Source organism: Cetorhinus maximus, unplaced genomic scaffold (genome assembly GCF_964194155.1).
Source record: "Cetorhinus maximus unplaced genomic scaffold, sCetMax3.hap1.1 HAP1_SCAFFOLD_649, whole genome shotgun sequence".
In the NCBI taxonomy this organism is placed as follows: domain Eukaryota; kingdom Metazoa; phylum Chordata; class Chondrichthyes; order Lamniformes; family Cetorhinidae; genus Cetorhinus; species Cetorhinus maximus.
The window spans coordinates 1-72,089 of NW_027596591.1; the positions used below are offsets into that span (position 1 = coordinate 1).

General features: G+C 53.5%; 1 protein-coding gene and 1 non-coding gene across 2 annotated transcripts; both read left to right on the forward strand.

Moving 5' to 3' along the window:
- The first annotated feature begins 7,098 nt into the window (after positions 1 to 7,098).
- LOC144674386 (small nucleolar RNA SNORA23) lies at positions 7,099 to 7,269 on the forward strand. The gene has a single exon (XR_013574528.1). It is a non-coding gene; the product is annotated as a small nucleolar RNA SNORA23 (small nucleolar RNA).
- A 935-nt stretch (positions 7,270 to 8,204) lies between these two features.
- LOC144674384 (small ribosomal subunit protein uS4) lies at positions 8,205 to 11,179 on the forward strand. Its single transcript, XM_078535783.1, has 4 exons — positions 8,205 to 8,315; positions 9,332 to 9,454; positions 9,838 to 10,024; positions 10,946 to 11,179. Exons 1-4 carry the CDS (start codon positions 8,219 to 8,221, stop codon positions 11,121 to 11,123), a joined length of 585 nt encoding a protein of 194 aa, XP_078391909.1. The 5' UTR covers positions 8,205 to 8,218; the 3' UTR covers positions 11,124 to 11,179.
- The last annotated feature ends 60,910 nt before the right edge of the window (positions 11,180 to 72,089 follow it).

The window sequence follows — 72,089 nt, forward strand, 5'->3', positions numbered from 1 at the left end:
GTATATAATGGAGGGGCTCGGGGGGGGTTATATATATAGTATATAATGGAGGGGCTCTGGGGGGGTTATATATAGTATATAATGGAGGGGCTCTGGGGGGTTTATATATATAGTATATAATGGAGGGGCTCGGGGGGGGTTATATATATAGTATATAATGGAGGGGCTCGGGGGGGGGTTATATATATAGTATATAATGGAGGGGCTCGGGGGGTTTATATATATAGTATATAATGGAGGGGCTCGGGGGGGGTTATATATATAGTATATAATGGAGGGGCTCGGGGGGGGGTTTATATATATAGTATATAATGGAGGGGCTCGGGGGGGTTTATATATATAGTATATAATGGAGGGGCTCGGGGGGTTATATATATAGTATATAATGGAGGGGCTCGGGGGGGTTATATATATAGTATATAATGGAGGGGCTCGGGGGGGGAGTTTATATATATAGTATATAATGGAGGGGCTCGGGGGGGGTTATATATATAGTATATAATGGAGGGGCTCGGGGGGGGGTTATATATATAGTATATAATGGAGGGGCTCGGGGGGGTTATATATATAGTATATAATGGAGGGGCTCGGGGGGGGTTATATATATAGTATATAATGGAGGGGCTCGGGGGGTTATATATATAGTATATAATGGAGGGGCTCGGCGGGGGGGTTATATATATAGTATATAATGGAGGGGCTCGGGGGGTTTATATATATAGTATATAATGGAGGGGCTCGGGGGGGGTTATATATATAGTATATAATGGAGGGGCTCGGGGGGGGGTTATATATATAGTATATAATGGAGGGGCTCGGGGGGGGGTTATATATATAGTATATAATGGAGGGGCTCGGGGGGGGGTTTATATATATAGTATATAATGGAGGGGCTCGGGGGGTTTATATATATAGTATATAATGGAGGGGCTCGGGGGGGGTTATATATATAGTATATAATGGAGGGGCTCGGGGGGGGGTTATATATATAGTATATAATGGAGGGGCTCGGGGGGGTTATATATATAGTATATAATGGAGGGGCTCGGCGGGGGGTTATATATATAGTATATAATGGGGGGGCTCGGGGGGGGGGTTATATATATAGTATATAATGGAGGGGCTCGGGGGGGGTTATATATATAGTATATAATGGAGGGGCACGGGGGGTTTATATATACAGTATATAATGGAGGGGCACGGGGGGTTTATATATACAGTATATAATGGAGGGGCTCGGGGGGGTTATATATATAGTATATAATGGAGGGGCTCGGGGGGGTTATATATATAGTATATAATGGAGGGTCTCGGGGGGTTATATATATAGTATATAATGGAGGGGCTCGGGGGGGGGTTATATATATAGTATATAATGGAGGGGCTCGGGGGGTTTATATATAGTATATAATGCAGGGGCTCGGGGGGGGTTATATATATAGTATATAATGGAGGGGCTCGGGGGGTTTATATATATAGTATATAATGGAGGGGCTCGGGGGGGTTTATATATATAGTATATAATGGAGGGGCTCGGGGGGTTTATATATACAGTATATAATGGAGGGGCTCGGGGGGTTTATATATATAGTATATAATGGAGGGGCTCGGGGGGTTTATATATATAGTATATAATGGAGGGGCTCGGGGGGGTTATATATATAGTATATAATGGAGGGGCTCGGGGGGGGGTTATATATATAGTATATAATGGAGGGGCTCGGGGGGGGGTTTATATATATAGTATATAATGGAGGGGCTCAGGGGGGTTTATATATATAGTATATAATGGAGGGGCTCGGGGGGGGTTTATATATATAGTATATAATGGAGGGGCTCGGGGGGGTTATATATATAGTATATAATGGAGGGGCTCGGGGGGGGGTTTATATATATAGTATATAATGGAGGGGCTCGGGGGGGTTTATATATATAGTATATAATGGAGGGGCTCGGGGGGGTTTATATATATAGTATATAATGGAGGGGCTCAGGGGGGGTTTATATATAATAGTATATAATGGAGGGGCTCGGGGGTTTATATATATAGTATATAATGGAGGGGCTCGGGGGGGGTTATATATATAGTATATAATGGAGGGGCTCAGGGGTTTATATATATTATAATGGAGGGGCTCGGGGGGGTTATATATATAGTATATAATGGAGGGGTCGGTGGGGGGTGTTTGATATATATCGTGTTGCAGTGAATCGACTCATTTTTACCTCTCCGGTCTTCGCCTCCGACACATTGCGTTTGCCTCATCGCCTTATTTGCGTCTTTCCTGTCTCTACACGTCCCTCGTCCGGTAACCAGAAGCCCCTTTGGTCCTCTGGTTCCTCCTTTTGGGAAGGAAATATGTCATCGTCACCACCCCCCACCCCCCCCGCCCCCCGCCAACTTTTCTCAAGGGGCAGCTAGAGACAGGCAACAAATGCTGTCTTTTTGCCAACGCTGCCACCATGTTAGACTGGGTGGAAGCTCACAGCAGGTTTTTTTATCTCATCGCAGAGGCATCGGGACCTCTACTTTCCAAATCCGGGGACTCCCACTGAGGACGAGTTGGAATTCCTCCTCAAAGAGGAATTCTCTTCCCCAGAGGGCCGTGGAGGCTGGCTCATCGAATACGTTCAAGGCCGATTTGAGCTGGTTTTTGATCGACAAGTGGGGTTGGGGGGTGGTTATTCAGGGATGGTCCTGGCGTTCACCGTGGGTCAGGCTGGGCACCTTTTTTTCTTGGGGAGACTCGGGATGGCATTGCGCTCGAGCTGCAAGGCAAAATATCGCCGACTCCCGCTCCTGTTTCTTGCGACCTTAGGAATGGGGGCCATCGTTCTGGACCGGAAGCGTTGGCACGCCCTGTCCAGTTTGCATTTCAGGGCAGCACTGGCCCCGCACCCCAACCCAACCCAACCCAACCCAACACAGCCCAACCCAATGGAACCCAAACCAACCCAATGGCACCCAATGGGCCAAGAAGTGGTCAAGCAACGGGCCAGAAACTGCCCATGTTCGAGCATCGTGGCCAGCATTCCCCTACGCCAATGACCACTTGAGGAAAATCAATGCGGGAGGGGGGGGACAGGGGGGGTTGGAGAAAGAAACATGAGATTTTAATTCAAGACTAAGGGGGGGGCTTAAAAGCTGCTTGACCCGGAAGTGGTTCACTTGAGTCAAGTTGACACCCTCCCCCTTCTATTTGACCGTCGGATGCTAAGGTGGGGTCAATGTTTTACAGATATTTCAAGCCCTCCTTGTGCTCAATGGGGCCAGACATCGAGCTGGGGTGTGAAAAGTGGGGAGGGAAGCCCCTGGGAGGGAGAAATGGGATCATTTGGTAGGTGAACCGGAAGTGGTTCCCCCACCCCTCGCGGGAGCGACCGTTAAAACCGTTGGCCTGGGGCGGGAAAACTGCAAACCCCTCCCCCGCCGGGGAGTTCATGAGGGCGACGTTAAAAATAACAGGAGGGCCGACATTTGAGTGAAGGAAGCAAAGAGACGTCGGCGGCCGGGGCCAAGAGGAAAAAATAAAATCTATAATTTAGAAGGGGTAAGCGGGGGGGGGGGGGGGGGGAAGGGTGTCGACGTCATGAACGGAAGTGACGTCAAGGGTCGAGACCCCGCCCACCCCCGCGGGCCGGTACTTCCCCTCATCAAATCGATCCAATATCGGTGATTAAAAATTTACAGCCCGCTGCTTTGTTCGACGTGCGGGAGGAAACCGAAATTAAGCGGCGAGGAAATGGAAAAGGGGGGGGTAAAAGGGTGTCGGTGACGTCACGGGCGGAAGTGACGCCTACGGGCGGTCAGGGGGCGGGAAATCCTGAAATTAAAATAATTCCCTAAAACTCCCTCGTCCAATTTGAGAAGGTGCCGGGATCTCCCCCCCCCCACCTGTTCATCATCAGGTTGTTAGAAAAGATAAATAAAATCGTTTGAGCGCGGGGGGGGGGCGGGAAGGGAGAGAGCGCGCGAGCTGGCGGTGACGTCACCGCCGGAAGTGACGAAGGGCCGTCGGACGACCGTCCAGGTGGGATGAGTGAAATAAAACAGAGATTTAATTAATCTATCCATTGGGAACTGAGGAGCGGATATTGTCCCTCCTCCCCTCCCCCGGCCGAGCTTCGGGCGGGGGGTTTGGAAAAGACCGAACGGCTGTCAGAAAACTAGCCGGGGAAAGCGGCGGGAAGGTGGAGGGGGCGGGGCGAAGATGTCAGCGGCAGATTGGACGCACGGGGAGGATTTCGGAGGAAGGGGGCGGGGCGATGATGTCGGCGGTGGGCGGGGCGATGGGGGCGGGTGTGACGCTCGGGGCGGTGGGCGGTGCTCGGAGGGAGCGGGCGTGGCGATGGTGTCAGCGGCGGATGATGACGCCTGGTTGGTGGGCGGTGCTCGGAGGGAGCGGGCGTGGCGATGGTGTCAGCGGCGGATGTGACGCACGGGGCGGTGGGCGGGGCTCGGAGGGAGTGGGCGGGACCGGGGGTCGGGTATATAAGGAGCAGGCGGCGGAAGCTCGCTCTCTTTGGGAGGCGGACGGCAGAGGTGAGGGAATCTGGGGAGCGGATTATGGCCATGGGGGGGAGGCAGGGGGACCATGTGCTGGGTCCCCCTCTCCCTGTGCACCCGGTGTTGGGGCCTTTGCACAGGGAGCAGGGAGGGGGTAAAGGGGCCGGTGCTGCACCGGTAGCGGGGGGAGGGTGGAGGCACTTTACACCCTCCCGGACTGAATATTGACTAGACCAGGGACTCTCTCCTCCGCACTCACCCCTAACCCCGACCCTTAACCCCGACCCTAACCCTCAACCCCGACCCTAACCCTCAACCCCGACCCTAACCCTCAACCCTAACCCTTAACCCCGACCCCTAACCCCGACCCCGGACCCTAACCCTTAACCCCGACCCCGGACCCTAACCCTTAACCCTCAACCCTAACCCTCAACCCGGACCCTAACCCTCAACCCGGACCCTAACCCTGAACCCCGACCCTTAACCCCGGACCCTAACCCTCAACCCCGACCCTAACCCTCAACCCGGACCCTAACCCTCAACCCCGACCCCTAATCCCAATCCTAACCCTTAACCCCGACCCTAACCCTCAACCTTAACCCTAATCCCAATCCTAACCCTTAACCCCTAATCCTAACCCTAACCCTCTATCCAGCTCTACCTGTCCCCTCTCCGCCACCCCACCCACCCCTTAACCCTGTTCCCTCTCCGCCGACACTGTCAGGACCTGCTGGGCTTTTCCAGCTGGTTCTGTTTCTGTTTTGGGTTCAGTTCAGCCCGATCCCCGTTTTGTAAACACCAGCGCCCGCCCGGGTGTATGTTACCCGCTGCTGGGGACGCCTGGGGCACTGGCGGGGAGGGGGGTGGTGGTGGGGTAGGTGATACCTGGGCCACTGGCCGGGGGGAGAGTAGGTGATGCCTGGGGGGGGGGGGGGGGTTGATGGGGAAGGTAGGGGACGCTGGCGGGGAGGGTAGGTGACGCCTGGGGCACTGGCTGGGAGGGTAGGTGATGCCTGGGGCACTGGCGGGGAGGGTAGGTGACGCCTGGGGCACTGGCGGGGAGGGTCGGTGACGCCTGGGGCACTGGCTGGGAGGGTAGGTGACGCCTGGGGCACTGGCTGGGAGGGTAGGTGATGCCTGGGGCACTGGCGGGGAGGGTAGGTGACGCCTGGGGCACTGGCGGGGAGGGTCGGTGACGCCTGGGGCACTGGCTGGGAGGGTAGGTGACGCCTGGGGCACTGGCGGGGAGGGTAGGTGACGCCTGGGGCACTGGCTGGGAGGGTAGGTGACGCCTGGGGCACTGGCGGGGAGGGTAGGTGACGCCTGGGGCACTGGCGGGGAGGGTCGGTGACGCCTGGGGCACTGGCTGGGAGGGTAGGTGACGCCTGGGGCACTGGCGGGGAGGGTCGGTGACGCCTGGGGCACTGGCGGGGAGGGTCGGTGACGCCTGGGGCACTGGCTGGGAGGGTAGGTGACGCCTGGGGCACTGGCGGGGAGGGTCGGTGACGCCTGGGGCACTGGCTGGGAGGGTAGGTGACTCCTGGGGCACTGGCGGGGAGGGTCGGTGACGCCTGGGGCACTGGCTGGGAGGGTAGGTGACGCCTGGGGCACTGGCGGGGAGGTTAGGTGACGCCTGGGGCACTGGCGGGGAGGGGGGGTGGTGGGGTAGGTGATACCTGGGGCACTGGCGGGGAGGGTCGGTGACGCCTGGGGCACTGGCGGGGAGGGTCGGTGACGCCTGGGGCACTGGCGGGGAGGTTAGGTGACGCCTGGGGCACTGGCGGGGAGGGGGGGTGGTGGGGTAGGTGATACCTGGGCCACTGGCGGGGGGGAGAGTAGGTGATGCCTGGGGCGGCGGGGGGGGGTTGATGGGGAAGGTAGGGGACGCTGGCGGGGAGGGTCGGTGACGCCGGGGGCACTGGCGGGGAGGGTAGGTGACGCCTGGGGCACTGGCGGGGGGGAGGGTAGGTGATGCCTTGGGGGGTTGATGGGGAGGGTAGGTGATGCCTGGGGCACTGCTGCTGCTGGTGACGCCTGGGGGAACTGGTGGTGGGGGAGGGGGTAGGCGTCACACGGTTGCTGCCTCCTGTTTCTCAACCCCCAAGGTGGGTGGGATACCGATGGAGGCCCCTCTCGCCGGGGCACGGTACCTTCTTTAGGACTTCTCTTCCCCACCCAGCCCCACACACACATGGGAGGTTCCAACGGGACCTGAGAGCAGTGGCTATCGTCCAGGCAGAGCTGAACTTGTTGTTGGGATCTTGCTGTGTACGGTGAAGGGAATTCGGTGGTGGTGGGGAGCGCAAGGCCGGTGGTTGGGGGGGTTTAGACTGGATCGGTCCTCGCCGCCTCTGTCCTTTGTGTGGCGATGCCTGTTACCGGACTTGTTTCTGGGATCTTTCTGCACATGGCGCGACTGCTCAGCGGGTTCCGGGGTTGTGTCGGTGGAAACCGAGGCGGGGAGGTGTTCGGGGCCTTGGCACCATCAGCCTGCGTCCTTCAGGGTGCACACGAGACCGATCTCCTAGGGAGGGCGGCGGTGGTGGTGTGTGGTGCTTTTGGGATCTTGCTGTGCGCGGCCCGGGGCGACGTGCGCACGGTTTTGCTGTCCGTCCGTGTCCAGCGCCGATGGCGGGCGGCGTTCTGCTCCCGGGATCGGCGCTCGCACAGATTCGCCCGCTCTCGAGCCGCAGATCAAACCATCGAGACCATAGTACCGGTCAGTGTGTCCCACTGAACGGCCTCCGAGCTCTCGGACAAGGGGTTTCAGCTCCATAATCCAGGCCGACACTCCCCCCAGTGCCAGTACTGAGGGAGTGCTGCACTGTCAGAGGGTCAGTACTGAGGGAGTGCTGCACTGTCGGAGGGTCAGTACTGAGGGAGCGCAGCACTGTCAGAGGGTCAGTACTGAGGGAGTGCTGCACTGTCGGAGGATCAGTACTGAGGGAGTGCTGCACTGTCGGAGGGTCAGTACTGAGGGAGTGCCGCACTGTCGGAGGGTCAGTACTGAGGGAGTGCTGCACTGTCGGAGGGTCAGTGCTGAGGGAGTGCTGCACTGTCAGAGGGTCAGTACTGAGGGAGTGCCGCACTGTCAGAGGGTCAGTACTGAGGGAGTGCTGCACTGTCGGAGGGTCAGTACTGAGGGAGCGCAGCACTGTCAGAGGGTCAGTACTGAGGGAGCGCCGCACTGTCGGAGGATCAGTACTGAGGGAGTGCAGCACTGTCAGAGGGTCAGTACTGAGGGAGCGCCGCACTGTCGGAGGGTCAGTACTGAGGGAGCGCAGCACTGTCAGAGGGTCAGTACTGAGGGAGTGCCGCACTGTCGGAGGATCAGTACTGAGGGAGTGCAGCACTGTCAGAGGGTCAGTACTGAGGGAGCGCCGCACTGTCGGAGGGTCAGTACTGAGGGAGCGCAGCACTGTCAGAGGGTCAGTACTGAGGGAGTGCCGCACTGTCGGAGGATCAGTACTGAGGGAGTGCAGCACTGTCAGAGGGTCAGTACTGAGGGAGCGCCGCACTGTCGGAGGGTCAGTACTGAGGGAGCGCAGCACTGTCAGAGGGTCAGTACTGAGGGAGTGCCGCACTGTCGGAGGGTCAGTACTGAGGGAGTGCTGCACTGTCGGAGGGAGGTGTGTATTCTCGAGGGTTTGCAGGCAGTGAGGGGTTGTGTCTGACCTGCTGTTTCCTCTCCCCCGCAGTCTCTGAGCAATCATGCCAGTCGCCAGATCCTGGGTGTGCAGTAAGACTTATGTCGCTCCGCGTCGCCCCTTCGAGAAATCGCGTCTGGACCAGGAGCTCAAGCTGATCGGTGAGTCGGTCAGAGCCTCGGGGGGCAATTGCCTCTTGTGATCGTGCATGGGAGGGGGAGGGGGGTGTGTGTGTCCAGTGCCAAACCCCTGGGCAAACTGATCATCCTCATTTGGTATTTTAACGCTGGTCACTCTCTCTGTCTGTCTCTCGCACTCCGGACTCTCTCTGGCCCCTGTCTGTGTCTCACTCTGTCTCTGGCCCCTGTCTGTGTCTCACTCTGTGTCTCTCTCTGGCCCCTGTCTGTGTCTCTCTGTCTTTGGCCCCTGTCTGTGTCTCTCTGTCTTTGGCCCCTGTCTGTGTCTCTCTGTCTCTGGCCCCTGTCTGTGTGTCTCTCTCTGTCTCTGGCCCCTGTCTGTGTGTCTCTCTCTGTCTCTGGCCCCTGTCTGTGTGTCTCTCTCTGTCTCTGGCCCCTGTCTGTGTGTCTCTCTCTGTCTCTGGCCCCTGTCTGTGTGTCTCTCTCTGTCTCTGGCCCCTGTCTGTGTGTCTCTCTCTGTCTCTGGCCCCTGTCTGTGTGTCTCTCTCTGTCTCTGGCCCCTGTCTGTGTGTCTCTCTCTGTCTCTGGCCCCTGTCTGTGTGTCTCTCTGTCTCTGGCCCCTGTCTGTGTGTCTCTCTGTCTCTGGCCCCTGTCTGTGTGTCTCTCTGTCTCTGGCCCCTGTCTGTGTGTCTCTGTCTCTGGCCCCTGTCTGTGTGTCTCTCTGTCTCTGGCCCCTGTCTGTGTGTCTCTCTGTCTGTGTGTCTCTCTGTCTCTGGCCCCTGTCTGTGTGTCTCTCTGTCTCTGGCCCCTGTCTGTGTGTCTCTCTGTCTCTGGCCCCTGTCTGTGTGTCTCTCTGTCTGTGTCTCTCTCTGTGTGTCTCTCTGTCTCTGGCCCCTGTCTGTGTCTCACTCTGGACTCTCTCTGTCTCTGGCCCCTGTCTGTGTCACTCTCTGTCTCTGGCCCCTGTCTGTGTCTCACTCTGTGTGCCCCTCTCTGTCTCTGGCTCCTGTCTGTGTCTTACTCTGCCTCTCTCTGTCCAGGTGAGTACGGGCTCCGGAACAAACGTGAGGTGTGGAGAGTCAAGTTCACCCTGGCCAAGATTCGCAAGGCAGCTCGGGAGCTGCTCACCCTGGACGAGAAGGACCCCAAGCGCCTGTTTGAAGGTGAGAGCCTCATGGACCCCGAGGTGGGGTGTGGGAGGGAGGGAGGGAGTTTCACCGATCGGAAGGTTAGCAGCAAGTGTGCTGGCGTAAGGGGCTTCCTGTGCTGAGATTTGGAGGGGGGAGGGCGGGGGTCTTCAGAGTGATATATCTCCGGTCAGTGAATCGGGTGAGCCTCTGAGCGAGGTTCTGCTGTTGGAGCTGCAGCTCCTCTCCATCAAGCCGATGATGAGTTGTTATCCCTGTCAGACACTCTGTGTTGAAGGTTTGTAAAAGGCTGAGACTTGATGATGCAGGATGGGCGTGTGTGTGTGGGTCTGAGCCTCCCCCTTTCCTGTGTGTTAATGGCTGTTCCCGGCACTCTCCTCCCTCTCCCCTCGCTGCAGGGAACGCTCTCCTCCGCCGCCTGGTCCGAATCGGGGTGCTGGACGAGACCAAGATGAAGCTGGATTACATCCTGGGCCTGAAGATCGAGGACTTCCTGGAGCGCCGCTTGCAAACCCAGGTCTTCAAGCTGGGCCTGGCCAAGTCGATTCATCACGCCCGCGTGCTGATCCGACAGAGGCACATCCGGTAAGGGGCTGTTTCCCCCCATCTCGCAGCTCCCTCCCCAGGGACACCGTCCCCTATCAAACACTCCCAGGACAGATACAGCACGGGGTTAGATACAGAGTAAAGCTCCCTCTACACCGTCCCCATCAAACACTCCCAGGACAGGTACAGCACGGGGTTAGATACAGAATAAAGCTCCCTCTACACCGTCCCCATCAAACACTCCCAGGACAGGTACAGCACGGGGTTAGATACAGAGTAAAGCTCCCTCTACACTGTCCCCATCAAACACTCCCAGGACAGGTACAGCACGGGGTTAGATACAGAGTAAAGCTCCCTCTACACTGTCCCCATCAAACACTCCCAGGACAGGTACAGCACGGGGTTAGATACAGAGTAAAGCTCCCTCTACACTGTCCCCATCAAACACTCCCAGGACAGGTACAGCACGGGGTTAGATACAGAGTAAAGCTCCCTCTGCACTGTCCCCATCAATCACTCCCAGGACAGGTACAGCACGAGGTTTAGATACAGAGCGAACCTGTTAAACACGAGCACCTTTTTGTCTGTTTTTGTGCAGAACATAAGCCCTGGGGGGGACGCTGTCAGTTGAATGAGCTGACAGGGCTTTTGTTCAGTAAGGTCAATGCAGTTAGTGTCTGTATACCTTACCTCGGAGCGAGCGGGAGAGTGAGAGAGAGGCGCGGGCGGGAATTCTTCACTCCAAAGAGTCCTGAGCGCCATCGACTGCGGAGAGAGGTAATGGCGGAGTTTCTGGGGGTGGGAGGTGGGGGAGAGTCTGCCCGCTTGTCTGTGGGGGTATCGGGTGGTGCGCGGACTCACGGGGATTTCTGTCGGCCCCTGACCCTAAAGGGATTTGCCCTCCGAGGCTCACCTCTCTCTCTCTCTCTCTCTCTCTCCCCGTCTCCGTCGCCAATCCAGGGTCCGCAAGCAGGTGGTGAACATCCCCTCGTACATCGTGCGCCTGGACTCGCAGAAGCACATCGACTTCTCGCTGAGGTCTCCCTACGGAGGGGGTAGGCCCGGCCGGGTCAAGCGGAAGAACGCCAAGAAGGCGCAGGGGGGTGCTGGAGCTGCTGATGATGAAGAGGAGGATTGAGCTGTCGATTTTCACATGGAGAGTGGAACCCAATAAAGAATTGTTGTTATCCTGTCTCCGCGTGTACCGTCTCCTCTCTTTACCCCCACAGCCCGGTATCGGCACAATCCCGGTCTCCGTATCCCCCTCGGTTAGACCACACTGGGAGCACCGTGCACAGTTCCGGTCTCCGTATCCCCCTCGGTTAGACCACACTCGGAGCACCGTGCACAGTTCCGGTCTCCGTATCCCCCTCGGTTAGACCACACTCGGAGCACCGTGCACAGTTCCGGTCTCCGTATCCCCCTCGGTTAGACCACACTGGGAGCACCGTGCACAGTTCCGGTCTCCGTATCCCTCGGTTAGACCACACTGGGAGCACCGTGCACAGTTCCGGTCTCCGTATCCCCCTCGGTTAGACCACACTGGGAGCACTGTGCACAGTTCCGGTCTCCGTATCCCCCTCGGTTAGATCACACTCGGAGCACCGTGCACAGTTCCGGTCTCCGTATCCCCCTCGGTTAGACCACACTCGGAGCACCGTGCACAGTTCCTGTCTCCGTATCCCCCTCGGTTAGACCACACTCGGAGCACCAAGCACAGTTCCGGTCTCCGTATCCCCCCTCGGTTAGACCACACTCGGAGCACCAAGCACAGTTCCGGTCTCCGTATCCCCCCTCGGTTAGACCACACTCGGAGCACCAAGCACAGTTCCGGTCTCCGTATTATAAAAATGAAATGGAGACACTGGAGAAGGTGCGGTAAATATTCACACTCAGCGCAGGGCCGGCAGGTTATATCTGAACCGGTTGGGACTCTCCTCTTCAGAATAGAGCAGGCTAAGGGGTGAACTAAAAACTCAGCAGGTCTGACTGCATCTTTGTGGAGAGAAGGACAGAGTTAACGTTTCGAGTCCGTATGACTCTGAAGAGAAATAGAAATGTGAAATTTATACTGTTTAAGGGGGATGGCGTGTGGAGAAGGTGAAGCTGGATAGAAGATCAGCGACAGGTAGGGGCAAAGGAGAGCAGGACCAAGACGTCCTGAACAGAGTGGGTATTAATGGTGGTGTCTAAAGGAGGTGCTGATGGTGGTAATAAGCTGAGGGGGTGAACAGTGATCTGATCCAGATCTTGATGAAGATTACAAAAAGGGGTTGCACTCGGGTGGAAGGAGAGAGCTGTGGGACCAGAATGAGGGGCACATCGACCGTGTGAGGGAGACGCGGGTAAATATTGGGAGGCGGACGATGGAACTCAGGAGAGACTTCGTCCCCCCTCCCCCAGTGAGTTGGGGGGAGTCGGCGATGGGAGAGTGTGGCCCAGGGGAAGGTGGTTGTGATGGATCGAGGAGCCCATGGGGAGGTTGCACAGTGGATCACACTGCTGGGCTCAGGAGGCTGGGGCTGAGTCCCGAGTTCCACAGCAAATCACCGTCTGCCCCTGGGGACATCTCCCTCCCTGTTCCTGTTGTAACCAGAGTTCAGACCCAGATCACCGGGGACACTTACCCAGCCCTCGCCCTCGATAGCCTGTCCATCTCACCTCAGGGGAGCTGACTTCTCCCTGCTCGCAAAGGTACTCAGGTTCACCCCCCTCTCTCTCTGACCCAGGGATCAGGAGCAGGAACCCTGGCTGATTTCCCCCCTCTCTAACCCAGGGATCACTGGACAGTGATCAGGAGCAGGAACCCTGGCTGATTTCCCCCCTCTCTCTAACCCAGGGATCACTGGATAGTGATCAGGAGCAGGAAGCCTGGCTGATTTCCCCTCTCTCTCTAACCCAGGGATCACTGGACAGTGATCTGACCAGACCTGCACTGTGCCAGGCAGGAAGATCTCTGACAGCCTGGCGCTGCTCAGGGATACGATTGCCTATGTACAGGACAGGGGTGTGGATACCTGCCTCATCAGCCTGGATCAGGAGAAGGCCTTTGACAGAATATCGCAACCTACATGGTGGATGTGCTCTCCAAAATGGGGTTTGGGGAGGGAATTCGCAATTGGATCCAACTGCTCTACACTAACATCAGTAGCGCAGTCTCAATCAATGGGTGGGAATCAGAAAGCTTTCCGATTAAATCTGGAGTCAGGCAGGGCTGCCCTCTCTCCCCTGTCCTGTCCGTGTGTTGCATAGAACCCTTTGCCGAGTCCATCAGGAAGGATCCGGGCATAAGAGGAGTGACGATCCCAGGCAGTGGAGGCTCTCAGGTCAAAGCCTCTCTGTACATGGATGATGTCGCCGTCTTCTGCTGGAATCCGCTGTCGGTGCGCAGACCGATCCACATCTGCGACCAGTTCCAACTGGCCTCGGGAGCCAAGGTAAATCGTGGGAAGAGCGAGGCCATGTTCTTTGGGAACTGGGCTGACCGATTCTTTGTCCCCTTCACCGTCAGGGCTGTAGGTGCTGGGGATATGGTTCGGAGGGACCGGGGTGTGCGTTAGAAACTGGAAGGAGCGAGTGTCTATGGTGAAGAGGAAACTGGGCATGTGGGAGCGACGCTCCCTCTCCATTGCGGGTAAGAACCTGGTCATCAGGTGTGAGGCACTCTCGCTGTTGCTGTACGTGGCGCAGGTCTGGCCCATTCCACACTCCTGCGTGGTGGCGATCACCCCCCGAGCCATCTTCCGCTTTATCTGGAGGTCGGAAAATGGATCGTGTCCGCAGGGACGCGATGTACAAGCCTCTACATAAAGGGGGGAAAAAACATGCCCAGCATCGCCCTCATACTGATGGCCACCTTTGTGTGCGGCTGCGTCAAGCGGTGCGTAGACCCTCGGTACGCAAACACCAAGTGTCACTACGTGCTGAGGTTCTACCTGTCCCCGGTGTTGCGAAGGACGGGTCTGGATATCACCAGAACTTCCCAACAAGCACCAAGATGTAGCTTGTCTGGTGGTGAGAAAGGCCCTCTCCCTGTCAGATCCATCCTACACCCCAGGAGTCTCACCCCCTCGGCACGTTACCCTCGAGGTGACTGTGGTGGGGAAGAGACCGTTATTCACCTTCCTTGTGGATTGTGCCTTTGCGAAGAAGGTCTGGAGTGAGATGCAGTGGTTTCTGTCGAGGTTCATCCCGAGCAGTTCTGTAACACAGGACTCTGTGCTCTACGGGCTGTTCCCAGGGACACCAACACCGAGACAAATATCAACTGAGGCTGGAGGATCAGCAACTCGGTGAAAGACGCTCTCTGGTCTGCCCGGAACTTGTTGGTCTCCCAGCGCAAAGAGTTGTCCCCGACCGAGTGTTGCAGACTTGGCACATTCCAAGGTCCAGGACTAGGTGCTGAGGGACGCACTAAAGCTTGGGGCAGCCGCCGCAAAGGCCCAATGGGGAAGGGTCGCTGTCTAAGACCTTTCTGCCCACAGTGCACCGAGGGGCTGGGAATTGTATAGACCCCTCGGGCTGTCCAGCTCACAATGAATATCTGCAAATGATTGTAATATTCATTGTTTGTATTGATGCACCTGGTGATACATGTTGTAAAAGTTGAACCTGGTTGTACCTTTGTGATGGTGGTCTTGAAATGGTTTGGAACGTTCTTGACTGGGTTCACTCTCTCCCCCCGATTCACAATTCCAAAAATAGACTTCAACTTCCTTCTTCAACAATGCGGCTTCCTCTACATCGGAGAGACCAATCGCAGACTGGGTGACCCGCTTTGCAGAACACCTTCGGTCTGTCCGCAAGCATAACCCAGACCTCCCTGTCCCATGACCCAGACCTCCCTGTCCCATGACCCAGACCTCCCTGTCCCATGACCCAGACCTCCCTGTCGCTTGCCATTTCGACACCCCACCCTGCTCTCACGCCCATATGTCCGACCTTGGCCTGCTGCATTGTTCCAGTGAAGCCCAACGCAAACTGGAGGAACAGCACCTCATCTTCCGACTGGGCAGTTTACAGCCTTCCGGACATAACCATGGAGTTCGACAACTTTAGACCAGGAACTCTCTCCTCCATCCCCACTCACTTTCCATTTCTTCCCCCTCCTTTTTGTTTGTTCCAAATATTTATTTAGAATTTTCCTTTCCCACCTATTTCCATTATTTTTAAATGAATTTCCACCCATCGTTTATCTATACCTTTTAGTATTCCCCCACCCCCACTAGGTCTATCTATACCTAACCCCCACCCCCACTAGGTCTATCTGTACCTAACCCTAGCCCCACCCCCACTAGGGCTATCTGTACCTAACCCTAACCCCCACTAGGTCTGTCTGTACCTAACCCTAACCCCCACCCCCACTAGGTCTATCTGTACCTAACCCTAACCCCCACCCCCACTAGGTCTATCTGTACCTAACCCTAGCCCCACCCCCACTAGGGCTATCTGTACCTAACCCTAACCCCCACTAGGGTTATCTGTACCTAACCTTAACCCCACCCCCACTAGGACAATCTGTCCATAACCCTAACCCCACGAGGTCTATCTGTACCTAACCCCAACCCCCAACCCACTAGGACTATCTGTACCTAACCATAACCCTAACCCTACCCCCACTAGGTCTATCTGTACCTAACCATAACCCTAACCCCAATAGGTCTATCTGTAGATAAACCTAACGCTAACCCCACCCCCACTAGGGCTATCTGTACCTAACCCTAACCCCACCCTCACTAGGTCTATCTGTACCTAACGCTAACCCCACCCCCACTAGGTCTATCTGTACCTAACCCTAACCCCACTAGGTCTATCTGTACCTAACCCTAACACCACCCCCACTCCCACTAGGTCTATCTGTACCTAACGCTAACCCCCACTAGGTGTATCTGTACCTAACCCTAACCCCACTCCCACTAGGTCTATCTGTACCTGTCCCTAACCCCCACCCCCACTAGGTCTATCTGTACCTGTCCCTAACCCTAACTCCACCCCTACTAGGTCTATCTGTACCTAACCCCACCCCCACTAGGGCTATCTGTACCTAACCCTAACCCCACCCCCACTAGGGCTATCTGTACCTAACCCGAACCCCACCCCCACTAGGGCTATCTGCACCTAACCCTAACCCCACCCCCACTAGGACACTCTGTCCATAACCCTAACCCCACGAGTTCTATCTGTACCTAACCCTAACCCCACTAGGTCTATCTGTACCTAACCCTAACCCCACCCCCACTCCCACTAGGTCTATCTGTACCTAACCCTAACCCCACCCCCACTAGGTCTATCTGTACCTGTCCCTAACCCCCACCCCCACTAGGTCTATCTGTACCTGTCCCTAACCCTAACTCCACCCCTACTAGGTCTATCTGTACCTAACCCTAACCCACCCCCACTAGGGCTATCTGTACCTAACACTAACCCTAACCCCCACCCCCACTAGGGCTATCTGTACCTAACCCTAACCCCACCCCCACTAGGTCTATCTGTACCTAACCCTAACCCCCACTAGGGCTATCTGTACCTAACCCTAACCCCACCCCCACTAGGACACTCTGTCCATAACCCTAACCCCACGAGGTCTATCTGTACCTAACCCTAACCCAACTAGGTCTATCTGTACCTAACCCTAACCCCACTAGGTCTATCTGTACCTAACCATAACCCTAACCCCACTAGGTCTATCTGTACATAACCCTAACGCTAACCCCACCCCCACTAGGGCTATCTGTACCTAACCCTAACCCCACCCTCACTAGGTCTATCTGTACCTAACGCTAACCCCACCCCCACTAGGTCTATCTGTATCTAACCCTAACCCTAACCCCACTAGGTCTATCTGTACCTAACCCTAACCCCGACCCACACTAGGTTTATCTGTAACTGTCCCTAACCCCACTAGGTCTATCTGTACCTAACCCTAACCCCACCCCCACTAGGTCTATCTGTACCTAACCCCACCCCCACCCCCACTAGGTCTATCTGTACCTGACCCTAACCCCCACCCCTACTAGGGCTATCTGTACCTAACCCTAACCCCACCCCCACTAGGGCTATCTGTACCTAACCCTAACCCCCACTAGGGCTATCTGTACCTAACCCTAACCCTACCCCCACTAGGTCTATCTGTACTTAACCCTAACCCTAACCCCACCCCCACTAGGGCTATCTGTACCTAACCCTAACCTCACCCCCACTAGGTCTATCTGTACCTAACACTAACCCCCACCCCCACTAGGACTATCTGTACCTAACCCTAACCCCATCCCACTAGGTCTATCTGTACCTAACCCTAACCCCCACCCCCACTAGGGCTATCTGTACCTAACCCGAACCCCCACCCCCACTAGGACTATCTGTACCTAACCCTAACCCCACCCCCACTACGACTATCTGTCCCTAACCCTAACCCCACCCCCACTAGGTCTATCTGTACCTAACCCTAACCCACCCCCACTAGGTCTATCTGTACCTAACCCTAACCCCACCCCTACTAGGACTATCTGTACCTAACCATAACCCTAACCCCACTAGGTCTATCTGTACATAACCCTAACGCTAAACCCACCCCCACTAGGGCTATCTGTACATAACCCTAACCCCACCCTCACTAGGTCTATCTGTACCTAACGCTAACCCCACCCCCACTAGGTCTATCTGTACCTAACCCTAACCCCACCCCTACTAGGGCTATCTGTACCTAACCCTAGCCCCACCCCCACTAGGGCTATCTGTACCTAACCCTAACCCCCACTAGGTCTATCTGTACCTAACCCTAACCCCACCCCCACTAGGGCTATCTGTACCTAACCCTAACCCCACCCCCACTAGGTCTATCTGTACCTAACACTAACCCCACCCCCACTAGGTCTATCTGTACCTAACCCTAACCCTAACCCCCACCCCCACTAGGGCTATCTGTACCTAACCCTAACCCCACCCCCACTAGGACTATCTGTACCTAACCATAACCCTAACCCCACTAGGGCTATCTGTACATAACACTAACGCTAACCCCACACCTACTAGGGCGATCTGTACCTAACCCTAACCCCACCCTCACTACGTCTATCTGTACCTAACGCTAACCCCACCCCCACTAGGTCTATCTGTACCTAACCCTAACCCCACCCCTACTAGGGCTATCTGTACCTAACCCTAACCCCACCCCCACTAGGTCTATCTGTACCTAACCCTAACCCTAACCCCCACTAGGGCTATCTGTACCTAACCCTAACCCTACCCCCACTAGGTCTATCTGTACCTAACCCTAACCCCACCCCCACTAGGGCTATCTGTACCTAACCCCACCCCCACTAGGTCTATCTGTACCTAACACTAACCCCACCCCCACTAGGTCTACCTGTACCTAACCCTAACCCTAACCCCCACCCCCACTAGGACTATCTGTACCTAACCCTAACCCCACCCCCACTAGGTCTATCTGTACCTAACACTAACCCCACCCCCACTAGGTCTATCTGTACCTAACTCAAAACCCACCCCCACTAGGTCTATCTGTACCTAACCCTAACCCTAACCCCCACTAGGGCAATCTGTACCTAACCCTAACCCCACCCCCACTAGGACAATCTGTCCATAACCCTAACCCCACGAGGTCTATCTGTACCTAACCCTAACCCCACTAGGTCTATCTGTACCTAACCCTAACCCCCACCCCCACTAGGACTATCTGTACCTAACCATAACCCTAACCCCACTAGGTCTATCTGTACATAACCCTAACGCTAACCCCACCCCCAATAGGGCTATCTGTACCTAACCCTAACCCCACCCTCACTAGGTCTATCTGTACCTAACGCTAACCCCACCCCCACTAGGTCTATCTGTACCTAACCCTAACCCCACTAGGTCAATCTGTATCTAACCCTAACCCCACTAGGTCTATCTGTACCTAACCCTAACCCCGACCCACACTCGGTTTATCTGTACCTGTCCCTAACCCTAACCCCACTAGGTCTATCTGTACCTAACCCTAACCCCACCCCCACTAGGTCTATCTGTACCTAACCCTAACCCCACCCCCACTAGGTCTATCTGTACCTGTCCCTAACCCCCACCCCCACTAGGTCTATCTGTACCTAGCCCTAACCCCACCCCTACTAGGGCTATCTGTACCTAACCCTAACCCCACCCCCACTAGGGCTATCTGTACCTAACCCTAACCCCCACTAGGGCTATCTGTACCTAACCCTAACCCTACCCCCACTAGGTATATCTGTACTTAACCCTAACCCTAACCCCACCCCCACTAGGGCTATCTGTACCTAACCCTAACCTCACCCCCACTAGGTCTATCTGTACCTAACACTAACCCCCACCCCCACTAGGACTATCTGTACCTAACCCTAACACCATCCCACTAGGTCTATCTGTACCAAACCCTAACCCCCACCCCCACTAGGGCTATCTGTACCTAACCCGAACCCCCACCCCCACTAGGACTATATGTACCTAACCCTAACCCCACCCCCACTAGGGCTATCTATACCTAACCCTAACCCCCACGCCCACTAGGTCTATCTGTACCTAACACTAACCCCACCCCCACTAGGACTATCTGTCCCTAACCCTAACCCCACCCCCACTAGGGCTATCTGTACCTAACCCTAACCCCACCCCCACTAGGGCTATCTGTACCTAACACTAACCCTAACCCCACCCCCACTAGGGCTATCTGTACCTAACCCGAACCCCACCCCCACTAGGGCTATCTGTACCTAACCCTAACCCCACCCCCACTAGGACACTCTGTCCATAACCCTAACCCCACGAGTTCTATCTGTACCTAACCCTAACCCCACTAGATCTATCTGTACCTAATCCTAACCCCACCCCCACTCCCACTAGGTCTATCTGTACCTAACCCTAACCCCACCCCCACTAGGTCTATCTGTACCTGTCCCTAACCCCCACCCCCACTAGGGCTATCTGTACCTAACCCTAACCCCACGCCCACTAGGTCTATCTGTACCGAACCCTAACACCCAACCCCACTAGGTCTATCTGTACCTAACCCTAACCCTAACCCCCACTAGGGCTATCTGTACCTAACCCTAACCCCACCCCCACTAGGACAATCTGTCCATAACCCTAACCCCACGAGGTCTATCTGTACCTAACCCTAACCCCACTAGGTCTATCTGTACCTAACCATAACCCTAACCCCACTAGGTCTATCTGTACATAACCCTAACGCTGACCCCACCCCCACTAGGGCTATCTGTACCTAACCCTAACCCCACCCTCACTAGGTCTATCTGTACCTAACGCTAACCCCACCCCCACTAGGTGTATCTGTATCTAACCCTAACCCCACTAGGTCTATCTGTACCTAACCCTAACCCCCACCCCCACTAGGTCTATCTGTACCTAGCCCTAACCCCACCCCTACTAGGGCTATCTGTACCTAACCCTAACCCCACCCCCACTAGGGCTATCTGTGCCTAACCCTAACCCCCACTAGGGCTATCTGTACCTAACCCTAACCCTACCCCCACTAGGTCTATCTGTACTTAACCCTAACCCTAACCCCACCCCCACTAGGGCTATCTGTACCTAACCCTAACCTCACCCCCACTAGGTCTATCTGTACCTAACACTAACCCCCACCCCCACTAGGACTATCTGTACCTAACCCTAACCCCATCCCACTAGGTCTATCTGTACCTAACCCTAACCCCCACCCCCACTAGGGCTATCTGTACCTAACCCTAACCCCCACCCCCACTAGGACTATCTGTACCTAACCCTAACCCCACCCCCTCTACGACTATCTGTCCCTAACCCTAACCCCAGCCCCACCAGGTCTATCTGTGCCTAACCCTAACCCACCCCCACTAGGTCTATCTGTTCCTAACCCTAACCCCACCCCTACTAGGACTATCTGTACCTAACCATGACCCTAACCCCACTAGGTCTATCTGTACATAACCCTAACGCTAAACCCACCCCCACTAGGGCTATCTGTACATAACCCTAACCCCACCCTCACTAGGTCTATCTGTACCTAACGCTAACCCCAACCCCACTAGGTCTATCTGTACCTAACCCTAACCCCACCCCTACTAGGGCTATCTGTACCTAACCCTAGCCCCACCCCCACTAGGGCTATCTGTACCTAACCCTAACCCTAACCCCCACTAGGTCTATCTGTACCTAACCCTAACCCCACCCCCACTAGGGCTATCTGTACCTAACCCTAACCCCACCCCCACTAGGTCTATCTGTACCTAACACTAACCCCACCCCCACTAGGTCTATCTGTACCTAACCCTAACCCCCACCCCCACTAGGACTATCTGTACCTAACCCTAACCCCACCCCAACTAGGTCTATCTGTACCTAACCCTAACCCACCCCCACTAGGGCTATCTGTACCTAACCCTAACCCCACCCCCACTAGGTCTATCTGTACCTAACCCTAACCCTAACCCCCACTAGGGCTATCTATACCTAACCCTAACCCTACCACCACTAGGTCTATCTGTACCTAACCCTAACCCTAACCCCACCCCCAATAGGGCTATCTGTACCTAACCCTAACCCCACCCTCACTAGGTCTATCTGTACCTAATGCTAACCCCACCCCCACTAGGTCTATCTGTACCTAACCCTAACCCCACTAGGTCTATCTGTATCTAACCCTAACCCTAACCCCACTAGGTCTATCTGTACCTAACCCCGACCCACACTAGGTTTATCTGTACCTGTCCCTAACCCTAACCCCACTAGGTCTATCTGTACCTAACCCTAACCCCACCCCCACTAGGTCTATCTGTACCTAACCCTAACCCCACCCCCACCCCCACTAGGTCTATCTGTACCTGTCCCTAACCCCCACCCCCACTAGGTCTATCTGTACCTAGCCCTAACCCCACCCCTACTAGGGCTATCTGTACCTAACCCTAACCCCACCCCCACTAGGGCTATCTGTACCTAACCCTAACCCCCACTAGGGCTATCTGTACCTAACCCTAACCCTACCCCCACTAGGTATATCTGTACTTAACCCTAACCCTAACCCCACCCCCACTAGGGCCATCTGTACCTAACCCTAACCTCACCCCCACTAGGTCTATCTGTACCTAACACTAACCCCCAACTCCACTAGGACTATCTGTACCTAATCCTAACACCATCCCACTAGGTCTATCTGTACCTAACCCTATCCCCCACCCCCACTAGGGCTATCTGTACCTAACCCTAACCCCCACCACCACTAGGACTACATGTACCTAACCCTAACCCCACCCCCACTAGGGCTATCTATACCTAACCCTAACCCCCACCCCCACTAGGTCTATCTGTACCTAACACTAACCCCACCCCCACTAGGACTATCTGTCCCTAACCCTAACTCCACCCCCACTAGGTCTATCTGTACCTAACCCTAACCCACCCCCACTAGGGCTATCTGTACCTAACCCTAACCCCCAATAGGTCTATCTGTACCTAACCCTAACCCCACCCCCACTAGGACTATCTGTACCTAATCATAGCCCTAACCCCACTAGGTCTATCTGTACATAACCCTAACGCTAAACCCACCCCCACTAGGGCTATCTGTACATAACCCTAACCCTAACCCCACCCCCACTAGGGCTATCTGTACCTAACCCTAACCCCACCCCCACTAGGGCTATCTGTACCTAACCCTAACCCTAACCCCACCCCCACTAGGGCTATCTGTACCTAACCCTAACCCCACCCCCACTAGGGCTATCTGTACCTAACACTAACCCCACCCCCACTAGGTCTACCGGGACCTAACCCTAACCTCCACCCCCACTAGGACTATCTGTACCTAACCCTAACCCCACACCCACTAGGTCTATCTGTACCTAACACTAACCCCACCCCCACTAGGTCTATCTGTACCTAACTCTAAACCCACCCCCACTAGGTCTATCTGTACCTAACCCTAACCCTAACCCCCACTAGGGCTATCTGTACCAAACCCTAACCCCACCCCCACTAGGACAATCTGTCCATAACCCTAACCCCACTAGGTCTATCTGTACATAACCCTAACGCTATCCCCACCCCCACTAGGGCTATCTGTACCTAACCCTAACCCCACCCCCACTAGGTCTATCTGTACCTAACGCTAAGCCCACCCCCACTAGGTCTATCTGTACCTAACCCTAACCCTAACCCCACTTGGTCTATCTGTACCTAACCCTAACCCCACCCCCACTAGGTCTATCGGGACCTAACCCTAACCCCACCCCCACTAGGACTATCTGTACCTAACCCTAACCCCACCCTTACTAGGGCTATCTGTACCTAACCCTAGCACCACCCCCACTAGGGCTATCTGTACCTAACCCTAATCCCCACTAGGTCTATCTGTACCTAACCCTAACCCCACCCCCACTAGGTCTATCGGGACCTAACCCTAACCCCACCCCCACTAGGACTATCTGTACCTAACCCTAAACCCACCCCCACTAGGTCTATCTGTACCTAACACTAACCCCACCCCCACTAGGGCTATCTGTACCTAACCCTAAACGCACCCCCACTAGGTCTATGTGTCCCTAACCCTAACCCCCACTAGGGCTATCTGTACCTAACCCTAACCCCACCCCCACTAGGACAATCTGTCCATAACCCTAACCCCACGAGGTCTATCTGTACCTAACCCTAACCCCACTAGGTCTATCTGTACCTAACCCTAACCCCCACCCCCACTACGCCTATCTGTACCTAACCCTAACCCCACCCCCACTAGGACAATCTGTCCATAACCCTAACCCCACTAGGTCTATCTGTACATAACACTAACGCTATCCCCACCCCCAATAGGGCTATCTGTACCTAACCCTAACCCCACCCCCACTAGGTCTATCTGTACCTAACCCTAACCCCACCCCCACCCCCACTAGGTCTATCTGTACCTAACCCTAACCCCACCCCCACTAGGACTATCTGTACCTAACCCTAACCCCACCCCCACTAGGACTATCTGTACCTCACACTAACCCCACCCCCACTAGGGCTATCTGTACCTAACCCTAACCCCACCCCCACTAGGACTATCTGTACCTCACCGTAACCCCACCCCCACTAGGACTATCTGTACCTAACCCTAACCCCACCCCCACTAGGGCTATCTGTACCTAACCCTAACCCCACCCCCACTAGGACTATCTGTACCTAACCCTAACCCTAACACCCAACCGCACTAGGGCTATCTGTTCCTAACCCTAGCCCCACCCCCACTAGGACTATCTGTACCTAACCCTAACCCCACACCCACTAGGTCTATCTGTACCTTACACTAACCCCACCCCCACTAGGTCTATCTGTACCTAACCCTAAACCCACCCCCCATTAGGTCTATCTGTACCTAACCCTAACCCCCACTAGGGCTATCTGTACCTAACCCTAACCCTACCCCCACTAGGTATATCTGTACCTAACCCTAACCCCACCCCCACTAGGGCTATCTGTACCTAACCCTAACCTCACCCCCACTAGGTCTATCTGTACCTAACACTAACCCCCACCCCCACTAGGACTATCTGTACCTAACCCTAACCCCACCCCCACTAGGGCTATCTGTACCTAACCCTAACCCCACCCCCACTAGGACTATCTGTACCTAACCCTAACCCTAACACCCAACCGCACTAGGGCTATCTGTACCTAACCCTAGCCCCACCCCCACTAGGACTATCTGTACCTAACCCTAACCCCACACCCACTAGGTCTATCTGTACCTTACACTAACCCCACCCCCACTAGGTCTATCTGTACCTAACCCTAAACCCACCCCCCATTAGGTCTATCTGTACCTAACCCTAACCCCCACTAGGGCTATCTGTACCTAACCCTACCCCCACTAGGTATATCTGTACCTAACCCTAACCCCACCCCCACTAGGGCTATCTGTACCTAACCCTAACCTCACCCCCACTAGGTCTATCTGTACCTAACACTAACCCCCACCCCCACTAGGACTATCTGTACCTAATCCTAACCCCACCCTCACTAGGTCTATCTGTACCAAACCCTAACCCCACCCCCACCCCCACTAGGTTTATCTGTACCTGTCCCTAACCCTAACTTCACTAGGTCTATCTGTACCTAACCCTAACCCCACCCCCACTAGGTCTATCTGTACCTGTCCCTAACCCCCACCCCCACTAGGTCTATCTGTACCTAGCCCTAACCCCACCCCTACTAGGGCTATCTGTACCTAAACCTAACCCCACCCCCACTAGGGCTATCTATACCTAACCCTAACCCCCACTAGGGCTATCTGTACCTAACCCTAACCCCACCCCCACTAGGTCTATCTGTACCTAACCCTAACCCCACCCCCACCCCCACTAGGTCTATCTGTACCTAACCCTAACCCCACCCCCACTAGGACTATCTGTACCTAACCCTAACCCCACCCCCACTAGGACTATCTGTACCTAACACTAACCCCACCCCCACTAGGGCTATCTGTACCTAACCCTAACCCCACCCCCACTAGGACTCTCTGTACCTCACCGTAACCCCACCCCCACTAGGACTATCTGTACCTAACCCCACCCCCACTAGGGCTATCTGTACCTAACCCTAACCCCACCCCCACTAGGACTATCTGTACCTAACCCTAACCCTAACACCCAACCGCACTAGGGCTATCTGTACCTAACCCTAGCCCCACCCCCACTAGGACTATCTGTACCTAACCCTAACCCCACACCCACTAGGTCTATCTGTACCTTACACTAACCCCACCCCCACTAGGTCTATCTGTACCTAACCCTAAACCCACCCCCCATTAGGTCTATCTGTACCTAACCCTAACCCCCACTAGGGCTATCTGTACCTAACCCTAACCCTACCCCCACTAGGTATATCTGTACCTAACCCTAACCCCACCCCCACTAGGGCTATCTGTACCTAACCCTAACCTCACCCCCACTAGGTCTATCTGTACCTAACACTAACCCCCACCCCCACTAGGACTATCTGTACCTAATCCTAACCCCATCCCACTAGGTCTATCTGTACCTAACCCTAACCCCCACCCCCACTACGGCTATCTGTACCTAACCCTAACCCCCACCCCCACTAGGACTATATGTACCTAACCCTAACCCCACCCCCACTAGGGCTATCTATACCTAACCCTAACCCCCACCCCCACTAGGTCTATCTGTACCTAACACTTACCCCACCCCCACTAGGACTATCTGTCCCTAACCCTAACTCCAAGCCCACTAGGTCTATCTGTACCTAACCCTAACCCACCCCCACTAGGGTTATCTGTACCTAACCCTAACCCCCACTAGGTCTATCTGTACCTAACCCTAACCCCACCCCCACTAGGACTATCTGTACCTAACCATAGCCCTAACCCCACTAGGTCTATCTTTACATAACCCTAACGCTAATCCCACCCCCACTAGGGCTATCTGTACATAACCCTAACCCCACCCACACGAGGTCTATCTGTACCTAACGCTAACCCCACCCCACCCCCACTAGGTCTATCTGTACCTAACCCTAAACCCACCCCAACTAGGGCTATCTGTACCTAACCCTAGCCCCACCCCCACTAGGGCTATCTGTACCTAACCCTAACCCCCACTAGGTCTATCTGTACCTAACCCTAACCCTAACCCCACCCCCACTAGGGCTATCTGTACCTAACCCTAACCCCACCCCCACTAGGGCTATCTGTACCTAACACTAACCCCACCCCCACTAGGTCTATCGGGACCTAACCCTAACCCCCACCCCCACTTGGACTATCTGTACCTAACCCTAACCCCACACCCACTAGGTCTATCTGTACCTAACACTAACCACACCCCCACTAGGTCTATCTGTTCCTAACTCTAAACCCACCCCCACTAGGTCTATCTGTACCTAACCCTAACCCCCACTAGGGCTATCTGTACCTAACCCTAACCCCACCCCCACTAGGACAATCTGTCCATAACCCTAACCCCACTAGGTCTATCTGTACATAACCCTAACGCTATCCCCACCCCCACTAGGGCTATCTGTACCTAACCCCACCCTCACTGGGTCTATCTGTACCTAACGCTAAGCCCAACCCCACTAGGTCTATCTGTACCTAACCCTAACCCTAACCCCACTTGGTCTATCTGTACCTAACCCTAACCCCACCCCCACTAGGTCTATCGGGACCTAACACTAACCCCACCCCCACTAGGACTATCTGTACCTAACCCTAACCCCACCCCTACTAGGGCTATCTGTACCTAACCCTAGCACCACCCCCACTAGGGCTATCTGTACCTAACCCTAATCCCCACTAGGTCTATCTGTACCTAACACTAACCCTAACCCCACCCCCACTAGGGCTATCTGTACCTAACCCTAACCCCACCCCCACTAGGTCTATCTGTACCTAACACTAACCCCACCCCCACTAGGTCTATCGGGACCTATCCCTAACCCCCACCCCCACTAGCACTATCTGTACCTAACCCTAACCCCACACCCACTAGGTCTATCTGTACCTAACACTAACCCCACCCCCACTAGGTCTATCTGTACCTAACTCTAAACCCACCCCCACTAGGTCTATCTGTACCTAACCCTAACCCTAACCCCCACTAGGGCTATCTGTACCTAACCCTAACCCCACCCCCACTAGGTCTATCGGGACCTAACCCTAACCCCACCCCCACTAGGACTATCTGTACCTAACCCTAACCCCACCCTTACTAGGGCTATCTGTACCTAACCCTAGCACCACCCCCACTAGGGCTATCTGTACCTAACCCTAATCCCCACTAGGTCTATCTGTACCTAACCCTAACCCCACCCCCACTAGGTCTATCGGGACCTAACCCTAACCCCACCCCCACTAGGACTATCTGTACCTAACCCTAAACCCACCCCCACTAGGTCTATCTGTACCTAACACTAACCCCACCCCCACTAGGGCTATCTGTACCTAACCCTAAACGCACCCCCACTAGGTCTATGTGTCCCTAACCCTAACCCCCACTAGGGCTATCTGTACCTGACCCTAACCCCACCCCCACTAGGACAATCTGTCCATAACCCTAACCCCACGAGGTCTATCTGTACCTAACCCTAACCCCACTAGGTCTATCTGTACCTAACCCTAACCCCCACCCCCACTACGCCTATCTGTACCTAACCCTAACCCCACCCCCACTAGGACAATCTGTCCATAACCCTAACCCCACTAGGTCTATCTGTACATAACACTAACGCTATCCCCACCCCCAATAGGGCTATCTGTACCTAACCCTAACCCCACCCTCACTAGGTCTATCTGTACCAAACCCTAACCCCACCCCCACCCCCACTAGGTTTATCTGTACCTGTCCCTAACCCTAACTTCACTAGGTCTATCTGTACCTAACCCTAACCCCACCCCCACTAGGTCTATTTGTACCTGTCCCTAACCCCCACCCCCACTAGGTCTATCTTTACCTAGCCCTAACCCCTCCCCTACTAGGGCTATCTGTACCTAAACCTAACCCCACCCCCACTAGGACTATCTATACCTAACCCTAACCCCCACTAGGGCTATCTGTACCTAACCCTAACCCCACCCCCACTAGGTCTATCTGTACCTAACCCTAACCCCACCCCCACCCCCACTAGGTCTATCTGTACCTAACCCTAACCCCACCCCCACTAGGACTATCTGTACCTAACCCTAACCCCACCCCCACTAGGACTATCTGTACCTAACACTAACCCCACCCCCACTAGGGCTATCTGTACCTAACCCTAACCCCACCCCCACTAGGACTATCTGTACCTCACCGTAACCCCACCCCCACTAGGACTATCTGTACCTAACCCTAACCCCACCCCCACTAGGGCTATCTGTACCTAACCCTAACCCCACCCCCACTAGGACTATCTGTACCTAACCCTAACCCTAACACCCAACCGCACTAGGGCTATCTGTACCTAACCCTAGCCCCACCCCCACTAGGACTATCTGTACCTAACCCTAACCCCACACCCACTAGGTCTATCTGTACCTTACACTAACCCCACCCCCACTAGGTCTATCTGTACCTAACCCTAAACCCACCCCCCATTAGGTCTATCTGTACCTAACCCTAACCCCCACTAGGGCTATCTGTACCTAACCCTAACCCTACCCCCACTAGGTATATCTGTACCTAACCCTAACCCCACCCCCACTAGGGCTATCTGTACCTAACCCTAACCTCACCCCCACTAGGTCTATCTGTACCTAACACTAACCCCCACCCCCACTAGGACTATCTGTACCTAATCCTAACCCCACCCTCACTAGGTCTATCTGTACCAAACCCTAACCCCACCCCCACCCCCACTAGGTTTATCTGTACCTGTCCCTAACCCTAACTTCACTAGGTCTATCTGTACCTAACCCTAACCCCACCCCCACTAGGTCTATCTGTACCTGTCCCTAACCCCCACCCCCACTAGGTCTATCTGTACCTAGCCCTAACCCCACCCCTACTAGGGCTATCTGTACCTAAACCTAACCCCACCCCCACTAGGGCTATCTATACCTAACCCTAACCCCCACTAGGGCTATCTGTACCTAACCCTAACCCCACCCCCACTAGGTCTATCTGTACCTAACCCTAACCCCACCCCCACCCCCACTAGGTCTATCTGTACCTAACCCTAACCCCACCCCCACTAGGACTATCTGTACCTAACCCTAACCCCACCCCCACTAGGACTATCTGTACCTAACACTAACCCCACCCCCACTAGGGCTATCTGTACCTAACCCTAACCCCACCCCCACTAGGACTCTCTGTACCTCACCGTAACCCCACCCCCACTAGGACTATCTGTACCTAACCCCACCCCCACTAGGGCTATCTGTACCTAACCCTAACCCCACCCCCACTAGGACTATCTGTACCTAACCCTAACCCTAACACCCAACCGCACTAGGGCTATCTGTACCTAACCCTAGCCCCACCCCCACTAGGACTATCTGTACCTAACCCTAACCCCACACCCACTAGGTCTATCTGTACCTTACACTAACCCCACCCCCACTAGGTCTATCTGTACCTAACCCTAAACCCACCCCCCATTAGGTCTATCTGTACCTAACCCTAACCCCCACTAGGGCTATCTGTACCTAACCCTAACCCTACCCCCACTAGGTATATCTGTACCTAACCCTAACCCCACCCCCACTAGGGCTATCTGTACCTAACCCTAACCTCACCCCCACTAGGTCTATCTGTACCTAACACTAACCCCCACCCCCACTAGGACTATCTGTACCTAATCCTAACCCCATCCCACTAGGTCTATCTGTACCTAACCCTAACCCCCACCCCCACTACGGCTATCTGTACCTAACCCTAACCCCCACCCCCACTAGGACTATATGTACCTAACCCTAACCCCACCCCCACTAGGGCTATCTATACCTAACCCTAACCCCCACCCCCACTAGGTCTATCTGTACCTAACACTTACCCCACCCCCACTAGGACTATCTGTCCCTAACCCTAACTCCAAGCCCACTAGGTCTATCTGTACCTAACCCTAACCCACCCCCACTAGGGTTATCTGTACCTAACCCTAACCCCCACTAGGTCTATCTGTACCTAACCCTAACCCCACCCCCACTAGGACTATCTGTACCTAACCATAGCCCTAACCCCACTAGGTCTATCTGTACATAACCCTAACGCTAATCCCACCCCCACTAGGGCTATCTGTACATAACCCTAACCCCACCCACACGAGGTCTATCTGTACCTAACGCTAACCCCACCCCACCCCCACTAGGTCTATCTGTACCTAACCCTAAACCCACCCCAACTAGGGCTATCTGTACCTAACCCTAGCCCCACCCCCACTAGGGCTATCTGTACCTAACCCTAACCCCCACTAGGTCTATCTGTACCTAACCCTAACCCTAACCCCACCCCCACTAGGGCTATCTGTACCTAACCCTAACCCCACCCCCACTAGGGCTATCTGTACCTAACACTAACCCCACCCCCACTAGGTCTATCGGGACCTAACCCTAACCCCCACCCCCATTTGGACTATCTGTACCTAACCCTAACCCCACACCCACTAGGTCTATCTGTACCTAACACTAACCACACCCCCACTAGGTCTATCTGTTCCTAACTCTAAACCCACCCCCACTAGGTCTATCTGTACCTAACCCTAACCCCCACTAGGGCTATCTGTACCTAAACCTAACCCCACCCCCACTAGGACAATCTGTCCATAACCCTAACCCCACTAGGTCTATCTGTACATAACCCTAACGCTATCCCCACCCCCACTAGGGCTATCTGTACCTAACCCCACCCTCACTGGGTCTATCTGTACCTAACGCTAAGCCCAACCCCACTAGGTCTATCTGTACCTAACCCTAACCCTAACCCCACTTGGTCTATCTGTACCTAACCCTAACCCCACCCCCACTAGGTCTATCGGGACCTAACACTAACCCCACCCCCACTAGGACTATCTGTACCTAACCCTAACCCCACCCCTACTAGGGCTATCTGTACCTAACCCTAGCACCACCCCCACTAGGGCTATCTGTACCTAACCCTAATCCCCACTAGGTCTATCTGTACCTAACCCTAACCCTAACCCCACCCCCACTAGGGCTATCTGTACCTAACCCTAACCCCACACCCACTAGGTCTATCTGTACCTAACACTAACCCCACCCCCACTAGGTCTATCGGGACCTATCCCTAACCCCCACCCCCACTAGCACTATCTGTACCTAACCCTAACCCCACACCCACTAGGTCTATCTGTACCTAACACTAACCCCACCCCCACTAGGTCTATCTGTACCTAACTCTAAACCCACCCCCACTAGGTCTATCTGTACCTAACCCTAACCCTAACCCCCACTAGGGCTATCTGTACCTAACCCTAACCCCACCCCCACTAGGTCTATCGGGACCTAACCCTAACCCCACCCCCACTAGGACTATCTGTACCTAACCCTAACCCCACCCTTACTAGGGCTATCTGTACCTAACCCTAGCACCACCCCCACTAGGGCTATCTGTACCTAACCCTAATCCCCACTAGGTCTATCTGTACCTAACCCTAACCCCACCCCCACTAGGTCTATCGGGACCTAACCCTAACCCCACCCCCACTAGGACTATCTGTACCTAACCCTAAACCCACCCCCACTAGGTCTATCTGTACCTAACACTAACCCCACCCCCACTAGGGCTATCTGTACCTAACCCTAAACGCACCCCCACTAGGTCTATGTGTCCCTAACCCTAACCCCCACTAGGGCTATCTGTACCTAACCCTAACCCCACCCCCACTAGGACAATCTGTCCATAACCCTAACCCCACGAGGTCTATCTGTACCTAACCCTAACCCCACTAGGTCTATCTGTACCTAACCCTAACCCCCACCCCCACTACGCCTATCTGTACCTAACCCTAACCCCACCCCCACTAGGACAATCTGTCCATAACCCTAACCCCACTAGGTCTATCTGTACATAACACTAACGCTATCCCCACCCCCAATAGGGCTATCTGTACGTAACCCTAACCCCACCCTCACTAGGTCTATCTGTACCAAACCCTAACCCCACCCCCACCCCCACTAGGTTTATCTGTACCTGTCCCTAACCCTAACTTCACTAGGTCTATCTGTACCTAACCCTAACCCCACCCCCACTAGGTCTATTTGTACCTGTCCCTAACCCCCACCCCCACTAGGTCTATCTTTACCTAGCCCTAACCCCTCCCCTACTAGGGCTATCTGTACCTAAACCTAACCCCACCCCCACTAGGGCTATCTATACCTAACCCTAACCCCCACTAGGGCTATCTGTACCTAACCCTAACCCCACCCCCACTAGGTCTATCTGTACCTAACCCTAACCCCACCCCCACCCCCACTAGGTCTATCTGTACCTAACCCTAACCCCACCCCCACTAGGACTATCTGTACCTAACCCTAACCCCACCCCCACTAGGACTATCTGTACCTAACACTAACCCCACCCCCACTAGGGCTATCTGTACCTAACCCTAACCCCACCCCCACTAGGACTATCTGTACCTCACCGTAACCCCACCCCCACTAGGACTATCTGTACCTAACCCTAACCCCACCCCCACTAGGGCTATCTGTACCTAACCCTAACCCCACCCCCACTAGGACTATCTGTACCTAACCCTAACCCTAACACCCAACCGCACTAGGGCTATCTGTACCTAACCCTAGCCCCACCCCCACTAGGACTATCTGTACCTAACCCTAACCCCACACCCACTAGGTCTATCTGTACCTTACACTAACCCCACCCCCACTAGGTCTATCTGTACCTAACCCTAAACCCACCCCCCATTAGGTCTATCTGTACCTAACCCTAACCCCCACTAGGGCTATCTGTACCTAACCCTAACCCTACCCCCACTAGGTATATCTGTACCTAACCCTAACCCCACCCCCACTAGGGCTATCTGTACCTAACCCTAACCTCACCCCCACTAGGTCTATCTGTACCTAACACTAACCCCCACCCCCACTAGGACTATCTGTACCTAATCCTAACCCCACCCTCACTAGGTCTATCTGTACCAAACCCTAACCCCACCCCCACCCCCACTAGGTTTATCTGTACCTGTCCCTAACCCTAACTTCACTAGGTCTATCTGTACCTAACCCTAACCCCACCCCCACTAGGTCTATCTGTACCTGTCCCTAACCCCCACCCCCACTAGGTCTATCTGTACCTAGCCCTAACCCCACCCCTACTAGGGCTATCTGTACCTAAACCTAACCCCACCCCCACTAGGGCTATCTATACCTAACCCTAACCCCCTCTAGGGCTATCTGTACCTAACCCTAACCCCACCCCCACTAGGTCTATCTGTACCTAACCCTAACCCCACCCCCACCCCCACTAGGTCTATCTGTACCTAACCCTAACCCCACCCCCACTAGGACTATCTGTACCTAACCCTAACCCCACCCCCACTAGGACTATCTGTACCTAACACTAACCCCACCCCCACTAGGGCTATCTGTACCTAACCCTAACCCCACCCCCACTAGGACTCTCTGTACCTCACCGTAACCCCACCCCCACTAGGACTATCTGTACCTAACCCCACCCCCACTAGGGCTATCTGTACCTAACCCTAACCCCACCCCCACTAGGACTATCTGTACCTAACCCTAACCCTAACACCCAACCGCACTAGGGCTATCTGTACCTAACCCTAGCCCCACCCCCACTAGGACTATCTGTACCTAACCCTAACCCCACACCCACTAGGTCTATCTGTACCTTACACTAACCCCACCCCCACTAGGTCTATCTGTACCTAACCCTAAACCCACCCCCCATTAGGTCTATCTGTACCTAACCCTAACCCCCACTAGGGCTATCTGTACCTAACCCTAACGCTACCCCCACTAGGTATATCTGTACCTAACCCTAACCCCACCCCCACTAGGGCTATCTGTACCTAACCCTAACCTCACCCCCACTAGGTCTATCTGTACCTAACACTAACCCCCACCCCCACTAGGACTATCTGTACCTAATCCTAACCCCATCCCACTAGGTCTATCTGTACCTAACCCTAACCCCCACCCCCACTACGGCTATCTGTACCTAACCCTAACCCCCACCCCCACTAGGACTATATGTACCTAACCCTAACCCCACCCCCACTAGGGCTATCTATTCCTAACCCTAACCCCCACCCCCACTAGGTCTATCTGTACCTAACACTTACCCCACCCCCACTAGGACTATCTGTCCCTAACCCTAACTCCAAGCCCACTAGGTCTATCTGTACCTAACCCTAACCCACCCCCACTAGGGTTATCTGTACCTAACCCTAACCCCCACTAGGTCTATCTGTACCTAACCCTAACCCCACCCCCACTAGGACTATCTGTACCTAACCATAGCCCTAACCCCACTAGGTCTATCTGTACATAACCCTAACGCTAAACCCACCCCCACTAGGGCTATCTGTACATAACCCTAACCCCACCCACACGAGGTCTATCTGTACCTAACGCTAACCCCACCCCACCCCCACTAGGTCTATCTGTACCTAACCCTAAACCCACCCCAACTAGGGCTATCTGTACCTAACCCTAGCCCCACCCCCACTAGGGCTATCTGTACCTAACCCTAACCCCCACTAGGTCTATCTGTACCTAACCCTAACCCTAACCCCACCCCCACTAGGGCTATCTGTACCTAACCCTAACCCCACCCCCACTAGGGCTATCTGTACCTAACACTAACCCCACCCCCACTAGGTCTATCGGGACCTAACCCTAACCCCCACCCCCACTTGGACTATCTGTACCTAACCCTAACCCCACACCCACTAGGTCTATCTGTACCTAACACTAACCACACCCCCACTAGGTCTATCTGTTCCTAACTCTAAACCCAACCCCACTAGGTCTATCTGTACCTAACCCTAACCCCCACTAGGGCTATCTGTACCTAACCCTAACCCCACCCCCACTAGGACAATCTGTCCATAACCCTAACCCCACTAGGTCTATCTGTACATAACCCTAACGCTATCCCCACCCCCACTAGGGCTATCTGTACCTAACCCCACCCTCACTAGGTCTATCTGTACCTAACGCTAAGCCCAACCCCACTAGGTCTATCTGTACCTAACCCTAACCCTAACCCCACTTGGTCTATCTGTACCTAACCCTAACCCCACCCCCACTAGGTCTATCGGGACCTAACACTAACCCCACCCCCACTAGGACTATCTGTACCTAACCCTAACCCCACCCCTACTAGGGCTATCTGTACCTAACCCTAGCACCACCCCCACTAGGGCTATCTGTACCTAACCCTAATCCCCACTAGGTCTATCTGTACCTAACCCTAACCCTAACCCCACCCCCACTAGGGCTATCTGTACCTAACCCTAACCCCACCCCCACTAGGTCTATCTGTACCTAACACTAACCCCACCCCCACTAGGTCTATCGGGACCTATCCCTAACCCCCACCCCCACTAGCACTATCTGTACCTAACCCTAAACCCACACCCACTAGGTCTATCTGTACCTAACACTAACCCCACCCCCACTAGGTCTATCTGTACCTAACTCTAAACCCACCCCCACTAGGTCTATCTGTACCTAACCCTAACCCGAACCCCCACTAGGGCTATCTGTACCTAACCCTAACCCCACCCCCACTAGGACAATCTGTCCATAACCCTAACCCCACTAGGTCTATCTGTACATAACCCTAACGCTATCCCCACCCCCACTAGGGCTATCTGTACCTAACCCTAACCCCACCCCCACTAGGTCTATCTGTACCTAACGCTAAGCCCACCCCCACTAGGTCTATCTGTACCTAACGCTAAGCCCAACCCCACTAGGTCTATCTGTACCTAACCCTAACCCTAACCCCACTTGGTCTATCTGTACCTAACCCTAACCCCACCCCCACTAGGTCTATCGGGACCTAACACTAACCCCACCCCCACTAGGACTATCTGTACCTAACCCTAACCCCACCCCTACTAGGGCTATCTGTACCTAACCCTAGCACCACCCCCACTAGGGCTATCTGTACCTAACCCTAATCCCCACTAGGTCTATCTGTACCTAACCCTAACCCTAACCCCACCCCCACTAGGGCTATCTGTACCTAACCCTAACCCCACCCCCACTAGGTCTATCTGTACCTAACACTAACCCCACCCCCACTAGGTCTATCGGGACCTATCCCTAACCCCCACCCCCACTAGCACTATCTGTACCTAACCCTAAACCCACACCCACTAGGTCTATCTGTACCTAACACTAACCCCACCCCCACTAGGTCTATCTGTACCTAACTCTAAACCCACCCCCACTAGGTCTATCTGTACCTAACCCTAACCCGAACCCCCACTAGGGCTATCTGTACCTAACCCTAACCCCACCCCCACTAGGACAATCTGTCCATAACCCTAACCCCACTAGGTCTATCTGTACATAACCCTAACGCTATCCCCACCCCCACTAGGGCTATCTGTACCTAACCCTAACCCCACCCCCACTAGGTCTATCTGTACCTAACGCTAAGCCCACCCCCACTAGGTCTATCTGTACCTAACCCTAACCCAACCCCACTTGGTCTATCTGTACCTAACCCTAACCCCACCCCCACTAGGTCTATCGGGACCTAACCCTAACCCCACCCCCACTAGGACTATCTGTACCTAACCCTAACCCCACCCTTACTAGGGCTATCTGTACCTAACCCTAGCACCACCCCCACTAGGGCTCTCTGTACCTAACCCTAATCCCCACTAGGTCTATCTGTACCTAGCCCTAACCCCACCCCCACTAGGTCTATCGGGACCTAACCCTAACCCCACCCCCACTAGGACTATCTGTACCTAACCCTAAACCCACCCCCACTAGGTCTATCTGTACCTAACACTAACCCCACCCCGACTAGGGCTATCTGTACCTAACCCTAAACCCACCCCCACTAGGTCTATGTGTCCCTAACCCTAACCCCCACTAGGGCTATCTGTACCTAACCCTAACCCCACCCCCACTAGGACAATCTGTCCATAACCCTAGCCCCACGAGGTCTATCTGTACCTAACCCTAACCCCACTAGGTCTATCTGTACCTAACCCTAACCCCCACCCCCACTACGCCTATCTGTACCTAACCCTAACCCTAACCCCCACCCCCACTAGGCCTATCTGTACCTAACCCTAACCCTAACTCCCACTAGGGCTATCTGTACATAACCCTAACGCTAACCCCCACCCCCACTAGGACTATCTGTACCTAACCCTAACCCCCACCCCCACATGGACTATATGTACCTAACCCTAACCCCACCCTCACTAGGGCTATCTATACCTAACCCTAACCCCCACCCCCACTAGGTCTATCTGTACCTAACACTAACCGCACCCCCACTAGGACTATCTGTCCCTAACCCTAACCCCACCCCCACTAGGGCTATCTGTACCTAACCCTAACCCCACCCCCACTAGGGCTATCTGTACCTAACACTAACCCTAACCCCACCCCCACTAGGGCTATCTGTACCTAACCCGAACCCCACCCCCACTAGGGCTATCTGTACCTAAACCTAACCCCACCCCCACTAGGACACTCTGTCCATAACCCTAACCCCACGAGTTCTATCTGTACCTAACCCTAACCCCACTAGGTCTATCTGTACCTAACCCTAACCCCACCCCCACTCCCACTAGGTCTATCTGTACCTAACCCTAACCCCACCCCAACTGGGTCTATCTGTACCTGTCCCTAACCCCCACCCCCACTAGGTCTATCTGTACCTGTCCCTAACCCTAACTTCACCCCTACTAGGTCTATCTGTACCTAACCCTAACCCATCCCCACTAGGGCTATCTGTACCTAACACTAACCCTAACCCCCACCCCCACTAGGGCTATCTGTACCTAACCCTAACCCCACCCCCACTAGGTCTATCTGTACCTAACCCTAACACCCAACCCCACTAGGTCTATCTGTACCTAACCCTAACCCTAACCCCACGAGGTCTATCTGTACCTAACCCTAACCCCACTAGGTCTATCTGTACCTAACCCTAACCCTAACCCCACTAGGTCTATCTGTACCTAACCATAACCCTAACCCCACTAGGTCTATCTGTACCTAACCCTAACGCTAACCCCACCCCCACTAGTGCTATCTGTACCTAAGCCTAACCCCACCCTCACTAGGTCTATCTGTACCTAACGCTAACCCCACCCCCACTAGGTGTATCTGTATCTAACCCTAACCCCACTAGGTATATCTGTACCTAACCCTAACCCCGACCGACACTAGGTTTATCTGTAACTGTCCCTAACCCTAACCCCACTAGGTCTATCTGTACCTAACCCTAACCCCACCCCCACTAGGTCTATCTGTACCTAACCCCACCCCCACCCCCACTAGGTCTATCTGTACCTGACCCTAACCCCCACCCCCACTAGGTCTATCTGTACCTAGCCCTAACCCCACCCCTACTAGGGCTATCTGTACCTAACCCTAACCCCACCCCTACTAGGTCTATCTGTACCTAACCCTAACCCCCACTAGGGCTATCTGTACCTAACCCTAACCCTACCCCCACTAGGTCTATCTGTACTTAACCCTAACCCTAACCCCAACCCCACTAGGGCTATCTGTACCTAACTCTAACCTCACCCCCACTAGGTCTATCTGTACCTAACACTAACCCCCACCCCCACTAGGACTATCTGTACCTAACCCTAACCCCATCCCACTAGGTCTATCTGTACCTAACCCTAACCCCCAACCCCACTAGGGCTATCTGTACCTAACCCGAACCCCCACCCCCACTAGGACTATCTGTACCTAACCCTAACCCCACCCCCACTACGTCTATCTGTCCCTAACCCTAACCCCACCCCCACCAGGTCTATCTGTACCTAACCCTAACCCACCCCCACTAGGTCTATCTGTACCTAACCCTAACCCCACCCCTACTAGGACTATCTGTACCTAACCATAACCCTAACCCCACTAGGTCTATCTGTACATAACCCTAACGCTAAACCCACCCCCACTAGGGCTATCTGTACATAACCCTAACCCCACCCTCACTAGGTCTATCTGTACCTAACGCTAACCCCACCCCCACTAGGTCTATCTGTACCTAACCCTAACCCCACCCCTACTAGGGCTATCTGTACCTAACCCTAGCCCCACCCCCACTAGGGCTATCTGTACCTAACCCTAACCCTAACCCCCACTAGGTCTATCTGTACCTAACCCTAACCCCACCCCCACTAGGGCTATCTGTACCTAACCCTAACCCCACCCCTACTAGGTCTATCTGTACCTAACACTAACCCCACCCCCACTAGGTCGATCTGTACCTAACCCTAACCCTAACCCCCACCCCCACTAGGACTATCTGTACCTAACCCTAACCCCACCCCTACTAGGTCTATCTGTACCTAACCCTAACCCACCCCCACCAGGACTATCTGTACCTAACCCTAACCCCACCCCCACTAGGTCTATCTGTACCTAACCCTAACCCTAACCCCACCCCCACTAGGGCTATCTGTACCTAACCCTAACCCCACCCCCACTAGGTCTATCTGTACATAACACTAACCCCACCCCCACTAGGTCTACCTGTACCTAACCCTAACCCTAACCCTAACCCCCACCCCCACTAGGACTATCTGTACCTAACCCTAACCCCACCCCCACTAGGTCTATCTCTACCTAACACTAACCCCACCCCCACTAGGTCTATCTGTACCTAACTCTAAACCCACCCCCACTAGGTCTATCTGTACCTAACCCTAACCCTAACCCCCACTAGGGCAATCTGTACCTAACCCTAACCCCACCCCCACTAGGACAATCTGTCCATAAACCTAACCCCACGAGGTCTATCTGTACCTAACCCTAACCCCACTAGGTCTATCTGTACCTAACCCTAACCCCACTAGGTCTATCTGTACCTAACCCCGACCCACACTAGGTTTATCTGTACCTGTCCCTAACCCTAACCCCACTAGGCCTATCTGTACCTAACCCTAACCCCACCACCACTAGGTCTATCTGTACCTAACCCTAACCCCACCCCCACTAGGTCTATCTGTACCTGTCCCTAACCCCCACCCCCACTAGGTCTATCTGTACCTAGCCCTAACCCCACCCCTACTAGGGCTATCTGTACCTAACCCTAACCCCACCCCCACTAGGGCTATCTGTACCTAACCCTAACCCCCACTAGGGCTATCTGTACCTAACCCTAACCCTACCCCCACTAGGTATATCTGTACTTAACCCTAACCCTAACCCCACCCCCACTAGGACTATCTGTACCTAATCCTAACCCCATCCCACTAGGTCTATCTGTACCTAACCCTAACCCCCATCCCCACTACGGCTATCTGTACCTAACCCTAACCCCCACCCCCACTAGGACTATATGTACCTAACCCTAACCCACCCCCACTAGGGCTATCTGTACCAAACCCTAACCCCCACTAGGTCTATCTGTACCTAACCCTAACCCCACCCCCACTAGGACTATCTGTACCTAACCATAGCCCTAACCCCACTAGGTCTATCTGTACATAACCCTAACGCTAAACCCACCCCCACTAGGGCTATCTGTACATAACCCTAACCCCACCCTCACGAGGTCTATCTGTACCTAACGCTAACCCCACCCCACCCCCACTAGGTCTATCTGTACCTAACCCTAACCCCACCCCAACTAGGGCTATCTGTACCTAACCCTAGCCCCACCCCCACTAGGGCTATCTGTACCTAACCCTAACCCCCACTAGGTCTATCTGTACCTAACCCTAACCCTAACCCCACCCCCACTAGGGCTATCTGTACCTAACACTAACCCCACCCCCACTAGGTCTATCGGGACCTAACCCTAACCCCCACCCCCACTTGGACTATCTGTACCTAACCCTAACCCCACACTCACTAGGTCTATCTGTACCTAACACTAACCCCACCCCCACTAGGTCTATCTGTTCCTAACTCTAAACCCACCCCCACTAGGTCTATCTGTACCTAACCCTAACCCTAACCCCCACTAGGGCTATCTGTACCTAACCCTAACCCCACCCCCACTAGGACAATCTGTCCATAACCCTAACCCCACTAGGCCTATCTGTACATAACCCTAACGCTATCCCCACCCCCACTAGGGCTATCTGTACCTAACCCTAACCCCACCCTCACTAGGTCTATCTGTACCTAACCCTAACCCCACCCCCACTAGGTCTGTCTGTACCTAACCCTAACCCTAACCCCACTTGGTCTATCTGTACCTAACCCTAACCCCACCCCCACTAGGTCTATCGGGACCTAACCCTAACCCCACCCCCACTAGGACTATCTGTACCTAACCCTAACCCCACCCCTACTAGGGCTATCTGTACCTAACCCTAGCACCACCCCCACTAGGGCTATCTGTACCTAACCCTAATCCCCACTAGGTCTATCTGTTCCTAACCCTAACCCTAACCCCACCCCCACTAGGGCTATCTGTACCTAACCCTAACCCCACCCCCACTAGGTCTATCTGTACCTAACACTAACCCCACCCCCACTAGGTCTATCGGGACCTAACCCTAACCCCCACCCCCACTAGGACTATCTGTACCTAACCCTAACCCCACACCCACTAGGTCTATCTGTACCTAACACTAACCCCACCCCCACTAGGTCTATCTGTACCTAACTCTAAACCCACCCCCACTAGGTCTATCTGTACCTAACCCTAACCCTAACCCCCACTAGGGCTATCTGTACCTAAACCTAACCCCAGCCCCACTAGGACAATCTGTCCATAACCCTAACCCCACTAGGTCTATCTGTACATAACCCTAACGCTATCCCCACCCCCAATAGGGCTATCTTACCTAACCCTAACCACACCCTCACTAGGTCTATCTGTACCTAACCCTAAGCCCACCCCCACTAGGTTTATCTGTACCTGTCCCTAACCCTAACTTCACTAGGTCTATCTGTACCTAACCCTAACCCCACCCCCACTAGGTCTATCTGTACCTAACCCTAACCCCACCCCCACCCCCACTAGGTTTATCTGTACCTGTCCCTAACCCTAACTTCACTAGGTCTATCTGTACCTAACCCTAACCCCACCCCCACTAGGACTATCTGTACCTCACCCTAACCCCACCCCCACTAGGTCTATCTGTACCTAACACTAACCCCACCCCCACTAGGTCTATCTGTACCTAACCCTAAACCCACCCCCACTAGGTCTATCTGTACCTAACACTAACCCCACCCCCACTAGGGCTATCTGTACCTAACCATAAACCCACCCCCACTAGGTCTATGTGTCCCTAACCCTAACCCCCACTAGGGCTATCTGCACCTAACCCTGACCCCACCCCCACTAGGACAATCTGTCCATAACCCTAACCCCACGAGGTCTCTCTGTACCTAACCCTAACCCCACTAGGTCTATCTGTACCTAACCCTAACCCCACCCTCACTCGGTCTATCTGTACCTAACCATAACCCTAGCCCCACTAGGTCTATCTGTACATAACCCTAACGCTAACCCCACCCCCACTAGGGCTATCTGTACCTAACCCTAACCCCACCCCCACTAGGTCTATCTGTACCTGTCCCTAACCCTAACCCCACTAGGTCTATCTGTACCTAACCCTAACCCCACTAGGGCTATCTGTACGTAACCCTAACCCCACCCTCACTAGATCTATCTGTACCTAACGCTAACCCCACCCCCACTAGGTCTATCTGTACCTAACCCTAACCCCACCCCTACTAGGGCTATCTGTACCTAACCCTAACCCCACCCCTACTAGGGCTATCTGTACCTAACCCTAGCCCCACCCCCACTAGGTCTATCTGTACCTAACACTAACCCCACCCCCACTAGGTCTATCTGTACCTAACCCTACCCCCCACCCCCACTAGGACTCTCTGTACCTAACCCTAACCGCACCCCTACTAGGTCTATCTGTACCTAACCCTAACCCACCCCCACTAGGGCTTTCTGTACCTAACCCTAAACCCACCCCCACTAGGGCTATCTGTACCTAACCCTAACCCCACCCCCACTAGGACTATCTGTACCGAACGCTAACCCCAACCCAATAGGTCTATCTGTACCTAACCCTAACCCCACCCCTACTAGGGCTATCTGTACCTAACCCTAACCCCACCCCCACCCCCACTAGGTTTATCTGTACCTGTCCCTAACCCTAACTTCACTAGGTCTATCTGTACCTAACCCTAACCCCACCCCCACTCGGACTATCTGTACCTCCCCCTAACCCCACCCCCACTAGGACTATCTGTACCTAACACTAACCCCACCCCCACTAGGGCTATCTGTACCTAACCCTAACCCCACCCCAACTAGGACTATCTGTACCTAACCCTAACCCTAACACCCACCCGCACTAGGGCTATCTGTACCTAACCATAAACCCACCCCCACTAGGTCTATCTGTACCTAACACTAACCCCTCCCCCACTATGGCTATCTGTACCTAACCCTAAACCCACCCCCACTAGGTCTATGTGTCCCTAACCCTAACCCCCACTAGGGCTATCTGCACCTAACCCTGACCCCACCCCCACTAGGACAATCTGTCCATAACCCTAACCCCACGAGGTCTATCTGTACCTAACCCTAACCCCACTAGGTCTATCTGTACCTAACCCTAACCCCCACCCCCACTGCGCCTATCTGTACCTAACCCTAACCCTAACCCCCACCCCCACTAGGCCTATCTGTACCTAACCCTAACCCTAACTCCCACTAGGGCTATCTGTATATAACCCTAACGCTAACCCCCACCGCCACTAGGACTATCTGTACCTAACCCTAACTCCACCCCCACTAGGTCTATCTGTACATAACCCTAACCCCACACCCACTAGGTCTATCTGTACCTAACCCTATCTCCCACCCCCACTAGGACTATCTGTACCTAACCCTAACCCCACCCCCACTAGGTCTACTTTTACCTAACCCTAACCCCACCCCCACTAGGACTATCTGTACCTAACCCTAACCCTACCCCCACTAGGTCTATCTGTACCAAACCCTAACCCTAACCCCATCCCCACTAGGTCTATCTGTACCTAACACTAACCCCACCCCCACTTGGTATACCTGTACCTAACCCTAACCCTAACCCCCACCCCCACTAGCACTATCTGTACCTTACCATAACCCCACCCCCACTAGGTCTATCTGTACCTAACACTAACCCCACCCCCACTAGTTCTATCTGTACCTAACTCTAAACCCACCCCCACTAGGTCTATCTGTACCTAACCCTAATCCTAACCCCCACTAGGGCTATCTGTACCTAACCCTAACCCCACCCCCACTAGGACAATCTGTCCATAACCCTAACCCCACGAGGTCTATCTGTACCTAACCCTAACCCCACTAGGTCTATCTGTTCCTAACCCTAACCCCACCCCCACTAGGTCTATCTGTACCTAACACTAACCCTAACCCCACTCGGTCTATCTGTACCTAACCCTAACCCCACCCTCACTCGGACTATCTGTACCTAACCATAACCCTAACCCCACTAGGTCTATCTGTACATAACCCTAAACCCACCCTCACTAGGTCTATCTGTACCTAACCATAACCCTACCCCACTAGGTCTATCTGTACATAACCCTAACGCTAACCCCACCCCCACTAGGGCTATCTGTACCTAACCCTAACCCCACCCCCACTAGGTCTATCTGTACCTGTCCCTAACCCTAACCCCACTAGGTCTATCTGTACCTAACCCTAACCCCACTAGGGCTATCTGTACGTAACCCTAACCCCACCCTCACTAGATCTATCTGTACCTAACGCTAACCCCACCCCCACTAGGTCTATCTGTACCTAACCCTAACCCCACCCCTACTAGGGCTATCTGTACCTAACCCTAACCCCACCCCTACTTTGGCTGTCTGTACCTAACCCTAGCCCCACCCCCACTAGGTCTATCTGTACCTAACACTAACCCCACCCCCACTAGGTCTATCTGTACCTAACCCTAACCCCCACCCCCACTAGGACTCTCTGTACCTAACCCTAACCGCACCCCTACTAGGTCTATCTGTACCTAACCCTAACCCACCCCCACTAGGACTTTCTGTACCTAACCCTAACCCCACCCCCACTAGGACTATCTGTACCGAACGCTAACCCCAACCCAATAGGTCTATCTGTACCTAACCCTAACCCCACCCCTACTAGGGCTATCTGTACCTAACCCTAACCCCACCCCCACTAGGTCTATCTGTACCTAACCTTAACCCTAACCCCCACTAGGGCTATCTGTACCTAACCCTAACCCCACACCCACTAGGTCTATCTGTACCTAACATTAACCCCACCCCCACTAGGTCTACCTGTACCTAACCCTAACCCTAACCCCCACCCCCACTAGCACTATCTGTACCTAACCATAACCCCACCCCCACTAGGTCTATCTGTACCTAACACTAACCCCACCCCCACTAGTTCTATCTGTACCTAACTCTAAACCCACCCCCACTAGGTCTATCTGTACCTAACCCTAATCCTAACCCCCACTAGGGCTATCTGTACCTAACCCTAACCCCACCCCCACTAGGACAATCTGTCCATAACCCTAACCCCACTAGGTCTATCTGTACATAACACTAACGCTATCCCCACCCGCAATAGGGCTATCTTACCTAACCCTAACCCCACCCTCACTAGGTCTATCTGTACCTAACCCTAACCCCACCCCCACCCCCACCCCCACTAGGTTTATCTGTACCTGTCCCTAACCCTAACTTCACTAGGTCTATCTGTACCTAACCCTAACTCCACCCCCACTAGGTCTATCTGTACCTAACCCTAACCCCACCCCCACCCCCACTAGGTTTATCTGTACCTGTCCCTAACCCTAACTTCACTAGGTCTATCTGTACCTAACCCTAACCCCACCCCCACTCGGACTATCTGTACCTCACCCTAACCCCACCCCCACTAGGACTATCTGTACCTAACACTAACCCCACCCCCACTAGGGCTATCTGTACCTAACCCTAACCCCACCCCCACTATTACTATCTGTACCTAACCCTAACCCTAACACCCACCCGCACTAGGGCTATCTGTACCTAACCCTAGCCCCACCCCCACTAGGACTATCTGTACCTAACCCTAACCCCACCCCCACTAGGTCTATCTGTACCTAACCCTAAACCCACCCCCACTAGGTCTATCTGTACCTAACACTAACCCCACCCCCACTAGGGCTATCTGTACCTAACCCTAAACCCACCCCCACTAGGTCTATGTGTCCCTAACCCTAACCCCCACTAGGGCTATCTGCACCTAACCCTGACCCCACCCCCACTAGGACAATCTGTCCATAACCCTAACCCCACGAGGTCTATCTGTACCTAACCCTAACCCCACTAGGTCTATCTGTACCTAACCCTAACCCCCACCCCCACTACGCCTATCTGTACCTAACCCTAACCCTAACCCCCACCCCCACTAGGCCTATCTGTACCTAACCCTAACCCTAACTCCCACTAGGGCTATCTGTATATAACCCTAACGCTAACCCCCACCCCCACTAGGACTATCTGTACCTAACCCAAACCCCACCCCCACTAGGTCTATCTGTACATAACCCTAACCCCACACCCACTAGGTCTATCTGTACCTAACCCTAACTCCCACCCCCACTAGGACTATCTGTACCTAACCCTAACCCCACCCCCACTAGGTCTACTTGTACCTAACCCTAACCCCACCCCCACTAGGACTATCTGTACCTAACCCTAACCCTACCCCCACTAGGTCTATCTGTAGCAAACCCTAACCCTAACCCCACCCCCACTAGGTCTATCTGTACCTAACACTAACCCCACCCCCACTAGGTATACCTGTACCTAACCCTAACCCTAACCCCCACCCCCACTAGCACTATCTGTACCTAACCATAACCCCACCCCCACGAGGTCTATCTGTACCTAACACTAACCCCACCCCCACTAGTTCTATCTGTACCTAACTCTAAACCCACCCCCACTAGGTCTATCTGTACCTAACCCTAATCCTAACCCCCACAAGGGCTATCTGTACCTAACCCTAACCCCACCCCCACTAGGACAATCTGTCCATAACCCTAACCCCACGAGGTCTATCTGTACCTAACCCTAACCCCACTAGGTCTATCTGTTCCTAACCCTAACCCCACCCCCACTAGGTCTATCTGTACCTAACACTAACCCTAACCCCACTCGGTCTATCTGTACCTAACCCTAACCCCACCCTCACTCGGTCTATCTGTACCTAACCATAACCCTAACCCCACTAGGTCTATCTGTACATAACCCTAACGCTAACCCCACCCCCACTAGGGCTATCTGTACCTAACCCTAACCCCACCCTCACTAGGTCTATCTGTACCTAACCATAACCCTAACCCCACTAGGTCTATCTGTACATAACCCTAACCCTAACCCCACCCCCACTAGGGCTATCTGTACCTAACCCTAACCCCACCCCCACTAGGTCTATCTGTACCTGTCCCTAACCCTAACCCCACTAGGTCTATCTGTACCTAACCCTAACCCCACTAGGGCTATCTGTACGTAACCCTAACCCCACCCTCACTAGATCTATCTGTACCTAATGCTAACCCCACCCCCACTAGGTCTATCTGTACCTAACCCTAACCCCACCCCTACTAGGGCTATCTGTACCTAACCCTAACCCCACCCCTACTTGGGCTATCTGTACCTAACCCTAGCCCCACCCCCACTAGGTCTATCTGTACCTAACACTAACCCCACCCCCACTAGGTCTATCTGTACCTAACCCTAACCCCCACCCCCACTAGGACTCTCTGTACCTAACCCTAACCGCACCCCTACTAGGTCTATCTGTACCTAACCCTAACCCACCCCCACTAGGGCTTTCTGTACCTAACCCTAACCCCACCCCAACTAGGGCTATCTGTACCTAACCCTAACCCCACCCCAACTAGGGCTATCTGTACCTAACCCTAACCCCACCCCCACTAGGACTATCTGTACCGAACGCTAACCCCAACCCAATAGGTCTATCTGTACCTAACCCTAACCCCACCCCTACTAGGGCTATCTGTACCTAACCCTAACCCCACCCCCACTAGGTCTATCTGTACCTAACCTTAACCCTAACCCCCACTAGGGCTATCTGTACCTAACCCTAACCCTACCCCCACTAGGTCTATCTGTACCTAACCCTAACCCTAACCCCACCCCCACTAGGTCTATCTGTACCTAACATTAACCCCACCCCCACTAGGTCTACCTGTACCTAACCCTAACCCTAACCCCCACCCCCACTAGCACTATCTGTACCTAACCATAACCCCACCCCCACTAGGTCTATCTGTACCTAACACTAACCCCACCCCCACTAGTTCTATCTGTACCTAACTCTAAACCCACCCCCACTAGGTCTATCTGTACCTAACCCTAATCCTAACCCCCACTAGGGCTATCTGTACCTAAACCTAACCCCACCCCCACTAGGACAATCTGTCCATAACTCTAACCCCACTATGTCTATCTGTACATAACCCTTACGCTATCCCCACCCCCAATAGGGCTATCTTACCTAACCCTAACCCCACCCTCACTAGGTCTATCTGTACCTAACCCTAACCCCACCCCCACCCCCACTAGGTTTATCTGTACCTGTCCCTAACCCTAACTTCACTAGGTCTATCTGTACCTAACCCTAACCCCACCCCCACTAGGGCTATCTGTACCTAACCCTAACCCCACCCCCACCCCCACTAGGTTTATCTGTACCTGTCCCTAACCCTAACTTCACTAGGTCTATCTGTACCTAACCCTAACCCCACCCCCACTCGGACTATCTGTACCTCACCCTAACCCCACCCCCACTAGGACTATCTGTACCTAACACTAACCCCACCCCCACTAGGGCTATCTGTACCTAACCCTAACCCCACCCCCACTAGGACTATCTGTACCTAACCCTAACCCTAACACCCACCTGCACTAGGGCTATCTGTACCTAACCCTAGCCCCACCCCCACTAGGACTATCTGTACCTAACCCTAACCCCACCCCCACTAGGTCTATCTGTACCTAACACTAACCCCACCCCCACTAGGTCTATCTGTACCTAACCCTAAACCCGCCCCCACTAGGTCTATCTGAACCTAACCCTAACCCCACCCCCAGTAGGGCTATCTGTACCTAACCCTAAACCCACCCCCACTAGGTCTATGTGTCCCTAACCCTAACCCCCACTAGGGCTATCTGCACCTAACCCTGACCCCACCCCCACTAGGACAATCTGTCCATAACCCTAACCCCACGAGGTCTATCTGTACCTAACCCTAACCCCACTAGGTCTATCTGTACCTAACCCTAACACCCACCCCCACTACGCCTATCTGTACCTAACCCTAACCCTAAACCCCACCCCCACTAGGCCTATCTGTACCTAACCCTAACCCTAACTCCCACTAGGGCTATCTGTACATAACCCTAACGCTAACCCCCACCCCCACTAGGACTATCTGTACCTAACCCTAACCCCACCCCCACTAGGTCTATCTGTACATAACCCTAACCCCACACCCACTAGGTCTATCTGTACCTAACCCTATCTCCCACCCCCACTAGGACTATCTGTACCTAACCCTAACCCCACCCCCACTAGGTCTATCTGTACCTAACCCTAACCCCAGTCCCACTAGGACTATCTGTACCTAACCCTAACCCTACCCCCACTAGGTCTATCTGTACCTAACCCTAACCCTAACCCCACCCCCACTAGGTCTATCTGTACCTAACACTAACCCCACCCAAAATGGTCTACCTGTACCTAACGCTAACCCTAACCCCCACCCCCACTAGCACTATCTGTACCTAACCATAACCCCACCCCCACTAGGTCTATCTGTACCTAACACTAACCCCACCCCCACTAGTTCTATCTGTACCTAACTCTAAACCCACCCCCACTAGGTCTATCTGTACCTAACCCTAATCCTAACCCCCACTAGGGCTATCTGTACCTAACCCTAACCCCACCCCCACTAGGACAATCTGTCCATAACCCTAACCCCACGAGGTCTATCTGTACATAACCCTAACTCTAGCCCCACCCCCACTAGGGCTATCTGTACCTAACCCTATCCCCACCCCCACTAGGTCTATCTGTACCTGTCCCTAACCCTAACCCCACTAGGTCTATCTGTACCTAACCCTAACCCCACTAGGGCTATCTGTACGTTACCCTAACCCCACCCTCACTAGATCTATCTGTACCTAACGCTAACCCCACCCCCACTAGGTCTATCTGTACCTAACCCTAACCCCACCCCTACTAGGGCTATCTGTACCTAACCCTAAACCCACCCCCCTAGGTCTATCTGTACCTAACCCTAACCCCCACCCCCACTAGGACTCTCTGTACCTAACCCTAACCGCACCCCTACTAGGTCTATCTGTACCTAACCCTAACCCACCCCCACTAGGGCTTTCTGTACCTAACCCTAACCCCACCCCAACTAGGGCTATCTGTACCTAACCCTAACCCCACCCCCACTAGGACTATCTGTACCGAACGCTAACCCCAACCCAATAGGTCTATCTGTACCTAACCCTAACCCCACCCCTACTAGGGCTATCTGTACCTAACCCTAACCCCACCCCCACTAGGTCTATCTGAACCTAACCTTAACCCTAACCCCCACTAGGCCTATCTGTACCCAACCCTACCCCTACCCCCAATAGGTCTATCTTTACCTAACCCTAACCCTAACCCGACCCCCGCTAGGTCTATCTGTACCTAACACTAACCCCACCCCCACTAGGTCTACCTGTACCTAACCCTAACCCTAACCCCCACCCCCACTAGCACTATCTGTACCTAACACTAACCCCACCCCCACTAGGTCTATCTGTACCTAACTCTAAACCCACCCCCACTAGGTCTATCTGTACCTAACCCTAATCCTAACCCCCACTAGAGCTATCTGTACCTAACCCTAACCCCACCCCCACTAGGACAATCTGTCCATAACCCTAACCCCACGAGGTCTATCTGTACCTAACCCTAACCCCACTAGGTCTATCTGTTCCTAACCCTAACCCCACCCCCACTAGGTCTATCTGTACCTAACACTAACCCTAACCCCACTTGGTCTATCTGTACCTAACCCTAACCCCACCCTCACTAGGTCTATCTGTACCTAACCATAACCCTAACCCCACTAGGTCTATCTGTACATAACCCTAACACTAACCCCACCCCCACTAGGGCTATCTGTACCTAACCCTAACCCCACCCTCACTAGGTCTACCTGTACCTAACCATAACCCTAACCCCACTAGGTCTATCTGTACATAACCCTAACGCTAACCCCACCCCCACTAGGGCTATCTCTACCTAACCCTAACCCCACCCCCAGTAGGTCTATCTGTACCTAACCCTAACCCCACTAGGTCTATCTGTACCTCACCCTAACCCCCACCCACACTAGGTTTATCTGTACCTGTCCCTAACCCAAACCCCACTAGGTCTATCTGTACCTAGCCCTAACCCCACCCCCACTAGGGCTATCTGTACCTAACCCTAACCCCACCCCCACTAGGTCTATCTGTACCTAACCCCACCCCCACCCCCACTAGCGCTATCTGTACCTAACCCTAACCCCCAGCCCCACTAGGTCTATCTGTACCTGTCCCTAACCCCCACCCCTACTACGGCTATCTGTACCTAACCCTAACCCCCACTAGGGCTATCTGTACCTAACCCTAACCCCACCCCCACTAGGGCTATCTGTACCTAACCCTAACCCCACCCCCACTAGGTCTATCTGTACCTAACACTAACCCCACCCCCACTAGGTCTATCTGTACCTAACCCTAAACCCACCCCCACTAGGTCTATCTGTACCTAACCCTAACCCTAACCCCCACTAGGGCTATCTGTACCTAACCCTAACCCCCAGCCCCACTAGGTCTATCTGTACCTAACCCTAACCCTAACCCCCACTAGGGTTATCTGTACCTAACCCTAACCCCACCCCCACTAGGACAATCTGTCCATAACCCTAACCCCACGAGGTCTATCTGTACCTAACCCTGACCCCACTAGGTCTATCTGTACCTAACCCTAACCCCCACCCCCACTAGGACTATCTGTACCTAACCATAACCCTAACCCCACTAGGTCTATCTGTACCTAACCCTAACCCCACCCCCACTAGGGCTATCTGTACCTAACCCTAACCCCACCCCCACTAGGGCTATCTGTACCTAACCCTAACCCCACCCTCACTAGGTCTATCTGTACCTAACCCTAACCCCCACCCCCACTAGGTCTATCTGTACCTAACCCTAACCATAACACCACTAGGTCTATCTGTACCTAACCCTACTCCCCACCCACACTAGGTTTATCTGTACCTGTCCCTAACCCTAACCCCACTAGGTCTATCTGTACATAACCCTAACGCTAACCCCACCCCCACTAGGGCTATCTGTACATAACCCTAACCCCACCCTCACTAGGGCTATCTGTACCTAACCCTAGCCCCACCCCCACTAGGGCTATCTGTACCTAACCCTAACCCTAACCGCCACTAGGTCTATCTGTACCTAACCCTAACCCTAACCCCACCCCCACTAGGTCTATCTGTACCTAAGACTAACCCCACCCCCCTAGGTCAATCTGTACCTAACCCTAACCCTAACCCCCACCCCCACTAGGACTATCTGTACCTAACCCTAACCCCACCCCTACTAGGTCTATCTGTACCTAACCCTAACCCACCCCCACTAGGGCTATCTGTACCTAACCCTAACACCACCCCCACTAGGACTATCTGTACTTAACCATAACCCTAGCCCCACTAGGTCTATCTGTACATAACCCTTACGCTAACCCCGCCCCCACTAGGGCTATCTGTACCTAACCCTAACCCCACCCTCACTAGCTCTATCTGTACCTAACGCTAACCCCACCCCCACTAGGTCTATCTGTACCTAACCCTAACCCCACCCCTACAAGGGCTATCTGTACCTAACACTAACCCCACCCCCACTAGGTCTATCTGTACCTAACCCTAACCCTAACCCCCACTAGGGCTATCTGTACCTAACCCTAACCCTACCCCCACTAGGTCTATCTGTACCTAACCCTAACCCCACCCCCACTAGGGCTATCTGTACCTAACCCTAACCCCACCCCCACTAGGTCTATCTGTACCTAACACTAACCCCACCCCCACTAGGTCTACCTGTACCTAACCCTAACCCTAAACCCACCCCCACTAGGGCTATCTGTACCTAACCCTAACCCCACCCCCACTAGGTCTATCTGTACCTAACCCCACCCCCACCCCCACTAGGTCTATCTGTACCTGTCCCTAACCCCCACCCCTACTAGGGCTATCTGTACCTAACCCTAACCCCCACTAGGGCTATCTGTACCTAACCCTAACCCCACCCCCACTAGGACTATCTTTACCTAACCCTAACCCCACCCCCACTAGGTCTATCTGTACCTAACACTAACCCCACCCCCACTAGGTCTATCTGTACCTAACCCTAAACCCACCCCCACTAGGTCTATCTGTACCTAACCCTAACCCTAACCCCCACTAGGGCTATCTGTACCTAACCCTAACCCCCACCCCCACTAGGTCTATCTGTACCTAACCCTAACCATAACCCCCACTAGGGTTATCTGTACCTAACCCTAACCCCACCCCCACTAGGACAATCTGTCCATAACCCTAACCCCACGAGGTCTATCTGTACCTAACACTGACCCCACTAGGTCTATCTGTACCTAACCCTAACCCGCACCCCCACTAGGACTATCTGTACCTAACCATAACCCTAACCCCACTAGGTCTATCTGTACCTAACCCTAACCCCACCCCCACTAGGGCTATCTGTACCTAACCCTAACCCTAACACCACTAAGTCTATCTGTACCTAACCCTACTCCCCACCCACACTAGGTTTATCTGTACCTGTCCCTAACCCTAACCCCACTAGGTCTATCTGTACATAACCCTAACGCTAACCCCACCCCCACTTGGGCTATCTGTACATAACCCTAACCCCACCCTCACTAGGGCTATCTGTACCTAACCCTAGCACCACCCCCACTCGGGCTATCTGTACCTAACCCTAACCCTAACCCCCACTAGGTCTATCTGTACCTAACCCTAACCCTAACCCCACCCCCACTAGGTCTATCTGTACCTAAGACTAACCCCACCCCCCTAGGTCTATCTGTACCTAACCCTAACCCTAACCCCCACCCCCACTAGGACTATCTGTACCTAACCCTAACCCCACCCCTACTAGGTCTATCTGTACCCAACCCTAACCCTCCCCCACTAGGGCTATCTGTACCTAACCCTAACACAACCCCCACTAGGACTATCTGTACTTAACCATAACCCTAGCCCCACTAGGTTTATCTGTACATAACCCTTATGCTAACCCCGCCCCCACTAGGGCTATCTGTACCTAACCCTAACCCCACCCTCACTAGCTCTATCTGTACCTAACGCTAACCCCACCCCCACTAGGTCTATCTGTACCTAACCCTAACCCCACCCCTACAAGGGCTATCTGTACCTAACCCTAAACCCACCCCCACTAGGTCTATCTGTACCTAACCCTAACCCTAACCCCCACTAGGGCTATCTGTACCTAACCCTAACCCTACCCCCACTAGGTCTATCTGTACCTAACCCTAACCCCACCCCCACTAGGGCTATCTGTACCTAACCCTAACCCCACCCCCACTAGGTCTATCTGTACCTAACTCTTACCCCACCCCCACTAGGTCTACCTGTACCTAACCTTAACCCTAACCCCCACCACCACTAGGACTATCTGTACCTAACCCTAACCCCACCCCCACTAGGTCTATCTGTACCTAACACTAACCCCACCCCCACTAGGTCTATCTGTACCTAACTCTAAACCCACCCCCACTAGGTCTATCTGTACCTAACCCTAACCCTAACCCCACTAGGGCTATCTGTACCTAACCCTAACCCCCACTAGGTCTATCGGTACCTAACCATAACCCTAACCTCACTAGGTCTATCTGTACCTAACCCTAACCCCACCCACACTAGGTCTATCTGTACCTAACCCTAACCCCACCCCCACTTGGTCTATCTGTAACTAACCCTAACCCCACCCCCACTAGGACTATCTGTACCTAACCCTAACCCCCACCCCCACTAGGTCTATCTGTACCTAACCATAACCCTAACCCCACTAGGTCTATCTGTACATAACCCTAACGCTAACCCCACCCCCACTAGGGCTATCTGTACCTAACCCTAACCCCACCCTCACTAGGTCTATCTGTACCTAACGCTAACCCCACCCCCACAAGGTGTATCTGTACCTAACCCTAACCCTAACCCCACTAGTTCTATCTGTACCTAACCCTAACCCCCACCCACACTAGGTTTATCTGTACCTGTCCCTAACCCAAACCCCACTAGGTCTATCTGTACCTAGCCCTAACCCCACCCCTACTAGGGCTATCTGTACCTAACCCTAACCCCACCCCCACTAGGTCTATCTGTACCAGTCCCTAACCCGCACCCCTACTAGGGCTATCTGTACCTTACCATAACCCTAACCCCACTAGGTCTATCTGTACATAACCCTAACGCTAACCCCACCCCCACTAGGGCTATCTGTACCTAACCCTAAGCCCACCCTCACTAGGTCTATCTGTATCTAACGCTAACCCTAACCCCACTAGGTCTATCTGTACCTAACCCTAACCCCCACTAGGGCTATCTGTACCTAACCCTAACCCCACCCCCACTAGCACTATCTGTACCTAACCCTAGCCCCACCCCCACTACGTCTATCTGTACCTAACACTAACCCCACCCCCACTAGGTCTATCTGTACCTAACCCTAAACCCACCCCCACTAGGTCTATCTGTACCTAACCCTAACCCTAACCCCCACTAGGGCTATCTGTACCTATCCCTAACACCGACCCCCACTAGGTCTACCTGTACCTAACCCTAACCCTAACCCCCACTAGGGTTATCTGTACCTAACCCTAACCCCACCCCCACTAGGACAATCTGTCCATAACCCTAACCCCACGAGGTCTATCTGTACCTAACCCTGACCCCACTAGGTCTATCTGTACCTCACCCTAACCCCCACCCCCACTAGGACTATCTGTACCTAACCATAACCCTAACCCCACTAGGTCTATCTGTATCTAACCCTAAACCCCACCCCCACTAGGGCTATCTGTACCTAACCCTTACCCCACCCTCACTAGGTCTATCTGTACCTAACCCTAACCCCCACCCCCACTAGGTCTATCTGTACCTAACCCTAACCCTAACACCTTTAGGTCTATCTGTACCTAACCCTACTCCCCACCCACACTAGGTTTATCTGTACCTGTCCCTATCCCTAACCCCACTAGGTCTATCTGTACATAACCCTAACGCTAACCCCACCCCCACTAGGGCTATCTGTACATAACCCTAACCCCACCCTCACTAGGGCTATCTGTACCTAACCCTAACCCCACCCCCACTAGGACAATCTGTCCATAACCCTAACCCCACGAGGTCTATCTGTACCTAACCCTAACCCCACTAGGTCTATCTGTTCCTAACCCTAACCCCACCCCCACTAGGTCTATCTGTACCTAACACTAACCCTAACCCCACTAGGTCTATCTGCACCTAACCCTAACCCCACCCTCACTAGGTCTATCTGTACCTATCCATAACCCTATCCCCACTAGGTCTATCTGTACATAACCCTAACGCTAACCCCACCCCCACTAGTGCTATCTGTACCTAACCCTAACCCCACCCTCACTAGGTCTATCTGTACCTAACCATAACCCTAACCCCACTAGGTCTATCTGTACATAACCCTAAAGCTAACCCCACCCCCACTAGGGCTATCTGTACCTAACCCTAACCCCACCCCCACTCGGTCTATCTGTACCTAACCCTAACCCTAACCCCACTAGGTCTATCTGTACCTAACCCTAACCCCCACCCACACTAGGTTTATCTGTACCTGGCCCTAACCCAAACCCCACTAGGTCTATCTGTACCTAAACCTAACCCCACCCCCACTAGGTCTATCTGTACCTAACCCTAACCCTAACCCCACCCCCACTAGGTCTATCTGTACCTAACCCTAACCCCACCCCCACTAGGGCTATCTGTACCTAACCCCACCCCCACCCCCACTAGGTCTATCTGTACCTGTCCCTAACCCCCACCCCTACTAGGGCTATCTGTACCTAACCCTAACCCCCACTAGGGCTATCTGTACCTAACCCTAACCCCACCCCCACTCGGACTATCTGTACCTAACCCTAACCCCACCCCCACTAGGTCTATCTGTACCTAACACTAACCCCACCCCCACTAGGTCTATCTGTACCTAACCCTAAACCCATCCCCACTAGGTCTATCTGTACCTAACCCTAACCCTAACCCCCACTAGGGCTATCTGTTCCTAACCCTAAACCCCACCCCCACTAGGTCTATCTGTACCTAACCCTAACCCTAACCACCACTAGGGTTATCTGTACCTAACCCTAAACCCACCCCCACTAGGACAATCTGTCCATAACCCTAACCCCACGAGGTCTATCTGTACCTAACCCTGACCCCACTAGGTCTATCTGTACCTAACCCTAACCCCCACCCCCACTAGGACTATCTGTACCTAACCATAACCCTAACCCCACTAGGTCTATCAGTACCTAACCCTAACCCCACCCCCACTAGGGCTATCTGTACCTAACCCTAACCCCACCCTCACTAGGTCTATCTGTACCTAACCCTAACCCCCACCCCCACTAGGTTTATCTGTACCTAACCCTAACCCTAACACCACTTGGTCTATCTGTACCTAACCCTACTCCCCACCCACACTAGGTTTATCTGTACCTGTCCCTAACCCTAACCCCACTAGGTCTATCTGTACATAACCCTAACACTAACCCCACCCCCACTAGGGCTATCTGTACATAACCCTAACCCCACCCTCACTAGGGCTATCTGTACCTAACCCTAGCCCCACCCCCACTAGGGCTATCTGTACCTAACCCTAACCCTAACCCCCACTAGGTCTATCTGTACCTAACCCTAACCCTAACCCCACCCCCACTAGGTCTATCTGTACCTAACCCTAACCAACCCCCACTTGGACTATCTGTACCTAACCCTAACCCCACCCCCACTAGGTCTATATGTACCTAACCCTAACCCCACCCCTACAAGGGCTATCTGTACCTAACCCTAACCCTAACCCTAACCCTAACCCTAACCCTAACCCTAACCCTAACCTTAACCCTAACCCCACCCCCACTTGGGCTATCTGTACCTAACCCTAACCCCACCCCCACTAGGTCTATCTGTACCTAACACTAACCCCACCCCCACTAGGTGTATCTGTACCTAACTCTAAACCCACCCCCACTAGGTCTATCTGTACCTAACCCTAACCCTAACCCCACTAGGGCTATCTGTATCTAACCCTAACCCTAACCCCCACTAGGTCTATCTGTACCTAACCATAACCCTAACCTCACTAGGTCTATCTGTACCTAACCCTAACCCCACCCCCACTAGGTCTATCTGTACCTAACCCTAACCCCAACCCCACTTGGTCTATCTGTAACTAACCCTAACCCCACCCCCACTAGGACTATCTGTACCTAACCCTAACCCCACCCCCACTAGGTCTATCTGTACCTAACCATAACCCTAACCCCACTAGGTCTATCTGTACATAACCCTAACGCTTACCCCACCCCCACTAGGGCTATCTGTACCTAACCCTAACCCCACCCTCACTAGGTCTATCTGTACCTAACGCTAACCCCACCCCCACTAGGTCTATCTGTACCTACCCCTAACCCTAACCCCACTAGGTCTATCTGTACCTAACCCTAACCCCCACCCACACTAGGTTTATCTGTACCTGTCCCTAACCCAAACCCCACTAGGTCTATCTGTACCTAACCCTAACCCTAACCCCCACCCCCACTATGTCTATCTGTACCTAGCCCTAACCCCACCCCCACTAGGGCTATCTGTACCTAACCCTAACCCCACCCCCACTAGGTCTATCTGTACCTAACCCCACCCCCACCCCCACTAGGTCTATCTGTACCTGTCCATAACCCCCACCCCTACTAGGGCTATCTGTACCTTACCCTAACCCCCACTAGGGCTATCTGTACCTAACCCTAACCCCACCCCCACTAGGACTATCTGTACCTAACCCTAACCCCACCCCCACTAGGTCTATCTGTACCTAACACTAACCCCACCCCCACTAGGTCTATCTGTACCTAACCCTAAACCCACCCCCATTAGGTCTATCTGTACCTAACCCTAACCCTAACCCCCACTAGGGCTATCTGTACCTAACCCTAACCCCCACCCCCACTAGGTCTACCTGTACCTAACCCTAACCCTAACCCCCACTAGGGTTATCTGTACCTAACCCTAACCCCACCCCCACTAGGACAATCTGTCCATAACCCTAACCCCACGAGGTCAATCTGTACCTAACCCTGACCCCACTAGGTCTATCTCTACCTAACCCTAACCCTAACCCCACCCCCACTAGGGCTATCTGTACCTAACCCCACCCCCACTAGGTCTGTCTGTGCCTAACCCTAACCCCACCCCCACCTGGACTATCTGTACCTAACCATAACCCTAACCCCTCTAGGTCTATCTGGACATAACCCTAACGCTAACCCCACCCCCACTAGGGCTATCTGTACCTAACCCTAACCCCACCCTCACTAGGTCTATCTGTACCTAATCCCACCCCCACTAGGTCTATCTGTACCTAACCCTAACCCCACCCCTACAAGGGCTATCTGTACCTAACCCTAACCCCACCCCCACTAGGACTATCTGTGCCTAACCCTAACCCTAACCCCCACTAGGGCTATCTGTACCTAACCCTAACCCTACCCCCACTAGGGCTCTCTGTACCTATCCCTAACCCCACCCCCACTAGGTCTATCTGTACCTAACCCTAACCCTAACCCCACCCCCACTAGGTCTATCTGTACCTAACCCTAACCCTATCCCCCACCCCCACTAGGACTATCTGTACCTAACCCTAACCCCACCCCCTCTAGGTCTATCTGTACCTAACACTAACCCCACCCCCACTAGGTCTATCTGTACCTAACCCTAACCCTTACCCCCACCCTCACTATGACTATCTGTACCTAACCCTAACCCCACCCCCACTAGGGCTATCTGTACCTTACCCTAACCCCCAGCCCCACTAGGGCTATCTGTACCTAACCCTAACCCCCACCCCCACTAGGACTATCTGTACCTAACCCTAACCCCCAGCCCCACTAGGACTATCTGTACCTAACACTAACCCCACCCCCACTAGGTCTATCTGTACCTAACCCTAACCCTATCCCCCACCCCCACTAGGACTATCTGTACCTAACCCCACCCCCACTAGGTCTATCTGTACCTAACACTAACCCCACCCCCTCTAGGTCTATCTGTACCTAACCCTAACCCTAACCCCCACCCCCACTACGACTATCTGTACCTTACCCTAACCCCACCCCCACTAGGGCTATCTGTACCTAACCCTAACCCCCAGCCTCACTCGGGCTATCTGTACCTAACCCTAACCCTAACCCCACTAGGGCTATCTGTACCTAACCCTAACCCCACCCCCATTAGGACTATCTGTACCTAACCCTAACCCCCACCCCCACTAGGACTATCTGTCCCTAACCCTAACCCCACCCCCATAGGTCTATCTGTACCTAACCCTAACCCCACCCCCACTAGGGCTATCTGTATTTTTCCCTAACCCTAACCCCCACTAGGTCTATCTGTACATAACCCTAACGCTAACCCCACCCCCACTAGGGCTATCTGTACCTAACCCTAACCCCACCCTCACTAGGTCTATCTGTACCTAACCCCACCCCCACTAGGTCTATCTGTACCTAACCCTAACCCCACCCCTACAAGGGCTATCTGTACCTAACCCTAACCCCACCCCCACTAGGTCTATCTGTACCTAACCCTAACCCTAACCCGCACTAGGGCTATCTGTACCTAACCCTAACCCTACCCCCACTAGGGCTAACTGTACCTAACCCTAACCCCACCCCCACTAGGTCTATCTGTACCTATCCCTAACCCCACCCCCACTAGGTCTATCTGTACCTAACCCTAACCCTAACCCCCACCCCCACTAGGTCTATCTGTACCTAACACTAACCCCACCCCCACTAGGTCTATCTGTACCTGACACTAACCCCACCCACACTAGGTCTATCTGTACCTAACCCTAACCCTAACCCCCACCCCCACTATGACTATGTGTACCTAACCCTAACCCCACCCCCACTAGGTCTATCTGTACCTAACACTAACCCCACCCCCACTAGGTCTATCTGTACCTAACCCTAACCCTAACCCCACCCCCACTAGGTCTATCTGTCCCTAACCCTAACCCCACCCCCACTAGGGCTATCTGTACCTAACCCTAACCCCCAGCCCCACTAGGGCTATCTGTACCTAACCCTAACCCCCAGCCCCACTAGGGCTATCTGTACCTAACCCTAACCCCACCCCCATTAGTACTTTCTGTCCCTAACTCTAACCCCACCCCCACTAGGTCTATCTGTACCTAACAATAACCCCACCCCCACTAGGTCTATCTGTACCTAACCCTAACCCTAACCCCACCCCCACTAGGACTATCTGTACCTAACCCTAACCCCCAGCCCCACTCGGGCTATCTGTACCTAACCCTAACCCCACTAGGGCTATCTGTACCTAACCCTAACCCCCACCCCCACTAGGTCTATCTGTCCCTAACCCTAACCCCACCCCCACTAGGTCTATCTGTACCTAACCCTAACCCCACCCCCACTAGGTCTATCTGTCCCTAACCCTAACCCCACCCCCACTAGGTCTATCTGTACTTAACCCTAACCCTAACCCCACCCCCTCTAGGTCTATCTGTACCTAACCCTAACCCTAACCCCACCCCCACTAGTTCTATCTGTCCCTAACCCTAACCCCCACCCCCACTAGGTCTATCTGTCCCTTGCTTGTCCTGCTTTCTACTCTTCTTGAGCACATTCCTTTAGATAATATCACCACCTTCAACACCTCTTTGACGTTTTGTCTGTGACATCTTTTGATTATCTCCACCTATCACTGGCTGCTTATCCCAACAACACCCCCCATCCCCAACCTTAAACCAGCTTATATTTCACCCCTTTCCTATTTTTCCTTAGTTCTGTTGAAGGGTCATTCGGACTCCAGAGGTTAACTGTGTCCCTCTCCGCCGATACTGCCAGACCTGCTGAGTTTTTCCAGGTATTTCTGTTGCTGCGTTTGTTTCTTCCAGCAGGTTCTTATACCTTATCCAATACGAGCAATGCAGGCCACAAAATACTCTTTCCAAATCGAGACTCTTTTGTTTTTCCCTCCCGCAACTATTCAGCCCCCATTCTATTCCTCCCTGCGATCATCAACGGGCGATTATTCCGTCTCCGCGTCATTTTATCACCGCCATTTGTTTCGTGGCCGACCGAGTCCACGCGCCATTTTTAACCCCGTCATGGCCCTCTCCCAATATTCTCTCTCAAACGCCCCCACCCCTCCCCATATAATACCCGAGCCACCATCCAAACAGTCCCTGGACTCCTTCCAGCACCACCACTCGGAGCACCGTGCACAGTTCCGGTCTCCATATCCCCCTCGGTTAGACCACACTGGGAGCACCGTGCACAGTTCCGGTCTCCGTATCCCTCTCGGTTAGACCACACTGGGAGCACCGTGCACAGTTCCGGTCTCCGTATCCCCCTCGGTTAGACCACACTGGGAGCACCGTGCACAGTTCCGGTCTCCGTATCCCCCTCGGTTAGACCACACTCGGGGCACCGTGCACAGTTCCGGTCTCCGTATCCCCCTCGGTTAGACCACACTGGGAGCACCGTGCACAGTTCCGGTCTCCGTATCCCCCTCGGTTAGACCACACTGGGAGCACCGTGCACAGTTCCGGTCTCCGTATCCCCCTCGGTTAGACCACACTGGGAGCACCGTGCACAGTTCCAGTCTCCGTACGCCTGGGTTAGACCACACTCGGAGCACCGTGCACAGTTAAGGTCTCCGTATCCCTCGGTTAGACCACACTCGGAGCACCGTGCACAGTTCCCGGTCTCCGTATCCCCCTCAGTTAGACCACACTCGGAGCACCGTGCACAGTTCCGGTCTCCGTATCCCCCTTGGTTAGACCACACTTGATGAGGGCGGTGTAGAGGGAGATTTACTCTGTATCTAACCCCGTGCTGTACCTGTCCTGGGAGTGTTTGATGGGGACAGTGTAGAGGGAGCTTTACTCTGTATCTAACCCCGTGCTGTACCTGTCCTGGGAGTGTTTGATGGGGACAGTGTAGAGGGAGATCAACTCTGTATCTAAACCCGTGTTGTACCTGTCCTGGGAGTGTTTGATGGGCACAGTGTAGAGGGAGCTTTACTCTGTATCTAACCCCGTGCTGTACCTGTCCTGGGAGTGTTTGATGGGGACAGTGTAGAGGGAGATTTACTCTGTATCTAACCCCGTGCTGTACCTGTCCTGGGAGAGTTTGATGGGGACGGTGTAGAGTGAGATTTACTCTGTATCTAACCCCGTGCTCTACCTGTCCTGGGAGCGTTTGATGGGGACGGTGTAGAGGGAGCTTTACTCTGTATCTAACCCCGTGCTGTACCGGACCTGGGAGTGTTTGATGGGGATGGTGTAGAGGGAGCTTTACTCTGTATCTAACCCCGTGCTGTACCTGTCCTGGGAGTGTTTGATGGTGACGGTGTAGAGGGAGCTTTACTCTGTATCTAACCCCGTGCTGTACCTGTCCTGGGAGTGTTTGATGGGGACAGTGTAGAGGGAGCTTTACTCTGTATCTAACCCCGTGCTGTACCTGTCCTGGGAGTGTTTGATGGGGACAGTGTAGAGGGAGCTTTACTCTGTATCTAACCCCGTGCTGTACCTGTCCTGGGAGTGTTTGATGGGGACAGTGTAGAGGGAGCTTTACTCTGTATCTAATCCCGTGCTGTACCTGTCCTGGGAATGTTAGATGGGGACAGTATAGAGGGAACCTGGGATTACCGGATCCCCGGAGACAGAGTAATGCCCTCAGATCCATGGCCGAATCCAACTCCAGCGCTGAGGGATCAGGAGATTTGTACCAGGTTGGGTCTCATTTCAGTGGTAAGGAGACTGAGGGGGATGCGTGCTTGAGGTGGGAGTGTGAGTTGATGAGAGGGCTTTACTCGCCTGACAGGGGGCTCGATCAGGTTGGTGCAGAGAAGATGTTGGCACGTGTGGGCGAGGCCAGAACGAGTGGGCCATCGACATGAGGCTGTCGCCCACATTCGAACCACAGGTTTTGTTAGGATTTATTCCACAGAGTATAACATTCAGCAGCTCCCTGAGTTCACAGCTCCCTCTGCTAGATCAGGGTGTGTGTTTGTGTGTAGGAGGAGTGCTCAGACATTTGATCCAGGAAGTGCTGAGCTGGTCCAAGGCAGGGAGGAGTGCATTGGAGGGAAAGCAGGAATAAATTTCACCCTTTCCCACTCTCTCTATCTAAACTTCAAGAGTCTTTCGTTTTCTCCTCCAGGATTCCCGGACCCCTGGCCTCGATCTCCGACTCAGACCTGACCAGACGCTGTTAAATACAATTCGTTTCCCCCTGTCTGTTCACACACAGGATCCGCCTGTTGCATTAGCAAAAGTGAGTACTTCTGAATTCGCTTTCACTTTCACAGCAAAACCTCTCTGACAGAGAGAGAGGGGACTGAGAGACACCAGTCAGTGTACAGATATCTCCCTGAGAGAGAGAGGGGACTGAGAGACACCAGTCAGTGTACAGATATCTCCCTGAGAGAGAGGGGACTGAGAGACACCAGTCAGTGTGCAGGTAGCTCCCTTAGAGACAGGGACTGAGAGACACCAGGCAGTGTACAGGTATCTCCCTGAGAGAGAGGGGACTGAGAGACACTAGTCAGTGTACAGATATCTCCCTGAGAGAGAGAGGGGACTTAGAGACATAAGTCAGTGTACAGTTATCTCCCTGAGAGAGAGAGGACTGAGAGAAACCAGTCAGTGTACAGATATCTCCCTGAGAGAGAGAGGGGACTGACAGACACCAGTGAGTGTACAGATATCTCCCTGAGAGAGAGAGGGGACTGAGAGACACCAGTCAGTGTACAGATATGACCCTGAGAGAGAGGGGACTGAGAGACACCAGTCAGTGTACAGATACCTCCCTGAGAGAGAGAGGGACTGAGAGACACCAGTCAGTGTACAGATATCTCCATGAGAGAGAGAGACTGAGATACACCAGTCAGTGTACAGATATCTCCCTGAGAGAGAGAGGGACTGAGAGACACCAGTCAGTGTACAGATATCTCCCTGAGAGAGAGAGACTGAGATACACCAGTCAGTGTACAGATATCCCCCTGAGAGAGAGAGGGACTGAGAGAAACCAGTCAGTGTACAGATATCTCCCTGAGAGAGAGAGGGGACTGAGAGACACCAGACAGTGTACAGATATCTCCCTGAGAGAGAGGGGACTGAGAGACACCAGTCAGTGTACAGATACCTCCCTGAGAGAGAGAGGGAGTCTGAGAGACACCAGTCAGTGCTCAGATATCTCCCTGAAAGTGAGAGGGGACTGAGAGACACCAGTCAGTGTACAGATATCTCCCTGAGAGAGAGAGAGGGGACTGAGAGACACCAGTGAGTGTACAGATATCTCCCTGAGAGAGAGAGGGGACAGAGAGACACCAGTCAGTGTACAGATATCTCCCTGAGAGAGAGGGGACTGAGAGACACCAGTCAGTGTACAGATATCTCCCTGAGAGAGAGGGGACTGAGAGACACCAGTCAGTGTACAGATATGACCCTGAGAGAGAGGGGAGTGAGAGACACCCGTCAGTGCACAGATAACTCCCTGAGAGAGAGAGGGGACTGAGAGACACCAGTCAGTGTACAGATATCTCCCTGAGAGAGAGAGGGACTGAGAGACACCCGTCAGTGCACAGATAACTCCCTGAGAGAGAGAGGGTCTGAGAGACACCAGTCAGTGTACAGATATCTCCCTGAGATAGAGAGACTGAGAGACACCAGTCAGTGTTCAGATATCTCCCTGAGAGAGAGAGGGGACTGAGAGACACCAGTCAGTGTACAGATATCTCCCTGAGAGAGAGAGGGGACTGAGAGACACCAGTCAGTGTACAGATATCTCCCTGAGAGAGCGGGGAATGAGAGACACCAGTCAGTGTACAGATATCTCCCTGAGAGAGACAGGGGACTGAGAGACACCAGTCAGTGTACAGATATCTCCCTGAGAGAGAGAGGGGACTGAGAGACACCAGTCAGTGTACAGGTAACTCCCTGAGAGAGAGAGGGGACAGAGAGACACCAGTCAGTGTACAGATATCTCCCTGAGAGAGAGGGGACTGAGAGACACCAGTCAGTGTACAGATATCTCCCTGAGAGAGCGGGGAATGAGAGACACCAGTCAGTGTACAGATATCTCCCTGAGAGAGAGGGGACTGAGAGACACCAGTCAGTGTACAGATATCACCCTGAGACAGAGAGGGGACTGAGAGACACCAGTCAGTGTACAGATATCTCCCTGAGAGAGAGAGACTGAGAGACACCAGTCAGTGTTCAGATATCTCCCTGAGAGAGAGGGGACTGAGAGACACCAGTCAGTGTACAGATATCTCCCTGAGAGAGAGAGACTGAGAGACACCAGTCAGTGTACAGATATCTCCCTAAGAGCGAGGGGACTGGGAGACACCAGTCAGTGCTCAGATATCTCCCTGAATGTGAGAGGGGACTGAGAGACACCAATCAGTGTACAGATAACTCCCTGAGACAGAGAGGGGACTGAGAGACACCAGTCCGTGTACAGATATCTCCCTGAGAGAGTGAGGGGACTGAGAGACACCAGTCAGTGTACAGATATCTCCCTGAGAGAGAGAGGGGACTGAGAGACACCAGTGAGTGCACAGATAACTCCCTGAGAGAGAGAGGGGACTGAGAGACACCAGTCAATGTACAGATATCACCCTGAGAGAGAGAGGGAGACTGAGAGACACCAGTCAGTGTACAGATAACTCCCTGAGAGAGAGAGAGACTGAGGGACACCAATCAGTGTACAGATATCTCCCTGAGAGAGAGAGGGACTGAGAGACACCAGTCAATGTACAGATATCTCCCTGAGAGAGAGAGGGGACTGACAGAAACCAGTCAGTGTACAGATATCTCCCTGAGAGAGAGAGACTGAGAGACACCAGTCAGTGTTCAGATATCTCCCTGAGAGAGAGAGGGAGACTGAGAGACACCAGTCAGTGTACAGATAACTCCCTGAGAGAGAGAGGGAGACTGAGAGACACCAGTCAGTGTACAGATATCTCCCTGAGAGAGAGAGGGGACTGAGAGACACCAGTCAGTGTACAGATATCTCCCAGAGAGAGAGAGGGGACTGAGAGACACCATTCAGTGTACAGATATATCCCTGAGAGAGAGAGACTGAGAGACACCAGTCAGTGCACAGATATCTCCCTGAGAGAGAGAGAGGACTGAGAGACACCAGTCAGTGTACGGATAACTCCCTCAGAGAGACAGAGGACTGAGAGACACCAGTCAATTTACAGATATCTACCTGAGAGAGAGGGACTGAGAGACACCAGTCAGTGTACAGATATCTCCCTGAGAGAGAGGGGACTGAGAGACACCAGTCAGTGTACAGATATCACCCTGAGAGAGAGAGGGGACGGACAGACACCAGTCAGTGTAGAGATATCTCCCTGAGAGAGATGCGACTGAGAGACACCAGTCAGTGTACAGGTATCTCCCTGAGAGAGAGGGGACTGAGAGACACCAGTCAGTGCTGAGATATCTCCCTGAGAGAGAGAGGGAGACTGAGAGACACCAGTCAGTTCTCAGATATCTCCCTGAATGTGAGAGGGGACTGAGAGACACCAGTCAGTGTACAGATAACTTCCTGAGACAGAGAGGGGACTGAGAGTCACCAGTCAGTGTACAGATATCTCCCTGAGAGAGAGAGGGGACTGAGAGACACCAGTGAGTGCACAGATAACTCCCTGAGAGAGACAGGGGACTGAGAGACACCAGTCAGTGTACAGATATCTCCCTGAGAGAGAGGAGACTGAGAGACACCAGTCTGTGTACAGATAACTCCCTGAGAGAGAGGGGACTGAGAGAAACCAGTCAGTGCACAGAAATCTACCTGAGAGAATGAGGGGACTGAGAGACACCAGTCAGTGTACAGATATCTCCCTGAGAGAGAGAGGGGACTGAGAGACACCAGTCAGTGTACAGATATCTCCCTGAGAGAGAGAGGGGACTGAGAGACACCAGTCAGTGTACAGATATCTCCCTGAGATGGAGGGGACTGAGAGACACCAGTCAGTGTACAGATATCTCACTGAGAGAGGGAGGGGACTGAGAGACACCAGTCAGTGTACAGATATCTCACTGAGAGAGGGAGGGGACTGAGAGACACCAGTCAGTGTACAGATATCTCCCTTAGAAGCAGGGACTGAGAGACACCAGGCAGTGTACAGGTATCTCCCTGAGAGAGAGGGGACTGAGAGACACTAGTCAGTGTACAGATATCTCCCTGAGAGAGAGAGGGGACTGACAGAAACCAGTCAGTGTACAGATATCACCCTGAGAGAGAGAGACTGAGAGACACAAGTCAGTGTTCAGATATCTCCCTGAGAGAGAGAGGGAGACTGAGAGACACCAGTCAGTGTACAGATAACTCCCTGAGAGAGAGAGGGAGACTGAGAGACACCAGTCAGTGTACAGATATCTCCCTGAGAGAGAGAGGGGACTGAGAGACACCATTCAGTGTACAGATATATCCCTGAGAGAGAGAGACTGAGAGACACCAGTCAGTGCACTGATATCTCCCTGAGAGAGAGAGAGGACTGAGAGACACCAGTCAGTGTACGGATAACTCCCTCAGAGAGACAGAGGACTGAGAGACACCAGTCAATTTACAGATATCTACCTGAGAGAGAGGGACTGAGAGACACCAGTCAGTGTACAGATATCTCCCTGAGAGAGAGGGGACTGAGAGACACCAGTCAGTGTACAGATATCACCCTGAGAGAGAGAGGGGACGGACAGACACCAGTCAGTGTAGAGATATCTCCCTGAGAGAGATGGGACTGAGAGACACCAGTCAGTGCTGAGATATCTCCCTGAGAGAGAGAGGGAGACTGAGAGACACCAGTTAGTGCTCAGATATCTCCCTGAATGTGAGAGGGGACTGAGAGACACCAGTCAGTGTACAGATAACTCCCTGAGACAGAGAGGGGACTGAGAGACACCAGTCAGTGTACAGATATCTCCCTGAGAGAGAGAGGGGACTGAGAGACACCAGTGAGTGCACAGATAACTCCCTGAGAGAGACAGGGGACTGAGAGACACCAGTCAGTGCACAGATATCTCCCTGAGAGAGAGGAGACTGAGAGACACCAGTCTGTGTACAGATAACTCCCTGAGAGAGAGGGGACTGAGAGAAACCAGTCAGTGCACAGAAATCTACCTGAGAGAATGAGGGGACTGAGAGACACCCGTCAGTGTACAGATATCTCCCTGAGAGAGAGAGGGGACTGAGAGACACCAGTCAGTGTACAGATATCTCCCTGAGAGAGAGAGGGGACTGAGAGACACCAGTCAGTGTACAGATATCTCCCTGAGAGAGAGAGAGGACTGAGACACACCAGTCAGTGTACAGATATCTCCCTGAGAGAGAGAGGGACTGAGAGACACCAGTCAGTGTACAGATATCTCCCTGAGAGGGAGAGGACTGAGAGACACCAGTCAGTGCACAGATATCTCCCTGAGAGAGAGAAACTGAGGGAAACCAGTCAGTGTACAGATATCTCCCTGAGAGAGAAGTGAATGAGAGACACCAGTCAGTGTACAGATTACACCCTGAGTGAGAGAGGGGACTGAACGACACCAGTCAGTGTACAGATATCTCTCTGAGAGAGAGAGGGGACTGAGAGACAACAGTCAGTCTACAGATATCTCCCTGAGAGAGAGAGGGGACTGAGAGACACCAGTCAATGTACAGATATCACCCTGAGAGAGAGAGGGACTGAGAGACATCAGTCAATGTACAGATATCACCCTGAGAGAGAGAGGGAGACTGAGAGACACCAGTCAGTGTACAGATAACTCCCTGAGAGAGAGAGACTGAGGGACACCAGTCAGTGTACAGATATCTCCCTGAGAGAGAGAGGGACTGAGAGACACCAGTCAGTGTACAGATATCTCCCTGAGAGAGAGAGGGGACTGACAGAAACCAGTCAGTGTACAGATATCTCCCTGAGAGAGAGAGGGGACTGAGAGTCACCAGTCAGTGTACAGATATCTCCCTGAGAGAGAGAGGGGACTGACAGAAACCAGTCAGTGTACAGATAACTCCCTGAGAGAGAGAGACTGAGAGACACCAGTCAGTGTTCAGATATCTCCCTGAGAGAGAGAGGGAGACTGAGAGACACCAGTCAGTGTACAGATAACTCCCTGAGAGAGAGAGGGAGACTGAGAGACACCAGTCAGTGTACAGATGTCTCCCTGAGAGAGAGAGGGGATTGAGAGACACCAATCAGTGTACAGATATCTCCCTGAGAGAGAGAGGGGACTGAGAGACACCATTCAGTGTACAGGTATATCCCTGAGAGAGAGAGACTGAGAGACACCAGTCAGTGCACAGATATCTCCCTCAGAGAGACAGAGGACTGAGAGACACCAGTCAATGTACAGATATCTACCTGAGAGAGAGGGACTGAGAGACACCAGTCAGTGCACAGATATCACCCTGAGAGAGACAGGGGACGGACAGACACCAGTCAGTGTACAGATATCTCCCTGAGAGAGATGGGACTGAGAGACACCAGTAAGTTTACAGATATCTCCCTGAGAGAGAGAGGGTACTGAGAGACACCAGTCAGTGCTGAGATATCTCCCTGAGAGAGAGAGGGAGACTGAGAGACACCAGTCAGTGCTCAGATATCTCCCTGAATGTGAGAGGGGACTGAGAGACACCAGTCAGTGTACAGATAACTCCCTGAGACAGAGAGGGGACTGAGAGACACCAGTCAGTGTACAGATATCTCCCTGAGAGAGAGAGGGGACTGAGTGACACCAGTGAGTGCACAGATACCTCCCTGAGAGAGAGAGGGGACAGAGAGACACCAGTCAGTGTACAGATATCTCCCTGAGAGAGAGGAGACTGAGAGACACCAGTCTGTGTACAGATAACTCCCTGAGAGAGAGGGGACTGAGAGAAACCAGTCAGTGCACAGATATCTCCCTGAGAGAATGAGGGGACTG

Excerpts from the sequence above, each read along its gene's own strand:
- LOC144674384 (XM_078535783.1), top strand. The coding sequence starts at position 8,219 with ATGCCAGTCGCCAGATCCTGGGTGTGCAGTAAGACTTATGTCGCTCCG. Across the intron at positions 8,316-9,331 it reads CCAGGAGCTCAAGCTGATCG|GTGAGTACGGGCTCCGGAAC; the intron begins GTGAGTCGGTCA and ends CTCTCTGTCCAG. Across the intron at positions 9,455-9,837 it reads CCCCAAGCGCCTGTTTGAAG|GGAACGCTCTCCTCCGCCGC; the intron begins GTGAGAGCCTCA and ends CCCTCGCTGCAG.